Source organism: Giraffa tippelskirchi, chromosome 14 (assembly GCF_054371585.1).
Source record: "Giraffa tippelskirchi isolate mGirTip1 chromosome 14, T2T-mGirTip1v1.2.pri, whole genome shotgun sequence".
Classification (NCBI taxonomy): Eukaryota; Metazoa; Chordata; class Mammalia; order Artiodactyla; family Giraffidae; genus Giraffa; species Giraffa tippelskirchi.
This window is the reverse complement of record NC_137288.1, coordinates 28410425-28482513: the sequence shown is the minus strand read 5'-3', so window position 1 is coordinate 28482513 and position 72089 is coordinate 28410425. Positions and strand designations below refer to the sequence as shown.

General features: G+C 37.9%; 2 long non-coding RNA genes across 2 annotated transcripts; one reads left to right on the top strand and one right to left on the bottom strand.

The window, feature by feature from the left end:
• Positions 1-14117: 14117 nt before the first annotated feature.
• Positions 14118-21704, bottom strand: LOC145534230 (uncharacterized). The gene is made up of 4 exons (XR_014074364.1): positions 21601-21704; positions 20649-20709; positions 14633-14789; positions 14118-14319 (listed from the first exon to the last, which is right to left on the bottom strand). It is a non-coding gene; the product is annotated as an uncharacterized LOC145534230 (long non-coding RNA).
• LOC145534232 (uncharacterized) lies at positions 21074-61626 on the top strand. The gene is made up of 5 exons (XR_014074366.1): positions 21074-21648; positions 29066-29227; positions 32440-32537; positions 34070-34132; positions 60443-61626. It is a non-coding gene; the product is annotated as an uncharacterized LOC145534232 (long non-coding RNA).
• The last annotated feature ends 10463 nt before the right edge of the window (positions 61627-72089 follow it).

The window sequence follows — 72089 nt, the reverse complement described above, 5'->3', positions numbered from 1 at the left end:
AGAAGACATTAAATAACTCATCCACAATTCTATATCAAAAATGATAACCCTAAAAATATTGTTAAAAAATATTATTTTCTGCTCAAAAAAATATTAGTAGCATTATTGAGGGAGTTTACAATAAGATTTTTCTTTTCAGTGAATAAAAACATACTGAACCAATGTTCTTAAAATAAAATTGGATTTTTAAAATATTTATTTATTTATTTATTATTTATTTTGGGCTGTACTGGGTGTTCACTGGTGTGAGGGCTTTTCTCTAGTTGTGGTGAGGAGGGGCTACTCTCTAGTTGAAGTGAGGGAGCTTTTGCTTGTGGTGGATTCTCTCGTTATGGAGCATGGGCTCTAGGGCACACAGGCTTCAGCAGTTGCAGATCCTGGGCTCTACAGCACAAGCTCAATAGTTGCGGTACAAAGGCTTACCTGTCCCATGGCATGTGGATGGCAGGCGGATTCTTTACCACTGATCACTAGGGAAACCCCATGATTGTTTTTTTTTCTTTAATAAATATTTCAAACTGGCTTGAGTTTTCTCATCCTGTAGCAGGAAAAAGTAACCTTGAACTTGTTCCATACTCCTGCAATGAGTAAACATTAGCCTCCTGACTGAACCACAGCGATATGTCCTCTCAAGTTCATTAGAAACTTGTTTTGGGAGACCAAGGAGGGAGGGAAGAACTGACTCATTGGAAAAGACCCTGATGCTAGGAAAGATTGAAGGCAGGGGGAGAAGGGGACGACAGAGGATGAGATGGTTGGATGGCATCACCGACTCGATGGACATGAGTTTGAGTAAACTCCGGGAGTTGGTGATGGACAGGGAGGCCTGGCGTGTTGCAGTCATGGGATCACAAAGAGTCAGACATGAGTGAGTGACTGAACTGAACTGAAGGAGGTAGCTGGTCTCAAAGTTGCTTTGGCCACATTGTCCCAGCCATAAAACGTGAAAATCCTGACAAAGCTGAACAATGCCCATACTGTCAGTTTTTGCTCTGGCTTTATTTTGCAAATAAATGTGTATGACTCTTCCTGGTGGTACTGAGGTCATCTGCCAGCCTGTGGTTGATAAGAAGTACTCCTGAGATGGTCAGCTACATATTGCTGTCTCTGTCCCCAGAGCCAGGGCAGCACATGAGCCTTTGCTGCCCAGGAGTGATTATTTCAGACCTGGTAGAGTGGCTGCTGGCTACACTACCTTCCAAAGATCCTCAGAAATTCATGAGGAGAAAAGAAGGGACAAAAAGGACAGAGGCATTCTAGAATACCACAGGTGCAGGATATTATGGCTACTAATTTGCGTAAAATTATATTGGTAAGAAATCCCATGGTCCATTCACAAAACACTTTTCTGGGTTCCTCTTCAGGGCAATTAAATAGAAAATTATAAATGTAGCTGAAGTATTCTTCATCTTTCTCTCTTTTTTGTACCAGCATCATTGGGACATTTCTGATGCCTAAGTTCTTATGCCCTTCACTGTTCTTTCTCTAGCTATCATTTCTTATAAAATATAAAAAAAATAACAAACATTTAAAATTGCTTAAAATGTATCAGGAACTACACTGAAAACTTTTCATAGTTTATCCCTTTGATCCTTACAACTAAAACTCAACATTTTTATTGCTTTTATATTTTTTGTACTGACTTCAGAGAGTCAAGGAAACTAGGCTTAATATGGTGGAGGGATTTGCCCAGAGACTCATAGCTATGTAAGTGGCAGAGTTGAGATCAAAAGCCAGGCAGGTTCACCCGAGTCCTGAGCTTCTGCAGCCATATACCACATGTGCCCAGTTCACTCATGCAGCTATTAAGAAGCAAAGTGACTTTAGAAACTAGTTTACTCTGAGATTACAGATAATTGATCCTCTTCCCAAAGTTATTTGCATTATGAAAATAAGTTCAGAAAGAAAATACTATATAAACAGTATCTAATTCAATATTATCCTCATAGTAGGTAAAGCTTATCCTATGTGTAGGACCAGTCTTTGTAGTCTGTTTGTGAAATATTCTAGAACAATTTTAACCTTTATTGATTCAGGGTAAGGTGCCCTTCTGATCTACCCAGAAGTTCAGAAGACTGTGATAGATTTTTTTAGTTCTCTTTTTCCAATCCCCCAATTCAAATCCTGATCTGGTATATATGTGCCTCTGCTCTGCATATCCATCAGCAAATCCTGTAACTCATAAAAAAATGATAATTCAAGACTAATATTTTTCTTCATGTATCAATTCCAATCCAATCATACATTCCTTCTTTACCATACATGCATAATCCATAGCCTATAACTGAGTCTTATACTTTATTGACTCTATATACTAGTCTAGTTAATTTGTCTGTTTTATTTTCTATCAAAACAGTAAGTTCTGCAGTGAATTAAAGTAAATCGAGACCATTATTTCTGTTTATTTCCAACACAAATTAAATATAAAGGAGATTCCTAAATGAGATAATATATGAAAACTGCCTAGGAGTGGCTAGCATTTACCCCTCCTTCCTTTTTCTTTAGAGAGCACTATAAGTGAAAATGTAACTTTTTGATAGACAAATCCTAATGTACATGTTTAGTACAGTTAAGAACTACATTTGCTTTACAATCCTGTTTATAACCAGGAACCAAACAGATGGCTGAGGGTCTGGGCTCAGGCATATCTCTCTTTCCCTGAAATAAGAGGCCCTTTCATTTAAGAAGAGAAGCTCCTGGGAGTCTATTTTCATGAGTAGGCTAGTCTAAGTGTGCAAACTCAAGAAGTTTCTGGAATGTAGACTAAGACATTCAGCTGTCCTCACTTAGGCCACCATCACCTTTGAGATCAATGGAGCCTGTACAAATACAATTTACTACTGTAGGTCTGCTCAGAAGGCACCTGGCAGGACAACCTAATTAAGTATTTACCCCAGAGACCAGGCTAGTTCTTTCTGGCTCATTATTCTTTCTCAACTAAAATTAATTCATGTAAGTAAATAGAAGTGTGTGTGTGTGTGTGTGGGTGTGTACACAAGTTTATATAAATATTTAGAACCTTTACTTGGACAGTGTTTGACTTAATAACTGAATCAACTGTTTGTTTCCTTGATGAATATCAGTTTATCTTGAACATAAGTTCTTGTTTCTATACCAGTGTGCTCATGACTGATCTGGGACAGAAGAGTTACAGGAGCCTCTAGCAAGTAGACCTTCAACATCTGGACGACTTTACTTTCCTCACTTTATGGCTTTCCTCACTTTTAGACACAAATCTAACACTCAGCAGTTCCTCTATTGACACATCAGCAGGTAAAGGAGAGAAGAGTGCATGGTTGGAGTCTTATGGTGCAAAGACTCAGTTTTAAAATGGGAATAGATAAAAAAGAAGATAACTTGTTTTCAAATTAAAATTCTTTCTAGAGTAAGATCTGTTTCATGATACAAACAATTATGTCAATATTTAAAATGTTTTAAAGAAATAATAATTATTAGGTACACAGTATAATGGGCTTCCCTCGTAGTTCAGCTGGTAAAGAATCCACCCGCAGTGCAGGAGACACTGGTTTGATTCCTGGGTAGAAAATATCCCCTTGAGAAGGGATAGGCTACTCCAGTGTTCTTGGGCTTCCCTGTTGGTTCAGACGGTGAAGTATCTGCCCGAAATGCTGGAGATGTGGGTTCGATCTCTGGATTGGGGAGAAGCCCTAGAGGAGGCCATGGCAACCCACTCCAAGTATTGTTGCATGGAGAATCCCCATGGACTGAAGAGTCTGGCGGGCTACAGTCCATGGAGTCACAAAGAGTCGGACATGACTAAGCACAGCACAGCACATAATGTAATAACTTTTTTCCTAATTCCTGAAGTATTTTCAATCACTATTGATTTGTACTTTTTTTTATTATTATTTTATTTCAGGATTTGTATGTGCATGCTAAGTCACTTCAGTCGTATCCAACTCTGTGCAACCCCGTGGACTATAGCCCACCGGACTCTTTTGTCCATGGGATTCTCCAGGCAAGAGTACTAGAGTGGGTTGCCATTTCCTCCTCCAGGGGATCTTCCCCACCCAGGGATGAAACCCGCCTCTCTTATGTCCCCTGCATTGGCAGGTGGGTTCTTTACCACTAGCGCCACCTGGGAATTTCAGGATGAAGTGAAGTGAAGCAAAAGTCGCTCAGTCTTGTCCAACTCTTTGTGACCCCATGGACTATACAGGCCAAGGAATTCTCCAGGCCAGAATACTGGAGTGGGTAGCCTTTCCTTTCTCCAGGGAATTGTCCCACCCCAGGGGTTGAACCCAGGTCTCCCACATTACAGGAGGATTCTTTACCAGCTGAGCCATAAGGGAAGCCCAAGATACTGGAGTGGGTAGCCTATCACTTTTCCAGCAGATCTTCCCCACCCCAGGCATCAACTTGGGGCCTCCTGCATTGCAGGCGGATTCTTTACCAACTGACCTAGGACAGACTTACCTATATCTTCCTAAATACCACTAATTGTTTTTATTGATGATTTTTCAGTGGCTATAGGACTTTGAAAGTAAGATAGCATCGCTAGAAACAAGTGTGGAAACAATTGACAACATATAGGGAGTTTCTAATTTTTACAGATGATACTGGACAAGCAAATCACAGGAGAAAACAGAGTAATTATTTAAAATATATTTCATGGAGATCGTATTTCTTCCTGATGTCATATGCATTTGTTTGTTTTAATAAGAGACTAGAAATAGAAATGATCATTATTTTTATGCCAATGTCACTCAGGTATCAAGGTCACATTTCACTGTATCCATTTTTAACTCTTCTTCAAATAAATACTTAGGCTAAATCAAGTCGTTCACATATTCACTCAATCTTCCTTGTCTCATAATACCTATTCTCAAACATGATTATACTGACCATGTGATTTTCCCACCTCAAAAATCCTTCCATTCTCTTACCACACTCTAGAATTTACCTTAACAGTATCATCTTCTCCTCCAAAATTTCAGCTATAAACCCACTTTACAAATCCCCAAAACATTTATACCACTGCCTCCAAACTAACAATTTGTCAACACTGTTTTCCAATCCAGAGTCTGTCATTTTTCACTGTTCAAACCCATCTTGTGTCTTTTATCCCCTTTCCCCAGCTTAGACTCCAGGGTCAGTCACTTACTCATTCCCCTGCATAACAACCCCATCTCCTTTGCCTTCCCCTTTCCTCTTGGTGAAACTTATTTCCTCAGCTATTCTACTAAAGCTATGGAATATGGGCTGGGAAAAAATGAAAACAACATGATAATGCTATTGGTTTCACTCTAAGTTGATAACCATCCATCTGTTGTGGGATCTCATAATGTCCTTTCAGCATTTCTCCATTTTCCTGGTTCTTCCAATCTACAAAATTCCTCTAGAACACTGTCACTACTTTTCTTTTCTCCTCACACTTTCATACTCTCTCCTATTTCTCTCTTTAATTTTAATGATAAGACAGAGAAATCATAAGAGAATAACATCCTCATTCCCATCAGCAAAGTCACCAAAATACTTCTACTCATATTTCAGTGCTTTCCTTGAGGTACCAATGAGTGACTTTTTCCTGCTCACCTTGAAAGCCAGTTAATCCCTTGCACACTGGATTCCACCCTCTTTAAAATATGCAAAGGACCTTGTTCCTTCAATTTTACTTCTCTCTCTGTGCCATCAATCACTCTCTCTACTGTATTATTCTCACCATTCTAAACACTGGTCATAATAACTCTCATTTTAACAACTTCTTTAGCCTCATACATGTATCTCCTCTTGCAGGAAAATTCATGGAAAAAAATTAAACTCCTCCTTTCCATTTCTCAATTCCAATTCTATGTTAAAGCCATTCCAATGAAACTTCTTTCCAGTCCAAAGGCACTGTTCTTGTCAAGTCACCAACAACTTCCATGTTGCTGAATCACTAATCCCCTCTCAGTTCTAATATCCCTTTACTCTATAGCAGCATCTGGAACGCTTAGTTACTTCCACTCCTTAAAGCACTATTCACTTGACTTCCAGTACATGTCACCCTCCTGGTTTTCTACTTACCTCACTGTCTGCTTTCTCAGTCACCTTGGCTGTTTTGTCATCCTCAACCTGAATTAGACATTCTTGTTCTCTCAACAATCACTTTGTGTCTTGGATCACCCAGCAATCCATGACTTTGAGCATCATCTCTTCAGTAATACCTTCACATTTATGTCTGCCCTTAACTGTAGAATTGTTTGATTAATAACATCAAATTCAACATAGTTGAATACAGAACTCTTGGGACCTATTTCACCATCTCATATCCTTATCCAAATGTAGTTGTTCTCCATCTTCATAAATGGTCCCACACTTCAGTTAGTTCCAAGCCTAAGTATTATTATTATTCTTTATTTGCCTCTTTACCTCACATCATTGTTCCGAAAGACATTATATAATTATTCATTTTCTTCTTTTTGTCCATAAGCTCCATTCAGTTCAGCTCAGTCGCTCAGTCGTGTCCGACTCTTTGTGACCCCATGACTTGCAGCACGCTGGGCCTCCCTGTCCATCAAACTCTCGGAGTTTACCCAAACCCATGTCCATCGAGTCGGTGATGCCATCCAGCCATCTCATCCTCTGTCGTCCCCTTCTCCTCCTGCCTCCAATCCTTCCCAGCAATAGGGTCTTTTCCAATGAGTCAACTCTTCGCATGAGGTGGCCAAAGTATTGGAGTTTCAGCTTCAACATCAGTCCTTCCAATGAACACCCAGGACTGATCTCCTTTAGGATGGACTGGTTGGATCGCCTTGCAGTCCAAGGGACTCTCAAGAGTCTTCTCCAACACCATGGTTCAAAAGCATCAATTGTTTGGCGCTCAGCTTTCTTCACAGTCCAACTCTCACATCCATACATGACTACTGGAAAAACTATAGCCTTGACTAGACAGACCTTTTTTGGCAAAGTAATGCCTCTGCGTTTTTAATATGCTAGCTAGGTTGGTCATAACTTTACTTCCAAGGAGTAAGCTCCATTAGGTCAGGAGTTTTTACTACTTCATTTACCACTGTGTCCCATGCATAGATATGCTTCTGTCATCTAGTGGTAAAATTGATTTTCACAATAAATAAAGATACCCTTTTATTTTTTAACACTTTTGTAAGTTTTAGTTTAACATCATTCTGGTTGGTGCAAAATTAATTGCAGTTTTTGCATTGTTGAAATTTGTCATTTGATATTGGAATACATTATTAAATAAATGTGATTATGTTATACATCTTCTTAATGCAAATTTCTCACTTTTTTTTTTTGCTAATGGCTTATTACTTACTGTTTATTTTATATTTATTTCAGACTGTGGAAATGATTTTAGACAAAAAGCAAATTTGAGTGATTTTCTTATTGAAGTTCAAAATGAATCATAAAGAACCAGAGACAACCCACAACATCAACAACGCATTTGGCCCAGGAACTGCTAACAAATGTACAGTGCAGTGGTGGGTGCATCAAGAAGTTTTGCAAAGGAGATAAGAGCCTTGAAGATAAGGAACATTGTGGCTGGCCATCAGAAGTTGACAATGACTAATCGAGAGCAATCATCAAAGTTGAACCTCTTACAACTACCTGAGCAGTTGCCCCCCAAAATATGTATATGCTAAATAAAATGATATAGAGTGAAAACACATACCCCTTAAACGATTGGTGTAAAAGTAATTATTTCAGACCATGAATTTTAAATCACTATAACTAGGCTCAAACACATCTTTATTAATGAAAATAGGAGCCATTACAACCAACACATTTTTGCCAATGAGAAATAAGCTTGTTTATTCCTATAGTGTAAAAATCCATGTTGTGTGGTGGCTCAGACAATAAAGAATCTACCTGCAGTGTGGGCATGTTCAACCCTGGGCCGAGAAGATCCCCTGGAGAAGGGGGTGGCAGCCCCCTCTAGTATTCTTGCTTGGAGAATTCCATGGACAGAGTCAGACATGACTGAGCGATTAACATGTTTTGGTATGCAGAACTTTAAAACTGAAGCAGGACAGTGCTTCTAAAGCATTAAGAGTTTCTTCCAATTATTTCTGTTCCCAGAGTTAGAAACATGCTAATATTATCTGAAAGAGCTTTCCATTTACTTGGTTCTTGGGCAAAACTTATGGACCTGGAAGTTATAAAAGTCATCAGCCACTGAAGTTGGCAATACTAATAAAAAATATTCTGATAAGAAAAGAAGATGAAGTAAAGTTGCAACACTGTGTGGGTGTGCTCAGTCATGTTCGACTCTTTGTGACCCCAAGGACTGTAGCCCACCAGGCTCCTCTGACCATACAATTTTCTAGGCAAGAATCCTGGAGTGGGTTGTCATTTAAAGTGCAACATGAAACAGCTGTATCTGCATATCACATTAGAACTTCCAGGATGCTAAATTTTTATTTCTTTTTATTTTATGGATTTAACATTGGTGATTATAGAAAATAACAACTGGAAGTTGTTTGAAAGAAAAAAACAGTCTCTTCTGAATGGCTAATATTTCAGAGTCTCCTTGATACACTGAGCACTTCTTTCCAATCTCCAGGCCAGTGGAGTAGGGACAAGGGGAGGTGCAATTACCTATGATGAAGATCAAAAGGGGGAGTATGGCGGGGAGAGGGAGATCTACTCATGTGACGGAGGAGTTACAGATGTCTACATCAATGTATATGTGTCATGCAACAAGTTTCTCTGGATATTATGAAGGAAGACAGAAGACATAACTGAGTAAAAATTAATTAAATAGATGCCAGTATGGATTAACTACATTAACTGAAGAAAACAAATCATGTGCAAATGCTACTTCTAACACACAAATGTTTGAGTATGCTGTTGCTATCAACTATCTCTGAGCAGTCATAAAACCCTCCTCTCTCTATCCCTCATTTATTAGGGTTTTTCTAATGACATTTTGCATAGAGGTCACCTATGGAGCTATGAATAATACTAAACTTTCCCCTTTATCAAAAGAGGCAACCATCACAGAAGCTTATCAGTCTCCCCTGTAGCTTTGGCAGTGCAATGCCAATGGGCTTCTACCAGCTAGATCCAGACGTCAAAACTTGCATTTTGCTTTAGCAGAGAGTGTACTCGGTGTGTGTCTCATAACATTTCCAATTCCACAGCTCTCTCTAATACCTTTTAAATGTTTTTCAAATCTGTCTTTCCTTTTCTGAATTTCTTTCATTAAAAAAAAAAATCCTAAACTAATTGATCCTTAGGTTGTTATTCCAGTTTCCACGTGGTCACAAGGAAAGGGAAAGGGAAGTCGCTCAGTCGTGTCCGACTCTTTGCGACCCCGTGGACTGTAGCCTACCAGGCTCCTTCATCCATGGGATTCTCCAGGCAAGAATACTGGAGTGGTTTGCCATTTCCTTCTCCAGGGGATCTTCCCGACCCAGGAATCGAACCCAGTTCTCTCACATTGGAGGCAGACGCTTTAACCTCTGAGCCACCAGGGAAGTCCACAAGAGTCATTTTTAAAAAATGCAATTGACCCAGCTAATCTCTGCTTAAAGGCTTTTTTGAACCCCTGTCACCTGCAGGGGAAAATCTGCTTCTAGCAGGGCCTATACATCATTGGATGGCTTGTTCAGTCTATCTACAGAGCTCTATTTCCTACCACTTCCAAACACTTGTGCTCTAGCTATGTTAACATACTTATAGTTTCTTGGCCTTGCCACATTCTCTCTGTTGTGGCATAGCGTGTGTCATTGCTTTTGCAGCACCTCCTCTGTGAAGCTTTCTCTGGAGCTCCAAACAGATTTGCATGCAGGGTCCTATGCATAGCACTTATCACATTGATAAGTGATTTTATTTTGAATTGCATGGCTCTGCCACTAAAATGCCAACTCTTAGAGGCAATGAAATATCTAAGTCATCTCTGCTATCTCAACACTTAGAATAGGAAGATGGGGAAGATTTGAGTGAGCGAGATAAAAAAAAAGAGTAATTTTTTCTGTGCCCACTGTACTTGATTATTTTATATTTTAATCTCTACAATAACATAATAGTTATTATCTTTGGCTTACAAAATAGAGAAACTGAGTCCAGAAAAGAGTAAGTAGTTTTCCAAATAAATCATGAACAGAGAAAATGCCTAAACCTAAATAAGTTTGTCCCATGTAACAGCCTTCATTTTTTCATGATACCACAGTTTTTCCCAAAAAGCATTTACTAAATAAATAAACTAGTGAATAAGTAAATTTTCAGGCTAAGTTCAGTTTCTTTATAGCTCTTGTCTTATGTTTGGAAATTTTACTCTTGGGAAAAAGTGATACAAAGCAAAATCTAAACATAGGTAGTTCTCTCTGAAATTTGTGTAACAATAGTTTTTGATTCTTGTCTTTGGAAATTCCTTCCTCTACCAATCAATTTCTCTTTCCTCAGAACATACCACACATTGCTAATTTTGAAAGTGAACCAGTGTGATGAATCTTAACTAGATGAAGTAAAACAGGCTCCTTTTTGTAAACTCCTTTACAAAACTGTTGTTTTGTAAACTCTTGTAAAGTCATGCTCCTTGACTTATACTTTAGAGAGTTTGCAATAGCTTTCTTCCTGGATTTGAGATATCTAAAAGCCAATTCCCAAGGTCATGAGTCTGTTTCTTCAAAAGGCATATTCTGCACTATTTATTGGAGTTATAAGAATACGATTCTTCATGAGCAGAGCCAAAGTTCACATTAGGGATACAAACAGGTGGACAGATCCCAGATGTCTGAGATTAAACTGAATCATCTTGAAACTGAGAAAAATGTCTGATAGAATCATGTTTAAAATTGATAAAAAGAGGTTATTAAAATACATAAGAATTGTATACTATTAGTATATCATGTCAATATTTTCCTATACCATGCAACTACTTTTGATCAACAAATTTCTATTGTGTATGTTTTACTGAAACATACTGGAAGGACTGATGTTGAAGCTGAAACTCCAATACTTTGGCCACCTGATGTGAAGAGTTGACGCATTAGAAAAGACCCTGATGCTGGGAAAGATTGAGGGCAGGAGGAAAAGGGGATGGCAGAGGATGAGATGGTTGGATGGTATCACCAACTCAATGGACATGAGTTTGAGTAAACTCCGGGAGTTGGTGATGGACAGGGAGGCCTGGTGTGCTGCAGCTCATGGGGTCACAAAGAGTCGGACACGACTGAGCGACTGAACTGAACTGAACTGATATCAACTCTACTCTGTTTCTTGTAGAGTCTTCTTTATAAGCTTCTGTTCGTCCTTTATCTTTGATTGAGTCTCTCAGTTACCCACACTAGCTCCACTTTTCTTCCTATAGAAAAATTGTGTGAAATCATGAAAGTTCTTGTTGGTCTTTCTAACAAATTTGAACTTTATTAGTTCAAGCAGAATTATTACTTTCAAGTAGATAATGAAAGTTGGTATATGGGAATAAAGGTATATCAAAGTCCTCTCTTCAGCAAGTTTTGAACTAAGTTGAAAAATATAAAAACACAAGAGTCAAGCTGATGAGCAAGTATCAACTTTATATCTGACAAAACTGGATCTGAGAATTGCCTCAGATAGATGGCCATAATCAACCTTCTTAGTAGTTTTTCTCCTAGTTCACACCTCAAGAAAACCTACTCCAGGGAGAATTTTGTCTTCAAGTTTGATACACTTTACCAAGGTTCACTCTCCACCCTCCACACACACACTAGGGTTTTTACTCATTTATTTATCTAAGAAATAATGATTTAGAATCTATTATGTGCCAGGTTCTAAATGCTATATATATTATGGTGAGCCAAGCAAAATAACTGGACTCCAAATTTCTCAGAAGCTAAGACTATGCCCATCCTTCGACTGGGCAGATCTGAAACTAGGGAAAGAGGGTGGGCTGAGACAGGCTCATTTTTTAGTCTCACTAATTACTAAACAATTCTCCTCCTTCAAGGAGGAGTAAGTGAGAGGATGTGGCGAAAGAAGTCTGGTATTTTTCTTCCATGACATTCCCACCTGAGGAACATAAGTTGTCTCCACAACATGGGAAAAATAATATAATAAGCTTTGTGAATTAGAAACATCATCCTATTGACAAAGTGAAAAGTAAAGTGATGAAGAAAATATTAGTCTCAATGACTTTTATAGAAATATCTTTGAGCAAGTTGTTCTAATTATGGATGCACAATAACTATACCATGAAGTGACTTCTGTCTAGAACTTAGTGTCATTGATAAAGGTTAATGAAAATAGCATTTGTCCTGAATTTCCTTTTCATGATCACCTCCCAGGAGGACTAGATATTTTGTCTAGAATTTCTTGAGAATATGAATATATTATAATGTTAACAGACCACAGCTTTACATTGCAATCACTAGAAAATATGATAGGAATAATGAACAGAATTTACAGTGAGGTTATTAGCAATGCTGAATTTCTTTCCTACTTTATGATTTTCTATTGAAACTGTCAAGGACTTTGCAATTTTACTTTGTCACAATAAATGCTGCTTCTCTTCCTATGATATGGTTCTTGTACATGTACACATGAGAGCATTTTGTAAAATCTCCCTAAATCACTTAACACAGCTTGCTCTCATATCTCCAAACATTATAAGAATAAACATTTTTATTATACTAAGCACTATTCTTTTCATTTTGCATACACTTTTTCATTACAACATAGCAGTACCCTGTGCATATGTGAAGTGCTATTTTGCTTTATCTCTTTTTCAACCTGTTTTGCAATCTATATTCTCACACAAGCTTCTAAAAAAAGAAAATGTGGCCACAATTCCATTTTATGGATGAGGAAACTGAAGCACTCAAAGGTTCAGCATACTCCCTAATTCCACATGTGTCGTTATGAAAAACAAGTCAGAAGCCCAGTTTTCTGTACTCTTTGCCCTGTGTACTCCCTTCTATAGCATGCTGCCTTCACAACTGTGGCCATTAGTTGGTGGCTGGGATTGTGATGGTGTCATGTCAGTTGGGCCAGAGCAACACATTTAATGATACAACTGGGAAAACTTAAAAGCGTGCCCTCGGCTGGGTCGTAAATGAAGGTTAATACAATGGTGCCATTACAGCCCTTTGCCCACCTCCCAAAGCCACAGCACAGTTCAAGAGAATCAAAAAGTTTCCACTGGGGGTTAGCTCAGGTCTGATCAGGCAGCTAAGGTCAAGATGGAAATGTGGAATAGACAGGGAACCATTGAGCCCAATACAAAGTTCAAAACTGCTCAGTGAATCCCACGTAACCCAAAGCCTCCCTTCACCTGCCAATTAAATGAAGGGTATTATCCTCAGTTAGAATTTAAATTGAGGCAGCATACTGCTTCTTGGGCTAAAGACTTGGAGAGTGAATGCAACTTATTTGTTAATCAATTCTTTCCAAAGTAACATATTTGAAATAAGGCTATATTACCTGTCCAAACTGTTTTAAAACATGATATCCTACTGTAACTAAATATAACATTCCCAAGTCCCATCTCACACTTTGCACCTCCTACCATGAACTATACCTTTAATTTCATAATATGTACAGTTTTAAATTCAACATTTATTTTTAACACCTATATTTTAATGAAACATGAAATATAAAATGAAACTACAGTCTGCCTTATATGAGCATGAAGAAAAATCCTAATTACCTGTTTCAAAAGTGTGAAGTGCTTTCTAATTTTCCACCAGCCAGTTTCCTTAGACAGCACTCAGTATTATAACTATTTATGCCAATTGTGCTATTTCATGCATAAAATTACCGCATTATTGTTGGAATAGATGCCAGAGAGATATCTAAGCAGGGTGCAATCACTTCACTTTCTATCAAATTGGGCTCCTGAAAGGTATCATAAATTTTATTAGAAGGCAAGGGGCTAATGGCAGCCAATCAGCATTAATGCTGATAAAATTGCTGTATTTTACATTATAAAAACTAGATGATAGTTTTGTCAGAAGGCTACCTTTTGTTTTATTAAGAATGCATCATGAAAACTCTATTGTAATCACATAAGATACTTCAGAGAGCTGACTGCCTTGCCCTGAATTGGGGGTGACGTCTCCCTTGGGGTGTCCTGGCAGCAGTTGGTGAAGCAGCCTTTACTCTCGGTTGCCTGATTAATGGTAGTATAACATGAAGCAATGCAAAATGCATCCCCCACACTCTGGGTACCATAATTCAATTGCATGCAGCTTTATTCTCTCAGGGTCCACTCTTTGGGAAACAAATATTAATGTTCCACTGTTCCCAGGTCCTTTATTGTGCTATAAAAAAATGTTTTCGATTAACCTGCCAATTGAATCTGGAGAGCTGGATGGTTTTTAAGACTCCCTCGCTTCTTCCTGAGGCACCACAGTAGACTGGCAGATTATGATGATACTGGAAAAGGAAAGAGAAAGTTTGGAGTAGAGGTCTGGTCCCTTGGAACAGTGCTGAATTGTGCTTTACCAAAAGTATCATTAATTTCCACGAGCTGAAGGCTAAAATGTGTGACCTTGAGCAAATCACTTAAGTACACCAAGGTCTTTGTGCCCTTATCTCTAAAATGATGGTATGAGATTTGACGTTTTTTAAGGCTTCTTTCAGCTCTAAAAGTCCAATGTGTACACGAGACACACGATCATTTCTCCTTTCCCTCCCCGCCTCCCACCTCACATACACACACTTCTGGAGAAAGATCTTCTCTTCTTACCATTGCCTCTATTAGCCACTTCTCACCGGAACTGGGGTCTGAGAGAATCACTGTTGTTGTCCAAACTAAGGAAGCACAGGCTGGGTGATCTCATCTTATGCTATTGTTCTATTCCAGGAAAGAGACCCTAGAATGGTGTATCTGTTTATCTTTAGCACTAGCAACAGTAAAAATAAATTCTCATTAAAATTATCTTTTCCAGAAACTCAACACATTTGAATCTCTAATAATTGGTTTGATCTGACAACTAGATAAAAAATAAGATGCAGTTTAACACTTGATTACAATAAGACTTGTGTTGTACCATCATGGATCCAATCAGATATGAACTCTTTAAGGAAAGGGACCCTTTTCTACTTTGTGGATATTTCTACTGATCAACATTAAGTGAAAATGTTGGTAGCTCAGTCATGTCCAACTCTTTGCAACCCTATGGACCGTAGCTGCCAGGCTCCTCTGTCTGGGGAATTCTCCAGGCAAGAATACTGGAGTACTCTGTCATTCTCTTCTCCAGGGGATCATCCTGACCCAGGGATTGAACCCAGGTCTCCTGCATCGCAGGCAGATTCTTTGCTGTCTGAGCCACCAAGGAAGCCATGCTCAAAACAGACGAGTCACTCAAATGTTCCTTTGGGACTCACTGATTAATGGTAGGTAGTTGCTAGAACATGGAAAACCATTCATTGACTTATATGATGCAGAACACCAAGTAGGCTGTGTTCGTTAGAAGTGCCTTCTTCAAAAGGAGTGGACACATGGTAGACACTAAGCAGACCTGCTGTGTTTAGAATTATCCCTCTAATTCCTATTCATATTTGACTATCACCATAAATCCATTAAAAATCAGCTATAAGTTTAGTTACCTCCCTTTAGATTGATGATATTTTCCCAAAGAATTCTTGATGGCTTGCTTGTTCTGTGGTTTTCTACCCTGCCTGCTAGAGTTAGTATACATAACCCTAGTACAAGTTCTTCTAGAAGATCAGGGGTGTATATGAATAAGAAAAACACATGATTATGTGGCTGAACAATACATAAATGTATTTAAACAATATAAAATCTTAATATAAATCAATACATAGATTGTGTACAAAATACCAATATTCTGTGACTGATAACTATAAACTCAGTTTGGACTTCTGGAAGTTCTTGGTTCACATAATGTCGAAGCCTAGCATGCAATATTATGCTAACCAAGAACTTCAGACATGCAAACTGGGTTTAGAAAAGGCAGAGGAACCAGAGATCAAATTGCCAACATTTACTGGATATAGAGAAAGCAAAGGAATTCCAGAAAAATATCTACATTTGTTTTATCAACTATGCTAAAGCCTTTGACTATGTGGATCATAATAAACTGTGGAAAGCTCTTCAAGAGATGGAAATACCAGACCATCTTACCTGTCTCCTGAGAAACCTGTACGCAGGTCAAGAAGCAACAGTTAGAACCCTGTATGGAGCAACTGATTGGCTCAGTATTTAAAAAAGAGTACGACAGGGCTGTCTGTTGTCAAACTGCTTATTTAACTTATGCATTGAGCATATCATGAAAAATGCTGGCCTGGATGAGTTACAAGCTGGAATCAACATAGGCGGGAAAAATATCAAAACCTCAAATATGTGTTATGATACCACTCTAATGGCAGGAAGCGAAGAGAAACTATAAAGCATTTTGATGAGGGTGAAGGAGGAGAGTGAAAAAGCCAGCTTAAAACTAAACATTAAAAAAACTAATATCATGGCATCCAGCCTCATTACTCCACGGCAAATACAAGGGGAAAAAGTGGAAACAGTGACAGACTTTCTCTTCTTGGTCTCCAAAATCACTGCGGATGGTGACTGCAATCGTGAAATCAGAAGATGATTGCATCTTGGCAGGAAAGTGATGACAAACCTAGACAGTGTATTGAAAAGTAGAGACATCACTCTGCCAACAAAGGTCTGTATAGTCGTGGCTATGGCCTTCCCAGTGATCATGTAGAGTTGTGAGGGCTGGACCATAATAAAGAAAGCAGAATGCCAAAGAACTGATGCCTTTGAACTGTGGTGTTGGAGAAGATTTCTGAGAGTCCCTTGGACAGACTTCCTTGGTGGTTCAGAGGTTAAAGCATCTGCCTCCAATGCGGGAGACCGGGGTTCGATCCCTGGGTCAGGAAGATCCCCTGGAGAAGGAAATGGCAACCCACTCCAGTATTCTTGTCTGGAGAATCCCATGGACGGAGGAGCCTGGTAGGCTACAGTCCCTGGGGTCTCAAAGAGTCGGACACGACTGAGCGACTTCACTTTCACTTCACTTGGACAGCAAGGAGATCAAATCATTCAATTTTAAAGGAAATCAACCCTGAATACTCATTGGAAGGAGTGATGCTGAAGCTGAAGCTTCAGTATTTTGGTTACCTGATGCAAACAGCTGACTCATTGGAAAAGTCCCTTATGCTGGGAAAGATTGAGGGCAGAAGGAGAAGAGGGCATCAGAGCACGACCTGGCTGGATGGCATCACTGATTCAATGGACATGAACTTGGGCAAACTCTGGGAGATGGTGAGAGACAGGGATGCCTGGTTTGCTGTGGTCCAGGGGCTCACAAAGACTCAGACATGACTGGGCAACTGAACAACATCAGTGACTATAATGCTGCACTAAGCAGACAGGGCTGACATGTATGTTTGTGCAGATTGTGTGGTCTGCTAGGGTATATCCAATAAGGTGAGTGGCGACTCACCAAGCTGTGCATCTGATGTAAGGAGGGAGCCAGTAGACAAGAGGCCCACCTTTTTAATCTCAGTAAGGTATGACTCATTCTTCCCACTATGCATTCATAGGAGGAAGGCATGTTTTTTTTCCAATTCACACAAAATTATGTGAAACTACAGGGTGTTAGTAAAGCAAATGATTTTTTAAATTCACTGAGAGCCCTCTACATGTTGACTCTCAAATGATCTCTAACTCAGTCAGTTCTTATACGCAGCAGCAGCTACAACCTGAGAAATTGTATATCTCCTGAAAACAAATTTTCCAGATCTTAGAACCTACTGCCACCAATGAAGCAAAACTGTGTGCAAACAAATCTATCCTCCAGTAAGACAATTTTAACTTGGATTAGCCCGAGGTGGGGATGAAGATTGAAACTGACCCACACAGAGATGCTCTGAAACAAATGAAAGAATAAGTTAAGAAAACAAGAGGAAGCCAGGAATGCACCCATCAGCCTGCATGTGTCATGGAGAGACACAACATTCTCATTACGTACATGTGGCTGCCCAATTCTAGGAAGACATCCTAATCACCTAAGGATACTTTTCTACTGGAGTTTCCTTAATTATTCCCACATTTATGGCCACATTTACTTCCAACCTCTGAGTAGCTTAAGAACAGTGTATGAATGATTCTGCGGCTTCCTAGGTACTCAGTGGTAAAGAATCTGCCAGCCAGTGGAGGAGATATAAGAGATGTGAGTTCAATCCCTAGGTTGGGAAGATCTCCAGGAGGAGGGCATGGTGAACCACTCCAGTATTCTTGCCTGGAGAATCCCATGAACAGAGGAGCATGGTAGGCTATAGTCCACAGGGTCTCAAAGAGTCAGGGGCAGCTGGAACGACTTAGCATGCCCTCGCATGAATGATTCTGAAATGTATTAACTACTGCTGATCATTTGCACTGTTCACCCAGAATATAAGCATAATGCAAGGTAATGAATGACTATGAGTATGATAGAAGAATTGCCTCTTCTAGAAAGCCCTGCAGTCAGTCAGTTAATACTCCTATGATACATGGTTTTAGAGAAGCTAGTTATTATTTAGGGGGAGTTCAAAAGGCTCAGGGTATATTCCAAAGCTGAAGATAGTGACTGGCATCATTTTTATACATTTCATGTAAATATCCAAATAATGGAAGTAAAACATGGAAATTATGTAATTAATCCTGCAAGTGACATGTATTCACGTTATCTTGTCTCGTATCTGAATATCATTTGTGTCTGAGCCCTGTCACCATTCTTCACACCACTCTTGAACCTCATATAATCTCTGAAATTGATCATCCTTCATCTCAATCCTAGACCTAAATTCCCAGTAATTTAACATTTGCTTTTAAGCTGCATTAAAAAATACTTGAAATCAAAACAGATACTTCAAAATACCATGTAATCAACATGACCTAGACCATCAAGGTATTTAAAATATAGTTGGGAAACTGAAATTAAGCCCACTGGAAATATAAATAACAATAGAAATTTAGCACATGTTGTGGAAAGGTTGTCAAAAGCTGATATGAAACTAATTTCAAATAAGTGAATCTGAAAGTATCTGACCTAGGAGGTCAAAGAGGGAAGTCTTATTTTAATCAGTGATACAAGACAAAGTTTTGTTAATGTCAATAAAGGGCCTACTTTCTCCAGTGGTAAGTAGGAAACCTTAAGACCTCGTCACACTCACACAAAAGATCCAAACATGGGTCTTTTGATGACATGAAAAATTGGCCAAGTTACATCACAGATCATAACACTCTCTTAAATCCATCTTATAGAGAACTTACAGGTCACAAGATACCCTGGTCCAAACTGTGGTTGGTATTTGGGACCAGATGGAAAGACACGGCAATTTAAACTTGCAGAAATGTAAAGGAGCATTAAGTGGCTTTATTTCAATTTTTGGTGACAGTTATTGTTGCTACTATTTAAAATTCTTTTGATTTGATGGATGGTAAACATCTGATTCCACCTGGAGGGGTAACATTGAGTTTGATCCTTGAGTCAGGAAAATACCCTGAAGGAGGGTACATCAACACACTCCAGTATTCTTGCCTGGAGAGGACAAGAGGAGCCTGGTAGGCTATAGTCCATAGGGTTGCAAAGAATCAAACACAACTGAAGCAATTTAGCACACACACCCAGAGGGTAAGGTTAATGGAAGAGAAGATGGAAGTGGGTAATAGGTGCATAAAATGCCAAAAGCCCGAAAGTTTTACTTACTTCTATAAATAAAAGGAATTCAAAGAAAGTTTTAGAAAATGAATCATGTGATGACAGTGGGTTTACAGAATGAAAACTGGAGACGTAGACAAATTGCATGTATGTGGAGGATGACACTAGGAATATTTATGTAGCTTGCATCCAGTATTTCTATAAAAATTTTTGTGATCTCCTGAAACATTGATGGTAACAATAACATATTGAATCTTCAATGGGCTAAATCTTTCATGATTCTTTCTACATGCTGATTATATGAGACCTTAGTAATATTCCCATGCCCCATATATCTTAAAATCATGATTGGTTTATAACCTTGCAATTGATTTACATTCATTTATTTTATATAAAATCAGACATTTTGAGTTGTCTCTGAGACTGGATCTAAAGAGTCAAAAGAAGAGGAGGTTAGGCCACAAGAGCCTTTTTGCAGAGAGGTTATAATGCAAGAGATCAGTAAAGTAATAAAAGGGTCTGATGTCCCATCCCAGGTATATGAACTTCGGTTAAAAATATAACACCAGGAATTTTTAATAAAGGAATAGAAGTATGTGACTCCTGTCCTTGAAGATTCTAGTGCCAGATGATCCTTTACAATTCAGACTTTGGGAAGAAAGGATAGAAAAAAGAAAAACAACAACAAAAAGAATTAATAAATCTCTAAAATTTGTCAAGTGACAGATCTTTGCCTGGTTAATTGACTATGCAGAGATTTTAGTAGATTTTTCTGTGATTCCCAATTCTTTTTATTCATAAGAATTTTATAATATTTAAATGACACAAGAGAAGGTAATCTCACATTTGCTTTGTAGAACATTTCAAGATGTGCGGTCACAATGTACCACATAGTCCTGTTGCCAGTACTCTGCAAATACAAAGTTGTATAATCAACTCCAAATCAAGGGGGAAAAAAAATCCAGTTATTTTCATAGTTTCATAATAATTCATTACTTAAACATGATATATATATTTAGATCTGTGTTCAGCTAACATATCTAAGGTTCATCTAGGGCAGATCAAGATGGCAGAGAAGAAAGATCCTGAACTTACCTCCTCCTATAGACATACCAAAACTACAACTGCATGTAAAGTAGGTATTTCTGAAAATAACCTGAAGATTAGTTAAACAGATTTTGTACAACTAAGGATATAAAGAGACCCTGGTTTGATTTCTGGGTTGGGAAGATCTGCTAGAGAAGGGATAGGCTACCTACCCGGATAATCTTGGGCTTCCCTTGTGGCATAGCTAGTAAAGAATCTGCCTGCAATGAGAGCGATCTGGGTTCAATCCCTGGGTTGGGAAGATCCCCTGGAGAAGGGAAAAGCTACCCACTCCAGTATTCTGTCCTGGAGAATTCCATGGACTGTATAGTCCATGGGGTCACAAAGAGTCGAACACGACTGAGCGACTTTCACTTTCACTTTCACAGATATAAAGAAAAAGTCACATTGCTAAGGATAGGCGGGGCAGAGATGTAGTCTTACCACAACCCACAGCCTAGGCGAGGCAACCCACAGGTGGACAAATGTAACAACTGTGGAGATTCCTCCTGAGAAGAAAGTCAGTACTATCTCCACACTGGGCTCCCTAGCTGGGGAACCTATCATGGGAAGATGAGTCCCCACAATGTCTGACTTTCAAAGCTAGTGAAGCTTGGAATTCCCTGGTGATCCAGTGGTTAGGACTTGGTGCTTTCACTGTTGGGGCTCAGGTTCAATCCTTGATCAGGGAACTAAGATCCTTCAAGCTGCATGGCCTAGCCAAAAAAAAAAAAAAATAGTGACGCTTACATCTGGGAAAGTCAGATAGCTGTGGGAAACCAAGACTTTGCTCTTAAGCAAACTAACTCACACACAGACTAGCTCACTGTGAAGCTTCGCACAGAAACAGCTGGAAAAGTGCCTGGATCACATAATATAGAGAGTCATTGGTGAGTTTTAGGGCATGGGCCAGAAGGGAAGGAATCTGGTGGAAGTTTCTTAAAGCTATTTATGTATTTACTGGCTGTGCTGGATCTTTGCTACTGCACGTGGACTTTCTCTAGCTGCGGTGAGTGGGGGCTACTCTTGGTTGTGATGCAAAAGTTTTTCTTTGCGGTGATTTTCTTATCGTGGAACACGGGCTCTAGAGCACTCAGACTCAGTAATTGTGATGCAAGCTTAGTTGCTGCGGCACGTGGAATCTCTGTGGACCAGGGATTGAACCTATGTCCCCTGCATTGACAGGCATATTCTTAACCACTGGACACCAGGGAAGTCCAGATGGAACTTTGAGGACAGAAGTACTGGCATTTTATTTTCCTTTTTACTCTCCTTCCATATATCTAGCCTGACTCTGGCAGGCACCATTTCTCCATCAACCTAGTCACTCTCTATCCACCTAGCTAATGCCTTGCACCCTACCCCAGTCTTCCTCTAAGGAGCAGCACCACTCAAACCACCTATTCTAGCCAGCCCTTCAGAGCAGTTCCTGCTCCACAGAGCAATCCCAGTACACAAGCATGACCGCAACAATCACAACCCAGCCTTGCAGTCAGTTGTGCTAGGGTCTAGCCTCAAACATCAGCACTCTTGCATCAGTCAAGATCAGACCCTCTCAGCCAGCTGGGCTGGGGGCTAGGCTTACCCACCATTGTATCCCAAGCAACTGGTCCAGAGGATAAACCTCTCCTATTAGTGTACCTGCAACAATTGCAGCCCAACCACAAAAAGAGGTTGCCCACAGTCCACACAAGGGATACCAAGAAGTACCTGGCTTTGGTGACCAGGTGGAAATGTGCCACTGAGCCCCATAAGATATCTTCTACATAAGGCCAATTTTTAAAGATCAAAGGTATAGCATATATACTTAATATATGGAAACAAGCAAAGAAAAACAGGCAAAATGAGAAGACAAAGGAATACCTTCCAAACAAAACACAAAACCTCACAAAAAGAACTGGATGAAATAGAGATGAGAAACTTATCAGATAAAGAGTAAGACATAGTCAGAAATATGCTCATTGAACTCAGGAGAAGAATGGATGAACTCAGGGAGAAATTCAAAGAAGATATAGAAAATATGTTTTAAAAAATAAGAATTGAAGAATACAATAACTGAAACTATATATACACACAATAACTGAAACTATACATATGTATACATATAATCAACATCAAATTAGAAGGTGCAAATAAGAGATAAGAAATCTGGAAGACAGTTAAGGAAAATCATACAATTTAAATAACATAAAGTAAAAAGAATTTAAAAAATGAGGAGAGTTTAAGGGACCTCTGAGACAATATCCAACACACCAATGTTAGCATTATATGAAGTCCCATAAGACAGAGAGAAAAAGGGACAAAAAATTTGTTTGAAGAAATGATAACTTAAAACTTTCCTAACCTGATGAAGAAACACACATTTGAGTCTAGGAAGCACATAGACTCTCAAAGATCAATCCAAGAGACCCACACCAACACATTATAATTAAAATGTCAAAAGTTAGAGACAGAATCTTAAAAGCAGCAAGATAAAACAAAAACTAGTTGCATGCAAGGGAACATCCATAAGACTATCAGATGATTTTTGCAGAAGCTTTGCAGCCCAGAAAGGATTAGCATATCATATTCAAAGTACTAAAAGGAAAAATTATAGCCAATAATACTCAGTAAGGTTATCATTCGATATAGGTGGAGAAATAAAAAGCTTTCCAGATAAGCATATGCTAAAGGGGTTCATCATTAAATTAGCCTTATAAGAAATGTTAGAGTGACTTCTTCAAACAGAAAAGAAAAGGTCATTATAAGAAACAAAAAAATTATAAAATAAAAAATAATCTCACTAGTAAAGGAAATTGTACAATAAAGGTAGTAAATCAACCACCTATAAAATTAGTATGAAGGTTAAAAGTCAAATAGTACTCAAATCATCTGTATCTAAAATATCTAGTTAAGTAATATACAAAATAAAGTTAATATGTGTCAAAAAATATAAAGCTTGGGGGTATAAAAATGTAGTGCTTTTAGAATGCACTTGAATTTAAGCAACCATCAGCTTAAGGTGAACGGTTAAACACATAGGTTGTTTTACATGAACCTCATGGATACTATAAACCAAAAACTTAGATACAAAAATAAATTAATTATTTAAGATACAGATATAAAGCATAACACTAAAGAAAGTCATTAAATCACAAAGGGAGAGAACAAGAGAATAAAGGAGCAACGAGGAACTATAAAAACAACCAGAAAACAATTAACTAATGGCATAATTGTATACTTATTAATAATTAGTTTAAATATCAGTGAATTTAAAAGATAAAGCATGGCTTGCAGCAAGAAGTGGCAAGCAGCCTGATTCATGAGAAGTGAAGCTGCTCAGTCATGTGTGACTCTTTGCCATGCCATGGAATATAGCTTACCAGGCAAGAGTACTGGAGTGGGTTGCCATTTCCTTCTCCAGCAGATCTTCCAGAGCCAGGGATCGAACCTGGGTCTCCCGCATTGCAGGTGGATGCTTTACCCTCTTAGCCACCAGGGAAGTCCAAAGCATGGCTAAATGGATACAAAAATAGGACCCATATATATGCTTCCTACAAGAGACTACATCAGGTTTAAATATACACACAGACTAAATGTGAAGTGATAGAAAAATATATTCCATACAAAAATAAGCAAAAAGAAAACTGGGGTAGAATAACTTAAACATCAGTGAAAATAAGGGCTGGTTATTTGAAAAGAAAAAAATAGATAAACCTATAGCCAGACTCATCAAAGAAAAAGAAGACAGGGCTCAAATCAATAAAATCAGAAAGAGCAGACATTACAACTGATATCACAAAAATACCAAGAATTATGAGATTACTATAAACAAGTGTATGCCAATAAAATGGACAAGCTAGAATAAATGGACAAACTCCTAAAAATGTATAATCTCCTAAGCCTGAATTAGGGAAAAACAGAGAATACGAATATACCAATTTCCAGTAATGAAACTGAATCAGTAATCAAATAAAATTTAACAAGGAAAAGTCCAGGACCAGATGCAAAAACACTACAAAAAAACTTCCTGGCCAATATCTGTGAAGCAAAAATTCTCCGTGAAACATTAGCAAACTGAATTCAACAATACTTTAAAAAGATAATATACCATGATCAAGAGGAATTTATTCCAGAGATGCAACGATGGTTCATTATCTATAAATAAATCAAAATGTTACACCAAATTAACAAAATGAAGGATTGATAGAAGCACAAAAGCACTTGACAAAAATTCAGCATCTATTTATGACAAAAAATTCTTAACAAAGTGGGTGCAGCAAGAATATACATCAGCATAATGAAGCCATATATGAGAAGCCCACAGCTAAAATCATACTTGATGAAAAGCTGTAATCTTTTACTCTGAGATCAGAAACATGGCATGTGTCCACTCTCACCACTTTTATGCAACCCACTTTTGGAAGTCCTAGTCACAGCACCTACGCAAGAGAGATAAAAGGCCATATTTGATAAATAAAATAGGTAAATGGGAAAGAAAAAAGTAGAACTGTCACTATTTGCAGATGCCATGGTACTATATAATAGAAAACCCTAAAGTATCTACAAAAAACTAGTAGGGCTAACACACAAATTCAGTAAAGTTGTAAGGTATAAAAGCAATATACAGAAGTCTGTTGTATTTCTATGCATTGATAATGAACTATCAGAAAAGAGATCAAGATGGTAACCCCATTTAAAATTGTATCAAAAAGAATAAAATATCTAGGAATAAACATATGTAAGGAAGTGAAAGCTTGTACTCTGAAAATTATAAGACACTGGTGAAACTATTAAAGATAACACAAATAAATGGAAGGATATACCATGCTAATGAATTGGAAGAATTAATATGTTAAAATGTCCACACTACCTAAAGCAATGTACAGATTCAATGCAATACCTTTCAATATATCTATGGCATTTTCCTCAGAACTGGAAAAATAATCCTAAAATTTGTATGAATCAATGAAAAATCTCAAACAACCAAAGTAACCAATCTAAGAAAGAACTAAGCTGGAAGTATTACACACCCTGATTTCAAATAATACTACAAAGCTACAGTAATTAAAACTATATGGTACTCTCACAAAAACAGACATTTCTATGAATGAATAAAATAGAGAGCACAGAAATATATCCATGCTTATAGGGTCAATTAATTTATAACAAAGGAATAAACAATAGACACTGAGGAAAAGATAGTTTCTTAAATATATGGTTTTGGGAAAACTGAATGGCTTTATGCAAAATAATAAAACTAGACCACTTTCTTATATCGTATACACAAATTAACTCAAAATGAATTAAAAAATCAAATGTAAGACCTGAAATAATGTTATGTTTCTCCTAGAAGAAAACATAAATAGTACACTCTTTCACAGTAGTCAGACAAATACTTTTTAGATCTCTCTCCACAAGCAAGGGTAATAAAAGCATAAATTAACAAATGGGGCTACATTAAACAATAACAAAAACATATTTTGTACTGCAAAGGGAACCATCAACCAAACAAAAACCAACCTACCAAATAGGGGAAGATATTTGCAAAGTATATATTTGATAAGAGGTTTTTATACAAAATGTATAAAGGATTTACACATCTCAATATTTTTAAAAATCAAAAAAAATGATATGAAAAGACATTTTCCAAGCAGGCATACAGATATCTAACAGATAGATAAAAATGCTGAGCATCACTAATAATCAAAGAAAAACAAATCAAGATTACAATGAGTTACTTCATACCTGTCAGAATGCCTGTTATCAAAAAGACAAGAAACAACAAGTGTTGACAAGGATTTAGGGAAAAGGAAATACTTATGCACTGTTGCTAAGGACATATATATGTACAGCCACTATGGAAAACAGGATGAGGAGTCTTCAAAAAATTAAAAATAAAATTATCATTTGATTCTGCTTTTGAATATTTATCCAGCAATTCCACTTCTGGGTATTTATCAAAAACAAAATAAAACAAAACCTACTAATTCAAAAAGATATATGTATCCCTATGTTTATTGAAGTATTATTTACAATAACTTGTATATGGAAGCTCCTTAAGTGTCCTGCCCATCAATAGATAAATGAATAAAGAAGATATGGAATAAACATACAATGGAATATTACTCAGCCATAGAAAAGAATGAAATCTTGCCCTTGGCAACAGCATGTATGGATTTAGAGAGAATTATGATAAGTTAAATAAGTCAGACAGAGAAAGATGAATACTTTATGATTTAATTTACATGTGGAGTCTAAAAAGCAAAACCGATGAACAAACAAGTCAGAAGAGAAATAGACTCATGGATACAGAGAAAAAAGCTGTTGGTAGCCAGAGGGGTGAAAAATTAGAGGTTAGAGGAAGTAAATGAAGAGAATTAAGAGGTACAAAATTTCAGTTACAAAATAAATGTCACAAAGATGTAATGTATAGCATAGGGAATATAATCAATAATATTACAATAGCTTTGCATGATGACAGATTGTTACCAGATTTACTGTGACCAATGTGCAATGTATATAAATTCAAATTGCTATGCTGTACACCTGAAACTAATGCAATATTGTATTACATGTGTGCTCACTCACTTCAGTTGTGCCTCTCTGCGACCCTATGGACTGTAGCCCACAGGCTCCTCTGTCCATGGGATTCTCCAGAATACTGGAGTGGGTTGCCATGTCTTCCTCCAGGGGATCTTCCTGACCCAGGGACTGGACTCACATCTCTTAAGTCTTCTGGATTGGCAGACAGGTTCTTTACCACTAGTAACAGCTGGGAAACTCCAGAATATTGTATTAACTATATTCAATATGTTTTTTAATAAAGTGCATCAATCATGAATTGCTGCAACCACTTAGTCCCCTTTTCATTTCTTTTTTTTTCCTGAAACCATACCGTTTCCTTTTCCTTTGTCTTTGCAACTGTTATTTTTGTCTCCTCCTCCCTTCTCTGTGTCTCTTCACCTATTTGTGTCTCTCCACTCACTGTTACCCCAATAAACATTTCTCCTTTAGCCCTCATAAGTCTTCATGCTTTTCTTACCCTGAAAAAAGAAAGTGAATGCTTTTGCATATCCACTTAGCTTGCATTTCCTTCAAAAATACTTTCAAAAAGTTCAAGAAAAAGCAAGATATTCATGCCAAACTCAAGAGGAAAGTTGAAATAAAGTGGCATAAATTAAAGCAGATATGAGAAAAAAAATACATTTATTAGTGGAATTACTTTAAAGAACCATTATCAGTATTGAGAAGAGACAAAGGAACTGGTTTTAAAAAGCTGGTGCAATTTTCATGAATGCCTGATACTGAAAGCTTCTCCAAAAGGCACTTGTCTCACAGCTTGAAGTGCCCACTGTGGGTCAGAGGCCCAAGTGGACACCTTCTTCTGCTCTTTGGCCATCTGTCCTCGCTAAGGTTTTTCTTTATTTACCTCTCTAAAACTCTGTTTTCTCATCAACTATTGCTACCAACCCTAATTTGGGTGGGCATATTTATGCAATACCTTTTTTGAAAAAGTTACAAATAAAGGATTTTTTACCTATTAGTTTGCTTATTTGAATATGTGTTTATTCCAGGGGTTGGAAAACTGCAATTTTTAAGCCAAAATCCTCCCATTTGTATACTTAATATTTGTTGGAATAGAGCCATGCCCATTTGTTTACTTAGTATGATGCTGGGAAAGATTGAAGGCAGGAGGAGAAGAGGATGACAGAGGATGAGATGGTTGAATGGCATCACTGACTCCATGGACATGAGTTTGACCAAACTCCAGGAGTTGGTGATGGACAGGGAGGCCTGGCATGCTGCAGTCCATGGGGTCACAAAGAGTCAGACTGAACTGAACTGATTGTCACATTACAACAGGAAAGCTAAGTAACTGCAACTGAGATTATTTGGACTATAAAGCTTAAAATATTAATTATCTGGTCCTTTACCAAAAATAAAAATTGTGCTGACTCCTACTTTATTCTATGTTCACACCAGATTGATAATTCGGCTAGGTACAGCATTTTAAAGGTATTATTCCCTTGGTTCCAGAATGAATGTTTCATACTCTAGTAGCATTTTCATTCCTGATCCTTTATGTGAAAACTAGTTTTCTCCAATATATCAGAGCTTCTGGAAACTGCTCTTTGTTCTTAGTGTGGTACTTTTTCATCTACTACAATAAGCACTACAATGGATTCATGCACTATAAACCAAACAATACCTTTGATAATTTCCTCCCTTCAATTTTTTTTTCTCTTTCTGAAATTTTAATTAGCCAAGTTTAAATCTCTTAGACTGACTCTCTAATTTTCTTATTTTTTGTTACCTTCTATTCTCCTGAGATTTAGATCTTTCTGGGAAATTTCCTCATGTTAATCTTCCAATCTTTCTATAACACTTTAAAGTTTCTGCTGTCATATTAATTTTCAGAAGCTGTTTTTGTTTTCTTTTTTTAGCATTTTATCTTTGATTCATGGATGTGATATCTTCATTATTTCCCTGAAGAGTTATACCTAGAAAAAAATAAAGGACAAGTGAAGAATTTTGGGGGCACGTAACAGCTAAAAGAATTTATCAACAGTAGAACTTCATACAAGAAGTTAAAGAACCTCCTCCAGGTAGAAGAAAAATGGTATCAGACAGAAATATGAACTGATGCATGAGAAATCACAACTATGCAAGATATATATGCAAGAATTTTTATTTTTTAAATAAAATATTACAGGTTTACTTTAATTAAAAGTATTTTAATATAAAATAAAGTAAAAGGAACACCCATAGCACAAAAACAGACAGATTCATAACATAAAATAAAATGAATGACCATAGCACAAAAGCAAGAGATAAGTAGGTATACTATTCTGACATCCTTAACACTGCATATGAATTAGTACGATATCATTTGAAGATTGCAATAAGTTAAAAATGTATACTATAAATCCTAATGTAATCACTAAAATAACAAAGAATAATAGATAATAAGTGGACAAAAGAAAATCACAAAATATAATTAATGAAAAGAAATCAGATAGATGGATAAAGGACAAAGAATAGTTGAGATATATAGAAAACAAAAACCAAAATTAGAGATTAATAATCATTAACATTATGTGGAAATGACCTAAAGTAAAATTAGACAAAAAGAGTAAGACCCAGCTATATGATACCTATAAGAAATTCATTTGAAATAAAAGATACAAATAGGTTAAAAGTAAAAGGATGGTAAAAGATATACTTTGTTAACACTAATCAAAAGAAAATTGAAGTTCTAGATTAACAGCAAATTAAATTACAGAGTAAAGTATATTATTAGAGATATAGAAAGTCATTTTATAATGATAAAGGAGAAATATAAAATTCCATACACATAATCAAAACATTCAAAATCCTTCTATTGTAATTGGTAGAACAGTGGAGAGAAAACCAGTAGTATATATTGTAGAAGACTTGAACAATAATCAATTCACTCGACCGATTGGTATTTATAGGATGCTCTACATCCTATACAGAAGAATAGGCATGTTTTTCAAGTGCAAATGGGGCATCTAATTTATAAAGATATAAAATATTCTGGTTCATAAAATATTTAAATATACATTTAAAAAAATATAAGCCATACAAAGTATGTATTCTGATAAATGGAATTAAATCAAGTTTAAATAACAGCAAGAAGTTTGGACAATTTTTTTGAAATATTTGATCACTAAATAACATACTTTGATGTAGCCCATGTGTCAAAGAAGAAATTAAAAGGAAATTTACAAGTAGTTTGAATTGAATGATAATGAAAAGGCATTTGATTTTGTGGCATTCCTCTAAAGCAGTAGTTTGTAGCATTAAATGCCTATATGAGAAAAGAAGTCTCACATCACTGACCTCAACTTTCACAACAAAACCAGGAAAAGAAAAGCAAATTAAATGCAGATTGAGCAGAATAAAGAAAAAAATAAAGATCACATTAAAAAAAAAAAAACAATGAAGAAGAAAAATAATAGATAAATGAAACCCAAGTGATTTTTTTGAGATTGGAAAAATCATTTAACTTCTAACTAAGATAATTAGGGAAAAAAATGACAAAAGATAAAATACTATCAATACGAGGAATAAGAGAAATGAGTTTGTAAGAATTGACAAATGACAACAAAACTCAACAGACATTACACAAAAAGAACTTTACAAACTAATAGAGATTTTGGGATTATAGAGGTATTGGTAAATACAATTTTAGGTTATTTTTTTTTCCCTCAAGAGTCAAGTAGTCCCTGATTGTTTACATTTAAGAATGGGTCACTACCAATCAAAAAATGGGCCAAAGAACTAAACAGACATTTCTCCAAAGAAGACATACAGATGGCTAACAAACACATGAGAAGATGCTCAACAGCACTCATTGTCAGAGAAATGCAAATCAAAACCACAATGCGGCACCATCTCATGCTGATTAGAATGGCTGCCATCAAAAAGTCTACAAGCAATAAATGCTGGAGAGGGTGTGGAGAAAAGGGAACCTTCTTACACTGTTGGTGGGAATGCAAACTATGGAGAACACTGTGAAGATTCCTTAAAAACTGGAAATGGAGCTGCCATACGATCCCGCAATCCCACTGCTGGGCATACACACTGAAGAAACCAGAACTGAAAGAGAAAGGTGTACCCCAATGTTCATCACAGTATTGTTTACAATAGCTAGGACATGGAAGCAACCTAGACGTACATTGGCAGACGAATGGATAAGGAAGTCGTGGTACATATACACAATGAAATATTGCTCAGCTATAAAAAAGAATGCATTTGAGTCAGTTCTAATGAAGTGGATGAAACTGGAGCCTATTATACAGAGTGAAGTAAACCAGAAAGAGAAACACCAATACCCTATGTTAATGCATATATATGGAATTTAGAAAGATGGTAATGACGAGCCTATATGCAAGACAGCAAAAGAGACACAGATGTAAAGAACAGACTTTTGGACTATGTGGGAGAAGGCAAGAGTAGGACAATATGAGAGAATAGCATTGAAACATGTGCATTACCGTATGTAAAATAGATGACCAGTGCAAGTTTGATGCATGAAACAGGGCTTTCAAAGTTGATGCTCTGGGACAACCCAGAGGGATGGGGTGTGGAGGGAGGTGGGAGGTGGGGGTCAGGATGGTGGGACACATGTACACCCATGGCTAATTCATGTCAGTGTATGGCAAAAACCACCACAATATTGTAAAGTAAATAGCCTCCAATTAATACAAATAAATTAATTTTAAAAAATAAAAATCAATTTGAGGAAAAAAAAAAAAAGAATGAGTCACTAAAATAGTAATTGAAAAGTTCAGTACACTTGGACAAATGAGAAATGGTGAGCTTCTCCAAGTTTCTCTTCTGAGTATTTGGTCAAGGATTCTGCTAATTTTTGATAATGAATCCCAGATTGCTATTATAGGGAATCTTCTCTCTTGGGCTAATCAACATATAGAAAACAACACTCAAATCTTTTATCTGTAGCCTGTGGAACTAGCTGTCAATTTTTTTATGGGGGAAATGCTTATGGATTTGATTGTTCATGACAGGGTAACATGTTCTTGAAATATTCTGTACATAAGGCACTGAAATGGAGGAAGAGTGTAGCTTACAAAATAATTTAAGTAATTTGATAGTGCTTAACATCCTATATCAGAAATGAGCTACTAAAATTAAAAATTACATGATAATTTACATTATTAAAACCTATCATATCAAAGCTTTCAAATTAATCACTTTAGCAACATAGACTCTTAATCCAATAGTAAGATATTACTAAAAAATTCCTTAAACTTCTTTTTTTTTTTTCATTTAGCCCTGTAGGTACTTTGTATGAATATTTTCAATACCCTAAGAATAAACTAATTTGGAAAATAGACAAGATGCAAATTAGACTAATGGAAGATGAGCAAGGTGAGGATACAGTTCTGACCTCAAAAAGGTATCTTTGAAAATAGTGAGATTTGAATACTAGGTCTGAACACAATTTCAGAAAAGAAATTTCAAATGCATTTAGAATGCTGAAACCTCATTAGAATAAATGTGTCTACTCCCAAAATGACGACTTTGAAAGACAGCTCTCACTTGGATGTATAAATTTAGGTGTGTCAGCAGGGGTGGGAGTAATTAGGAGATCCAATTTATTTCTTTACACACACATACTTCGGGTAAGTATTCCAGGTGAGGTCAAGGAAGCCGCCCCACTACTCACCTGTGAAAGCCTGTTAAAGTCGCACTGCCTCCTGGGGATGTGCGGCTGATGACAGCAGAGGCAAGAAGGCTACTGCTTTGATAAATACCCTGAGGGTCTGCAAAATGGCAGTGCTGGGAGGCATGTGCCAAATCATGTTTGGCTTTGGCCCCGTAACTTGTGATTCTGTCAAGGACTCATCACGTCAATTGGTGGAAAATGGATTACTGTCATTCTTCAAGGCACAGCACATCATTCCCCATTGATTGGCATGCCAAATCCTTCACCAAGTAATGAGTCAGGGACGATTCAAATCATCATCCAACTGTCAGCTTGATTGCATAGCCCTCTGTCAATGGGATTAAACTAGTCTGGCATCCAAAATATAATGAAAGGCATTACTTTACTTGAAAAGTTGACAGGAAGACAGGGGTACTGGACCCAGGAGGACTAGGCATATAGAGAAAAAATAACAATAACAAAACTGGTGAGAATGAACTGAGAGATGATGTAAATATATTCTTCAGTCTCTTAAGAGATGTTATAACTAAAGGGAATTACATTTATCTTCAAAGAGAATTAGATCTGAAAGGGACACTGAAAAAATTACGTAGGTCATGCCTGTTGTCTGACAAAAAAAAAGAAACTGAAGTAAAGGAAGGGAAATAAGTCACTAATTTTGATTACTGAGAGAATGAGAGAATTCAAGGCATGTTCTTCAGAGGAAAAGAAACTTGATTTTTATTCTTGGTTCTTCTATTTGTGTTGTGTCATAATAGGCAACCCCCCACAGACTCTGTTTCCTCACCTAAATGGAGATAATTTCATATATATAAGGCTTAAGAGAGTAAACCACTAAGACCATTAGGATTCCATCTCGATGTATGCCAAGAAAAATATGTTGATGTATAGCTCACATTTCATGAAATACACATATGAAAAGACATGTTGTTGAGGCTCAAATTGAATCCATTATTTTCCTTTTGCCTGGATGATTATCAGCATTTTTTCTTATAAAAAGGCCATCCTTGAACATATATACTTCATATATATTATCTTATTTAACATGGTCTAGAGAAATCATAAATCTTACCAAGGTCACACTCTTAATAATAGGTTAAGGCTTTAGTAATATGGCTCTAAATGCTCCTTTTAATCATGAGCTCTGATGCTTCTCTTGATGATGGCTTTGGTTCACCAGTGGCAGAAAACAATTCTCTGTTTGTTTGTTTGTTTTTTCTTTCTTTTTTAGCAGCAGCAGCACTGTCTCATGTTCCTTGATCCAGTAGGTTGTGCCCTAAGAGACCTGAATTGCAATGTGAGTAGCTACCTACATGATAAGATGAACTTGTTCACAAATTGCCCAAACACCATTTACTTAGGTACAACTAGGTGACTAAAAATATATTATTTTAGATTTCAGCAAACATTTTGTTTTGGGGAATGGAAAGATTTGCCCCTTTATTAAATACCTTTTAGCTAAAGGGGAACTTTGCTGGAGCAGCCGTGAAGAGATACCCCACATCCAAGGTAAGAAAAAACCAAGTAAGACAGTAGGCACTGAGAGAGGGCATCAGAGGGCAGACAGACTGAAACCACAATTACAGACAACTAGCCAATCTGATTACATGGACCACAGCCTTGTCTAACTCAATGAAACTAAGCCATGCCTTGTGGGACCACCCAAGACGGATGGGTCATGGTGGAGAGGTCTAACAGAATGTGGTCCACTGGAGAAGGGAATGTCAAAGAAGCCTAGTATTCTTGCCTTGAGAACCCCATGAACAGTATGAAAAGGCAAAAAGGTAGGACACTGAAAGATGAACTCCCCAGGTCGGTAGGTGCCCAATATGCTACTGGAGATCAGTGGAGAAATAACAACAGAAAGAATGAAAGGATGCAGCCAAAACAAAAACAACACTCAGTTGTGGGTGGGACTGGTGATAGAAAGTGAAGAAGAACTAAAGAGCCTCTTGATGAAAGTGAAAGAGGAGAGTGAAAAAGTTGGCTTAAAGTTCAACATTCAGAAAACAAAGCTCATGGCATCCAGTCCCATCACTTCATGGCAAATAGATGGGGAAACAGTGGAAACAGTGGCTGACTTTATTTTTCTGGGCTCCAAAATCACCACAGATGGTGATTGCAGCCATGAAATTAAAAGATGCTTACTCCTTGGAAGGAAAGTTATGACCAACCTAGACAGCATAGTAAAAAGCAGAGACATTACTTTGCCACCAAAGGTCCATCTAGTCAAGGCTATGGTTTTTCCAGTAGTCGTGTATGGATGTGAGAGTTGGACTGTGAAGAAAGCTGAGTGCTGAAGAATTGATGCTTTTGAACTGTGGTGCTGGAGAAGACTCTTGAGAGTCCCTTGGACTGTAAGGATATCCAACCAGTCCATCCTGGAGGAGATCAGTCCTGAGTGTTCATTGGAAAGACTGATGTTGAAGCTGAAACTCCAATACTTTGGCCACCTCATGCGAAGAGCTGACTCATTGGAAAAGACCCTAATGCTGGGAAGGATTGGGGGCAGGAGGAGAAGGGGACAACAGAGGATGAGATGGTTGGATGGCATCACCGACTCGATGGACATGAGTTTGGGTAAACTCCGGGAGTTGGTGATGGACAGGGAGGTCTGGCATGCTGTGATTCATGGGGTTGCAAAGAGTCGGACACGACTGAGCGATTGAACTGAACTGAACTGAACTTTAGCTAAAGGAATTATTTGAGAACTGACTAAAAACTTAAACAATTGAGGTATTATTGAGTTGCTGGAGCCTGAAAGGAGAGGTATAATTTTATGAACAAGAACCGCCCCTGGAGTCAGATGTGAGGACCAGTGTTTGGAATGTGAATCACTGTGAACCATTTAGGTCTCTATTCCAATGTTAAGAGTCTCACCATATTATCTGCCAGATTCTTTAGATGTGGATTTTGTACAAAGTCCTGGAAATCTCATATTTAACGTGGTGTTGATAATTCAAAGAATATCTAAAGAAGAGAGAGACATTTGTTCAGACAGGTTGGGAAAATCATATACACTCTGTCTGTTTTAAAGAATATCAAATGCTTACTAGCATGTAAAGGTTCTAAGAAATTCTGTGGTAAAGAAGCCTGTTTAACTTGGTTCACTGCAGTATTCCTATAGCTTCTTTGTCAAGTGGAGTTCTCTTTTTCATGATTTCTACCATAGCACCTAGAATAGGGCCAGGAATATAGGAGGGGCTTCAAAAATACTTAAAAGAATGTTGAGAAGTCAAGTTCCCAATGGATTCTTGTCTCATGGTTGTAGCACAAAAGAGCCTGTTTTGATGGATGGACATATATTGTACTGTGCAGACACTGGGGAAAGAGGATAAAACGATAAATGTGCCATGCATTGGCCTCAGAGGAGTTTAAAGTTTACTGGATAAGGCAGAAATGTTCATAAATGACAAAAGGGAGCCAGTATCACATAAATATTGAAAGCTCTAGCTTCGGTCTCAGACAGAACTGGGTTCAGGTTTTGACATTGTCACTCACCAGCTGGGTGGTCCAAGGCAAGTTATTTAATAATTCCAAGGCATCAGTCTTCGAAAACGGAAGATGGAGATAACAGAGTTGTACGGCTCACTTGGCCATTATTTGATGTAATGTAAGCAAAAAGAAATAACTGCATCTTGTCTCTGCACCAAGTAATGCCATACATCACTCAAATATTTGCTGACTGGATTAATAATGTTAATTATATATATTTTAAACTTCTGCCTAGTACAGTACCTTACATAAGGTATATATCTAAGAAAATGTTGCTGGATGAATAAAAGACTGAATTAGAGAAGCATTTTCTAAGTACAGCCCATACAACAGCCTCATCTCTGGGTACGTGGTTTTTCTCTTGCGCTGTGCTCTTAGTCGTTCAGTCGTGCCTGACTCTTGCGACCCTGTAGACTGTAGCCTAACAGGCTCTTCTGTTCACGGGGTTCTCCAGGCTAGAATACTGGAGTGGGTTGTCATTTCCTTCTCCAGGGGATCTTCCCAACCCAGGGATTGAACCCAGGTCTCCTGTATTGCAGTCAGACTCTTTACTGACTTCGTGGGAAGCCCTCTTACCACTGCATTAATAGCCGTATGAAAGAGCATTAATGAATAGCCACATTTTTCTACACTCTTTGTAAGATGTCAACTATGCTAGGCTGAACTACACTTATCCTAAGTTTTCCCTGTAAGTTCCAGTGTAGTGAAAGTGAAGTTGCTCAGTCGAGTCCGACTCTTTGTGACCCCACGGACTGTAGCCTACCTCGTCCCTCTGTCCATGGGATTTTCCAGCTAAGAGTACTGGAGTAGGTTGCCATTTCTTTCTCCAGTGTAGGGTAGGCCAAAAGAGTCACTTTTCCCCCCTTTTTTCATTTTCTTTCTTCCTTTCTGCCTTTCTTTCCCTCTCTCTCTTTCCTTTTTTTGATGATATTTTCAGGATGACAGTAAAGCAGCAATCACTTTGTAGCTCATACATGTCATTGCTTACCTGCTGGCTTCCATTTTCACATGGGTAGCAAATGGACCAGCAACTGTTCCATCTCCCCCCACATCCTCCTTCAGTGTCTCTGACTCAACTAGGTGTGTTTAGCTCCATGATGAAGGACACCAACCTCATCCACCACATCAAAGTTAAAAGCAGCACAAACTGCCATGAGTCTCAGTCCATCCTTGAGCGCCGCAGTTCAAATTTCATAAAATCTTTCAAAACAGCTCATGTTTTCCTTTGGTAAGGAGAACCTAGGGCATTCTTTATCCTTATGGATGTAATGAGGGTCCTGAGGGTTCTCCTTTGGCGTAATATTTCCTAACCAGGGAGATGATGGAGCAGTGTAAAACTCAGCCAGAGACATAGGATCTAGTCCCAGTTCTCAAGAAACCAGTCTTGGAACCCTAAGTAAATCAGTAATTCTGTGAGTGTTGGTTTCTGCTTAATTCAATGGAAAATCAATTCTCCCCCTCTGTAACTCACACAGCTACTATAGAGATAAGCTATTACACTGAAAGCTAATACACCTTGATAAAATAAGAAAATCTCTAGTATTTACAATAATTATGGAAATATTATTTGGAATTATCGTTGTTATTCTTTCAAATCACTATTTAATGAGCACTTATTTTATAGCATACACCATGCTGAGAACACATTTTATCTTTTCATTCATTCCCTGTAGAATAGATTTTATTCCCCCTATTATATTTATGAGAAAATAGGTTAGAGCTCTAGTTAGTTAGATAACTACCCCGGAGTTTTAGCCAGAGTGCCTAAACATTTCTGCTTAACATATAGAACACATAGAAAATTGTTCAAGGTGGTTTTAATGTTGAAAATATGATGAATTATCTGCATTACTTGTATAATATTTGTGCTACATGAAGCTGTTTATAATACACTTTATGAAAGTGTGCAATGAGGTAATACTAAATGAAAAAAGTATTACATGTACAGTCAATGCACTCTAGACAATTGAAATTGCCAAATCACTTGGGTCACATTAGAGACTTTTAGACTTAGGAAAGTTAGTGTGACTGACCTAATGCTTTAAAGAGCTATCCCTGAGCCACCAATTGTCCATCAATCAAAAACTTTCAGTTGATATTTAGTATTATTATGTCAGATGGTCCCAACTCTTTGCAACCCCATGGACTGTAGTTCACCAGCCTCCTCTGTCTATGAAATTCTCCACACAGGAATACTGGAGTGGATAGCCATTCTCTTTTCCAGGGGATTTTTCCAATCCAGGGATCAAACCCAGGTCTCCTGCATTGCAGCCAGATTCTTTACCATCTGACCCACCAGAGCAGCCACTTAACTTCAAGCAATATTATAATGATTAGAGAAAACTGAAAATAAGAATTTTACTATGGTAAATAGTAAATGTGGATTAAATCACATCATGTTATGTCTTAAAAGGTGATAATAGGTTAAGCTTTTAAGTTTGGGTTTTGAAAATCAACATATCATATTGATATATAATTGCTATTGGCCAAAATGTTTCAGAAAATTATTTAGAATCAGAATGTGAGGAAGACTTAGAGTTTGATTGAAATAATGAACAAATTATTTATATAGAAAATATATGCTATTTTCTATGTGAATATGAATATATGTGATGTATGTGTGTTTAATGTATTCTCCAAAAAATCTACATGCTTTATGATTAACTATAACTTAGATTTGAGGTAATATAGTACATATATTTGAGCTGCTATTAATTTTAAATCTTTTAAATTTAAGCCAAGACTCCAGATAGGTAAAACAGCTAAAGAAAATGAACAATGTGAATGATTACATGCAGGTCAACATGATAAAAAAATCGCTTCATTTTTGAACATGTTTAAGATTTCAAAAAATTTAGGTTAACGAAAACATCAGAAAGTAAACTCTGTAAAAGGTGAATATGAAAGTAGAACAATAATAGTTGATATTGAGAGGGAGAAAAAGACAGGTGTCAAAGGGAGTGAAGTAAAATCATTAATTTTTTAAAGGTATTTGAATGGGCAAATTTTATTTCCATAATAAACTGAAATTACAACTCAAATAACTAGTACATAAAATATTGAGAAGTAAATGTAGCAATCAGAACAACAAGTCTGTAGCCTATGAAAATAAGTGAAAGTGAAAATGAAGTCGCTCAGTCCTGTCCAACTCTTTGCGACCCCATGGACTGTAGCCTACCAGTCTCCTCCACCCATGGAATTTTCCAGGCAAGAGTACTGGTGTGGGTGGTCATTTCCTTCTCCAGGGGATATTCCCAACCCAGGGATCGAACCTGGGTCTCCCACACTGCAGGCAGACGCTTTACCATCTGAGCCACCAGGGAAGCCCTGAAAATAAGTAATGTTGCAAATTGCAAGCCTAGAGAGAAAAAGCAACCAAACAGAAGATTATTATGCTAAAAGAAAGAGAGAGAGGGGGAGAGTGAGGAAAGAAAGTTAAGAGGAAAGGAGAAGGGAAGAAATAAAGGGAAGAAAAGAAAAACATTGAATATATGTTAAAACAACAACAACAAAAAAGCCAAAAGCACAACAAATCATACAGTACGTTTGTTAGAGTTCATGATTTGATGGGGAAAATGGGCTTCCCAGGTGGTCCTAGTGGTAAAGAACCTGCTTGCAATGCAGGAGACCAGAGTTTGATCCCTGGGTTGGGAAGATCCCTTGGAGCAGGGAATGGCAACCCACTCCAATATTCTTGCTAAGGAAATCCCATGGACAGAGGAGCATAGAGGGCTACAGTTCATAGGGTCACAAAGAGATATGACTGAAGCGACTTGCATAGCAGGTAGCACAGCATGTATATGAACATGGAATAAACTATGATTTAGGAAAACAAATCTAAAACAGGATTAGAGAAATTTATGCTAAATTAAAAACAGTATACCTCATGGAGATTTCTAATAAATAAGTAAATTTTAGTGAAATAATGCTCCTAATTCATCATCTGTTAGACTTCAAGACAAGTATGTGTGTGCCCTAAATTGCCCAATGCTTGTTTGGCATCACCCACTCAATGGACATGAGTTTGGGTGGACTCCGGGAGTTGGTGATGGACAGGGAGGCCTGGAGTGCTGCAGTTCATGGGGTCGAAAAGAGTCGGACACGACTGAGCGACTGAACTGAACTGAACTGTTACATTATGGTAATGTAAATATTGAGGTAACTAACAGGAAACCATTGAGTGAATGGCAAACACCACACCTAATCTTTCCCTGAATTCTTAGAACCATGAGACATGTTTGGGAGTGTGCTACCTGCATTGCAACAAGTTGAACACTTTAACATCTCTTTGGTATAACAATATACCCTGTGTTGTACTTGGCAGGACTAATTTTGATTGTCTATGAATGTAATCTCTTTCTAACCCAAGATAGAAAGCCTTTGGGACTGAGAGCTTGGAGGCCTGGGAAGAGCTCCATCTGGAACCAGATTTTTTGCTCATGGGGATCTGCACTCCAATCCAAAGATAAATCTGAAAAAGTTACACACCCCTTGCCAATAGTGCCAGACATGTGAGGCAAATAAAATATCCTTTCCCCATTTTCTCTCTTCCACCCACTTTGCTTTCTTTCTTCATCCAAACTCTTAAAGGTCTGTTCCACAATGATTTTTACAAAGTTTCTTATATTAGAAAAATATACTTCCATATTATTATAAATTATCATGGTTAACTTCTCAAGCAGAATTTAATTTTTTCTTCTAATTATAAAATTAAGCTTTCCTATTGAAAAGATTTCATGTATCTTCAGCAGAAAGCTGAGGTTTTACAGGAGAGAATGTACGCTTTATATTGTTCATGGAATCTTCATATTTGAGCTCCAGTGAACACCCATCAGAACCTCCAGTCATCCCCTGCTCACTATACACAGCCTTACAATGGAAATGGCTCCACGGCTGGAAGGCCGGTGCAGCCCTGGTGCAAGAGCAGTGTACAATGAACATTATTGCCCCAGGCTTGGATGCTGCTAGTTTGCTGTGCCCAGCATGCTTTTTAATTTAGTCAAATAGTGCTACTAGGATCAGTCAAAAATGTGAAGTTAACCAAAGGCCTTCCTATCAACCACATCCTTCTTCAGGCTGATCTCCCTGAGTTTTCAGAGGCTTCACATTGCAGAGCAGCATGGTCCAGACCACCTGGAATTCTGGGTGCTTTTTTTTTAACCCCTCTCCTAATCAACCCTTTAACATAGCTCCTCAAATAGTGGTGGTTTTAGTCGTTAAGTCGTGTCTGACTCTTGTGACCCCATGAACTGTAGCCCTCTAGTCTCTTCTATCCATGGGATTTTCCAGGCAAGAACACTGAAGTGGGTTGCCATTTCCTTCTCCAGGGGATCTTCCCAACCCAGGGATCAAACCCCAGTCTCCTGCATGGCAGGCAGATTCCGTTATGGGTAATAATAGTTTAACAAACCCCATATTGACAATAATTTCAGGACTAAAAAATGATATAATGCATTATTTATATCTAACATGAGAATTTATTTTAGAACAGAGGTGGATGAAACTCATACCATATAATCAGATATTTACGTCATTTGTGTTTAAAGCTGAACTAGGTTTCAAATGCACAAATAATCAAAGTATACAGTTCAAAGTCACTTTGTATGTTCATAGCTTTCAAGAAAAATTCCCCTTTTATTTTCCTGATGGATAAGAAACAGCCTGCTACATTTTTCTTAACTAAGGGTCTCAAACATTGGCAATTTTGTCAACCTAGATGTAAACACCATGCCACGTCCGAATCATAATAAATTTTGTTTACTGTAGTTAGACATTGGGTTTGCTTACATTTTAGTTAAAACACCCGAAGATTTATCCTTCTGTCAGAACGACTGGAAAATTGAGAGTCCTGTGCAAGTTGTAAGCTTTCTGCTTAATCTTCTGGAAACTTTTCCAATTTTCTTTTAATAACACCAGGAGGCCAGTGGTGTGCCACTTATGGATGGAGGGGGAGGAGCTCTCCATTCCAGTCTCCCTCCTTTATTCTGCTGACAGCCTCCACAGAAATAAAGTGCAGTAATATACATTAGCACTAACTTATACACCAGGCTGTCACCGTCAGATAAAATTGATCACAAATTACTGATTACTGAATCAAGAAAGTCATCAGTTATATTGTACTTGATTACTTTCTCATAAGAGGAATATATTACTGAATGTGGTGAGATTACTCATGCATAGGAATTTGGAAGTGACGCACCAGCAACCCACCCTCAGGAGGAAAGGAGAATTGTGCTGAGGATGTAGACTCAAAGTTCCCTATATAAATTGTTTCAAGCCAGCTATTCAATTATGGTAGCTTGTGATGTGGACTTGAATAATTTTCAGCCATTTTTCAGCTGGCAAACTTTTGTATCACAGTCTTCCCTCTAGGAAGTGTCATGGTCACTGACATCAACTATACTTCCTGGTAGAAAGAACTCTGCTACTGATCAAGGTTACAAAATTAGGCCAATATAGTTGATGGAATTCTTGCCAGGACAAGTTAAGAAATAAAATATTTTTTTTCTTCCTGATTCATTTTCTGCTAGAAAACCCCTTTTTGATTTGCCTTGACTCTACTTGCTCTATGTCATAGTTATCTTAAGACAAATTGGAAATTTATTCTCATTTAAAACAGTATCCTCTGCCCTTGGGAGACATATAGGCCAAGATGGGGGTCATGAGACATATCTTAAGAAAAAAAGGTGAAAGATATGTTAACATTCACACACTGTCTAGTAACTCAGCAGGAATACAGTGATAAAGAGTGTGCAGTTGCCCACATATAGACAGTTTTATCCTTGGAAACAGATGGAAATCAATTGAAACTCAGACTCTGGAAAACAAGACTACCTTACACCTAAATGAAGTCCAGGTCTGATTTTTCCAAAGCGGGTATATAGATTCTCAGGGACAAGTAGTGGTGTTGCAGGAAGTGAGAAGTCAAAGGACAAACAGAAAACACCTTGTTGGATTGTCTATTTTATCAATACACTAAGATCTGGTATCCTCACAGTCTTAAAATATTTAGGCCAATCTCTTGTTTTTGTTCAGGTTCAAAGAACAACATGTTTTTATGTTCAGGAAGTGATTTGAAATAGTTTACCTTTGTGTTTTATGTCCTTCTCTTCTCCAGATTATCTGTATAATTGGTGCTATGTGATTGGTTTACTCTGCTGAGAGAGTAGATTATACTAACTGCACTACTCCTGCTCCTGGTGGTAGTTTGCAAGTGATATTTAGTTCTTGGTGTTCAGTTGGTGTCACCAAGATCTGGAAGCTGCACAGAAGAGATAGCATTAGGAAGCCCATATTCACTGACTGGCATGACCCTGGATGCTCCAATGGTTGTTGATCACACCCTTCACCGTATATGGCCAGATTTTGTCAGCTCCTCCCAGCAAATGTGAACTTATGCTTTGCACTCCTAATTTCTGGCTAAGGTTTTGTTAACAAATGAATGGACACCTCAATCCACAAAACTGCCTGACTGAATAGATTCACCACCTATAGATTCCTGATCAAATTTCAACCACAACTTTGAATATTTTTTGAATGTAGACACCAGCTAGAAATAAGCCTAAGTCTTCATTTAGTTCTAGAATATGGATGTTTGACTAACAGCTTGTCCCTGTGGGCCCCAATTCAAGCACCATATACTCACAAATAATCGTGGCACATTCCAATCTTACTTAGGAACAAATGTCCAATTCAACTTTTTACTCTACACCTTTGATAGGTGTGAGATCTACAGAACTCATCTTTCCAAACAGAAAGAAGACAGCCTTTTTTCAGATCACATGCCTCTTTTCCGATCATTTATTTTTTTAAATAAAAGAATTATAACATAGATGTTCAATTTTTTAATTGCAAAATTTGAGAAGAGATTCATTATAGTTTAGAATGTTGGTCTGTCACCTTGTAATTCATTATAAATGTGTCTGGATAGTGCTTCATGGAAAAAAAAAAAACAACAGTAACACCAACCATTTAATCACCACAGCTGGTTGTTTATAACAATAGGATATCTAATGTTATAGGACAGAAAACAAATGTCATGCAATGCATTTTTTCCCTTTGCCTGAGCTTTAGTCTTCAGCAAGATCTGACAAATATTGGCATTATATGTCACTAAGAAGTAAAAGATCATGCTCTGACCTTCAAGAATCCCCATAATATGTACATTATGTTGATGTGCCCTTTGTTTTGTCTATCTTGGTTTGCTTTGGCGGCCTCTGCAATTTTAGAATGAGTGAGGTTGTTTTACCAAGTTTCCAATGGCATCATTTTAGCCAAGGAATTAACTAAAGATGAAGACTACTTCCTGCACTGTTTATTTATTTCACTCTGACATAGCTGGAAGACAAGAATGAGTATATGCCACAAATGCTTGAGATGCTCATTTAAATAGGATCATTTAAAAACTAACGTCTTTTCTTTAAAGCAAGTGTAAACTTTTCAAAAGAAAAAAAAACAATTTGATTTTAAATGAAAGTTTTTTGAGAAAGGATTCATCAGAGAAGGCTAAAATTCTTCTTTCTTCTTTTTGCAATAGCTCTCCACCTATATGTAAAAACTGTGCACTGTCTCTAAGGTTCCAGTCACATTCCTCTTAATCCAGAGATATGCTCCCAACCCCATTACTTTATTCATTCACCTCCTCTTTCAGTAAACTCCTAAAGTTTTTTGATCCGTATTGTAGAATTCATTACTTAATTGCATTTTTGCTGATTTTTGCTTTAGCTTGGGAGATGATAACCATATTTCTTTCTTCCCAAAGCATGGCGTGGCACATGGCATACTCTTAATAAAATAATAGTATACGGTTTATTGCTTCACTGCAGGTTGGTTTTAGAAGCACACAGATACAAATAAAATATAAATATTATTAAATTTTATTAGACCCCTGCTTTGTCTCACAAAGTTAGACAAATGTCCTTCTAATAATAACTGTTTACCGTTTTCCTTCACTTTTTTACATTATTGCTTTTCAAAGTAATTTTATGGCTGAGATCCAGTTATGATCCTCATAATCACCCTCATAGATAAACAGGCCTTGCATATGGGCATAAGTGAGCCTGTGTTCATATATGTGAGTGGCAGAGACTAGAATTCAAGTCTCATATTCCTGGCTGGCATGCTTCATTCTAAATCATAGTGGCATAATTTGCTGTTCATTTAGGCAAAATAAGCTTTAGGTTCTGCTAGCTAAAGACATCATTAAGAGAATTTTACTGAAGTGCAATTGAAAAGAAGAGATTCAACCAAGTTTGGTAGAACAAAGAAATTACTCCCTTTACATTCATTAAGTAGCAAAATAATGTTTTACAGAAGAATTAAGGGGCTTCTTAGGTGACTCAATGGTAAAGAATTTGCCTGACAATACAGGAGATGCAGGACACAGGAGGTTGATCCCTGGGTCAGGAAGATCCCTTGGAGGAGGGCATGGCAACCGACTCCAGTATTCTTGTATGGAGAATCCTAGGAGCAGAAGAGCCTGACGGGGTTACAATCCATAGGGTCGCAAAAGAGTCAGACACAACAGAGTGACTGAGCTTGAGCATCAAACGAGATTACTTAAAAACAAACAAACAAAAAAACCTCAGTTATTGGAAGTGTTAGGTAGTTAGAATAGAAAACAGGAGTCCAAGATGGCGGTGGCTAAAAGACAAGGAAGGGAAAAGCCCGCGAAAATAGAACAAAGGAAGGTCTGAGGATCAGAGTGAGGACTTCAGGTAGAACAAACAACAATCCTGGCGAACCCAATTTACATAGGGCAGGCCCAGGGGGAGGAAAAAAACATATAAAAAGAGGAGCCAAAGGGCTCTCTCTCGCTCTCCCTCTCTCTCCCTCTCGCTCTCTCGCGCGCGAGCACTCTCTCTCTCTCCCCCCACCCTGCCTCCCGCGCTCTCTCTCTTGCTCTCTCTCTCGCTCTCTCTCTCTCGCTCTCTCTCTCTCTCGCTCGCTCTCTCGCTCTCTCTCTCTCCCGCTCGCTGGGGCGTTCTGCGTCTTTGGGTGGACATGCCCTCACGCCTTGAGGATGGATTTTCCTGCTATTATCTAAATAAAATAGAGCTGTAACATGGAGCTGGAACACTGATTTGTCTAAGAGCTATAACACGGTCCGTTTGAGACCTGAGAGCTATAACACAGTCTGTCCAAGACCAGAGAGCTGTGACACGCCGAAGGCTTTAATGTCCGTCACTCCAAATCTTTGTTGTGATGAGACAGAACCCAGGAGCATACACTCGTCTGACAGAAGTAAAATAATTAGTCTCAGTATTGCATGAAAATGAAAGAGACGATTTTTGGAATACCCCTTCCAACCTAACACTTATGATTCAGCCCTCTCTAGCATTGATAATTAGGAGTAACTTCTTTATTGTCCAACTGTCTTATCTGTATCTGCCCTATTATTTGAGCCTTGGCATAATGCTATTATTTGGGTAGATACTTGAATTGAGACAGTATTTATTTTCAGTTCTGGATTTTGTTAATTCAGTTTGTAGCTTGCCTCATCTATTTAACCATATGTAAATAGCTAACTGGTGATCACACCAATTGTTAAGAAATCTAAAAATGTTTCCTGGAGACATGTAGCAAGTTTAATCTAGTTCTGTTGAGGAAACAAAAAAATCTTCATTTCTTTTTAAAGTTTTAGTGTTTTAATTAGTTGATATTTATCAAGCACATATTCAGTCTCTAGAACACTATATAAAGCACGGTGAGAAATATAAAAAGTGTAATGAAAGGATCCTACTTTTAAATGCCCAACAGTCTTGCTGGGGAGTAAAACATGTAGAAATGGACAATTAACTGACAATCCAAGGCAGTGCATAATAAACAGAAAATTATTGGTGCATTTATAGTTTGGCAAATGTTTAACAACTGACTTTTCAAAGGGAAAAATAACCAGATTTATACTATTTTCCAATTTCCATTGGGCAGATATTCCCACATTGGCCAGTTTCATGAGATCATTGAGCCCTGGGGTAGGGAAAGATACATAAAATAGGTTCTGGGGTATAAGGCCAGTTCAACTGACACCAGCACACCTATCCTCCTGTTTAGATCAAGCAAAGATCTCCTGAGTCAAAGTGGTTCAGTATATTGATTCAGTGGAGAAATATATTTCATATCTCTGAAGAATAGTAACACATAAATGGGGAATAATTGATGTAAAAGAGGAGATGATGCAACCAACAAACCGTCCAGGGTCCCAATGACCAAGATAGGCATAGGGTGGGGGAGGGCAGAAATACCTTTAGTTGGCATGGATTATTTATTTAGAAGGATCTTAGAAAGTGGGAAAAAAAAAAAACTAACAAGTGGCTTAGACTGTATCTTGTACATCTGTCTTTCCAAATACGTGAATAATATCTGTGTCTATAAAGAAAAATGGAAAAAAATGACAAATACAAAATTCAATTTTTAAAAAAATCAATTTGCTGTTCATAACAGCGTTACTAAGAGTCTTTTGAACTTACCAATCCCCAAGAGTCTTGGGAATTACCAAGAATATTCTTAGAAAGTTTTCCAAGTTACTGTAGACCTCAGAAATACAAAATTACTCTAGGAAAAGAAAGCTTAAATAGCTCTTTAGCCAAATCAGATTAAATTCTTACATAGTTCTATTCAGTATCACATTGGAGCCTGGAAGTACTTTTTTTTTTTTAATTTCCCTTCAAATACATCCATGTTCTGCCCTAGAAAACTTTAATTTCCATCCTTCTCCACAGCATAATCCATTGTTATAGCACTATTCCAAAATATTTTCATTCTTGTCAAAATCCCAGAAGATAAGGCTTTATTTTGATAATTCATGTGGCTGGATATCAAACAGCTGCCACGGTATCTACCAACATCTGCTGTTTAGTTTCTATCAGTTTGTCCCATCTGGCCTGCATTCAATAGTACCCAAATCAAGACTGAACAAAATCACAGGACATTCAGAAGCAATTTCACATTACTTTTTGAAGCATCGAGCCTTCTTTCTCAGTCTTAAGAATCAGGAGCTATGTCATCCATCGTCCTGCAGACAACCCTGAAACTCTTCAGATTAAAATTTTCAGCACTCTCTCCTCTACCAAATGTTAACATTTCAGAAATATGTGTTTACTGTTCATCTGTACTGGCTTATGTTTGACTCAGAGACATTAAATATGATAAGGAATAGGAAATTGTTAGTACTTGTGATCACTAAAATGCATTTTAATTCTTAATTTAATCCATATACATAAATCCAAGGAAATTTCTCATCTTGAGCATTTCCATTTTTTCCCAGGATTCTGGCATTTATTCTTCATTTCCCTCAGTTTCATGTAACATGTTTCTCCTAACATCCTGTCTCATGCCTCACAGTATAACTTGTTACTGAAGTGTTTCTGTGTTTATACACACCTATCAAGAAAAGGGACCAGTATAGTAAATATGGCACATATCCACTAATGTAAAAATTCACTGTGTCTATAACCTCATCATCTTTCAACTTCTCTGAAGTTAATTTCTCTCCTGTGAGACTTTCCAGCACTTATTCAGTCCTAGTGTCTCTCCTATACTTAGTACCTACCTAATATTCTATCCACCTAAATGAAAATAAGATGTATAGTCTCATTTTAAAATAAAAAGGCAGATGCAGGTGACCTTCCAAAAGCCATGTAGCAAATCAATGCAGAATGAAGATGAAATCAGGAAGTTTTGACAAAACAAGCCCTTCCAAGAACTTCCCTCGATACTACCAGTAGCACAGTACATGTTTGCTGAGCAAAGTGGAAATGTGTTTTTCTCTTCAGAGAAAAGTGTGGCTAGAAAAACCAGAAGATCTGGGCATTGATGAAATATTTTATTCACATTCTTTTTTGACAATGACACAATAAAAGAAATAAATGTAGAGTTTGAAAAGAATAACATTGCAGGTGTATCATCTCTTTCCGTATAAAAGATCTAACCAGAGGAAAGTCATTTCTACTCTCCTTATACTCAAGATTGAGAATTAGGATGAATTTCTATCATAAAGGCCTCAAGACAAATTCTACTTTCCAGTAACTATTTGCAAAATACTGTTTTCTATTCACTAATACGCAAGTGAATTTCTATAATTCCTTTTGCACTTTGTTTGTAACAATGGTTTGGTGGAACCAACAATTCTGCTTGAGTTCTCCTCTTTAAGTGATTCAAGATGACAAGCCAGGGACCATTAGAGGCAGGCAATCTGTATATCTGGCTTCTAAATTTTTCCCTAGTAAATTCCCTTCTAACATCACCTATAGATAAGCAGAAGCTAGGATTTTTTTTTTTTTTTTTTTTGCTCAATAAACCATAAATCCATTTCCAAGGTCCGAAAATGCCTCTTCCTCAGATATTTTTTTCCAGGGCCACCCACAATCTTACTGTGCACCCCATGTCCCTCCTGAGCCCAGAGGATCCAGTGCTGAGGGTGCAATTTGGATATGCAGGATGAGGTGTGCAAAAGTGTCTGCACCAGCAGTGTGGAGCAGAGCTGGGGATAGGAAGAACAGGACCTAGGAGGAGGGTCAACAGCCAGGGGGCCAGGGCTGGGTCTCCACTTGTGATATCTGTGTGGATCCAAGAAGTCTGAGAATGTTACATTCAAGCCTGATGCTCCTGGTCTTTAACATATTCACCACTTTAAGTGACTTAATTTTTTAATACCAAGATATGTGGTATAAATTACTCTTTCTCTACTCTTTCACTAGCCTCCTAATGTTAGATTAGGGTCTGTGCCCTTCTTGCACTTCACAAAGGAAATGAATGTACACCACAAAGAAACGTCAGGTGATTTGATCAATGTCATCAAGAATAGACTAGAATTATTTTTTAAAATAGTAATTGTTTAATGATTTTTACCACATATTTAAGTAAAACAATTTATGATGACAGTATTTTAAGCCCCATTTTTGTTTCTAATTTTTCTGTAATCTCTGACCCACATGTTGAGATGATGTCAAATTTCTACTTTATTCATTATATAGAAACTCCAAAACAGAGTAATTCTTTAGCTTCTTTTTACTATGTCCGTTTCAAAAATGCAGCAAATTTAGTCTAGCTCTCCATTTCTTTCTATAGAGCAATGATATTTTTGTTGAAATGAGAAATCTACATGCCCATTTCAGAGTGTTAATTCTTGCTCAGAATAGCTTTGGCATAGTGTTATGCAATATTTCTTCCCGAAAGGCAATGGCTGCATCTATAGATATAGCATAGGAAATTTAAAGGTTGTGCCCAGTAACTTTACTGTGCTGCCAGGGAATTCTCTCTCACCATTCAAGAGTAATGGTATCTTTGGTTTGAGCAGAACTTTGGTAGCTTGCTGCTGCTGCTGCTGCTAAGTCGCTTCAGTCGTGTCCGACTCTGTGCGACCCCATAGACAGCAGCCCACCAGGCTCTGCCATCCCTGGGATTCTCCAGGCAAGAATACTGGAGTGGGTTGCCATTTCCGTCTCCAGTGCATGAAAGGGAAAAGCGAAAGTGAAGTAGCTCAGTCGTGTCCGACTCTTAGCGACCCCATGGACTGAAGCCTTCCAGGCTCCTCCATCCATGGGATTTTCCAGGCAAAAGAGTACTGGAGTGGGGTGCCATTGCCTTAATGTGTGATAATTTCTCCTTGTCAGACATCTCATGTTCGGCATGCCTCTCATCTGGCCTGTATCACATAAAGAGGAGGGAATGTAATTTCCACCCACCTGTAGAAAACAGCTAAGTTTTATTTCCTATATGATTCCTAATACTCTGCCCCGTGAAAGGAACTCATTATCCTTAGATGAAGTAATTATCCTCAAGTAAAGTGGAGTTGAAGCACATAAACGTTCAAGTCAGACAGGGATGGGTTTGAACGCTGGCTCCCCCAACTCTTACATGCTATATGATCCCTCACAAATTGCTTAATGTTTCAAAACTTCAGATTTCTCATCTGTAAAGAAGAAATAATATATCTATCTTCTAGAGTAATTGTGAGGATTAGATGAGAAAATATATATATAAAGTTCCAAACACCTGGTGGGCATTCATTCAATAAGTGCTATTATTATGGCAGCATCTAAATAATTACCATCATCCTGCTGTTAATCTTTACTATATCAATCACTCCTTTGTGAATAATTTCTATATGACCTCAAATCTTTTCTCTCCATCAGGCACCTCTATTCAGATATCTCAGAATTACCTCAGTTCAATTGGTACAATACAAAATATCATGACTTTAAGAAAATGATCCTCAAATTTTCTTAGAGTAAAAAAAAAAGATTTTGATACTCATTGTTTAATTGTTTTAAAGTAATAATAGGGAGATGTGAAATTTAAACTGGAAGTGTCCCCCTTTCACTTCTTTCTCAAATTTCCATGGCTAAACCTGGAAACAGTCTTGTACATTTCCTCAATGTCATTTATGACCTTTTCCACTTTTCCAGCATATGCTATCACTAAATCCTGGCTTTTGTAATCTGCAAAGTCTTCTCATGGCTGTTGCTCACTGTTAATTTCTCTTCTATCAACAATGCTCTAGGTCTTCTTCCCTGCATATTCACCCAAACCCAATCCCTCTCATTTTCTCTTTCCCCCTGAGATAATCCTTTATAGTGGTCTTCATTACCTACTGCACTCAGTAGACAGACCAGTCAACTTGCTTTGCAAGACACTTTGGCATCTATCTCTATCTTTCTTATCCACTTTGCGTATTTTAATATCATTTTGGTGGTAATTTTACATAAAGTAGGTGCTTTTTATCTGTTGTTCTTTCTTTGTATGTTTTTGCCTCAGAATATTTATTTATGCTATTCTTTCCTGTCGTGGGTTGACATGTGTTCCTCTAAAATCCATGTTTTAATTCTAAGGCCAGGTACCTCCAAATATAACTGCATTTGGAATTAGGTCTTCATGTTGTAGCTGCTGTTCAGTCTATCAGTCATGTCTGACTCTTTATGACCCCATGGACTGCAGCATGCTAGGCTACCCTGTTCTTCATTATTTCCTAGAGTTTACTCAAACTCATGTACATTGAGTTGATGATGCCATCCAACCATCTCATTCTCTGTCACCCCCTTCTCCTCCTGCCCTCAATCTTTCCCAGCATCAGGATCATTTCCAATGAGTAGGCTGTTTGCATCAGGTAGCCAAAGTATTGGAGCTTCAGCTTCAGCATCAGTCCTTCCAATGGATTTTTAGGATTAATTTCCTTTAGGATTGACTGGTTTGATCTCTTTGCTGTCCTAGGGACTCTCAAGAGGCTTCTCCAGCACCACAGTTCAAAAGCATTAATTCTTCAATACTCAGCCCTCTCTGTGGTCCAACTCTGACAGTTGTACATGACTACTGGAAAAACCATTGCTTTGACTAGACAAACCTTTGTTGGCAAAGTGATGTCTCTACTTTTTAATATGCTGCCTAGGATTGTCATAACTTTTCTTTCAAGGAGTAAGCATCTTTTAATTTCATGGCTGCAGTCACCATTCACAGTGATTTGGGAGCCCAAGAAAATAAAGTCTGTCACTGTTTCCATTATTTCCACATCTATTTGCCATGAAGTGATGGGACTGTATGCCATGAACTTTACTTTTTGAAGTTGAGTTTTAAGCCAACATTTTCATTCTCCTCTTTCACTTTCATCAAGAGGCTCTTTCTTAGCTTTTTGCCATTATGTTGGTGCCATCTGTATATTCAAGGTTACTGATATTTCTTTGGGCAATCTTGATTCCAGCTTGAGTTTCATCCAGCCCAGCATTTTACATGAGGTACTCTACATATAAGTTAAAGAAGCAGGGTGATAATATAAAGCCTTGACATACTCCTTTCGCAATTTGGAACCAGTCTGTTGTTCCATATCCAATTCTAACTGTTGCTTCTTGACCTGCAAACAGGTTTCTCAGGAGGCAGGTCAGGTGGTCTGGTATTTCCATTTCTTTAAGAATTTCCCACAGTTTGCTGCAATCCACACAGTCAAAGGCTTCAGTATGGTGAATGAAGCAGAAGGAGATAGTTTTCTGGAATTCTCTTGCTTTTTCTATGATCCAACAGATGTTGGCAATTTGATCTCTGGTTCCTCTGCCTTTCCTAAATCCAGCTTGAACATATGGAAATTCTTGGTCCACATTCTGTTGTAGCACAGCTTGAAGGATTTTGAACTTTTCCTTGCTAGCATGTGAAATGAGCACAATTGTGTGGTAGTTCGAACATTCTTTGGCATTGCCCTTTTTCGGGATTGGAATGAAAACTGACCTTTCCCAGTTCTGTGGCCACTGCTGAGTTTTCCAAATTTGCTGGCATATTGAGTGCAGCACTTTCACAGCATCATCTTTTAGGATTTGAAATAGCTCAACTGGAATTCTATCACCTCCACTAACTTTGTTCATAGTGATGCTTTCAAAGGTTCACTTGACTTCACACTCCAGGATGTCTGGCTTTAAGTGAGTAATCACACCATCGTGGTTATCTGAGTCATTAAGACCATTTTTGTACAGTTCCTCTGTGTATTCTTGCCACCTCTTCTTAATATCTTCTGATTTTCTTATGTCTTTACAGAAGTAATCAAATTAAAATGAGGTCATTAGGGTAGGTCATAATTCAACATAACTCATGTCCTTATAAAAAGAAGAAATTTGGAGAGAGGCATGAATGCAGGGAGAATGCCATGTGAATATGAAGGTAAAGAGAAGATAAAGCTGCTATGAGCCAAAGGACTCTACAAGATGCTGGGGAAGATGCATGAAACCACTTTTACTCACAGCCCTCAGAGGGAACCAAACCTGCTGACACTGCTCACGGACTTCTAGCTTCCAGAGTTATGCAAAAATATATTTCTGTTCTTTAAGACACTCAGTCTGAGGTACCTTGCTGTGGCAGCACTAGCAGACTCCATACCACCTGCTCCTCTGCAAATGCTGTCCCTGTTAACCTGAGTGGTCTACCCAAAGTGAGATATCATCATGAGGGACTTTCACTCACTCACTCATTCATGGGTTTGTGCTAAGTCATTTCAGTTGTGTCCATTTCAGTCTTTGCGACCCCATGGACTATAGCCCGCCAAATTCTTATCTGTCCATGGGATTTCCCAGGCAAGAATTCTGGAGTGGGTTTTCAATTCCTTCTCCAGGGGATCTTCCTGATCCAGGAGTCAAACCTGCAATCTCCTGCATTGGCAAGCTATTCTTTACTGCTGAGCCACCTGTGAAGCAATAAGTAGTATATAAAACCATCTTATCTTCTAAAACAAGATTTCAGGCTGGTTTGAACACTAAAATGTCCTATGGCTACCATTTTGGCTTCAATGATCTGTGATTTAGAACTTTTCCCATGTCTTTTATTAACATTCATATACTTTTGTAACACTATATGGCGCTCACCCAGAATGGTTATGAATAATTTTATGACTTTATTAACCCAGGTCCTGCCCTCGAGGCACTTACAAGATCTGTAGTGTACTGAGCTTCTCTATAAATATTCAGCACACACAGAAACCATTGGCAAAATGTAAAGTAACAATGGCATAAAAAGAAAAATCACCAAACACATTTAGAAATTGAAGACTTAAGGAAGAACAAAAAGAGGGGAAACAATTTATTTTTCAACACTTTCAGTCTTCAACTCCATAAAGTCCTTTCTTTTTATGTGTTACTGTAAGTGTTATGAATAGTCATGTGTGGGTTCAGATCACCCTATGGCAAAACCACAAGGTTAGCAAAGTTTATATCCCTGCCTCAGGCCTTGGCAGTGGTAATTTCTCCGCTTCCACGGAACTGCTTTATGCAATGTGTAGCTCTTATTCCCAACCTGTCTTTCTCTCAGTATCTTCTGCTTTTTCATTATTAAAATCCAGCATGAGGACAAAGATATCCATGACTTAAAATACATTACAATGACAGAGAATTTGCCTTTTGAATCTTTCCTTCAATCATAACTTGATGGGTCCTGTCCCCATTTTAATGATCTAAAGCATTGACTGATCAAGTAGAGATTATACTTTGTTGTTAAAAAAATGTTCTTCTTCTCTCTGACATCATTCACTGGCATTCTCATACTACACCAACCAATAATAATACTGCACCAATCCATAATAATAATTCCTATACAGACCAGTCACTAAGCCACCACCTAGCAGATGACTCAGCAGTCTCCCCTTCAACTCCCCTACTAAAAAGTAATAATTCGTAACATAATATTATTGAATGCTTATTGAGTGCTAGACACTCTTCCAGGTACTTCCCATGAATTAACCCATTCAATCCTATCAACTGGCCTGTGAGACAAATCACACTATTCTCTTCTTTTTAGAGGTGAGTTAAGTAAATAGCCTAAGGACATGCAATTAGTATAAAGTAAATCTAGATGATCCATATCTAGACACTCTGGGTACAGAGCCTACCCACTTCTACTTTATTTTGTCTCTTCACTATTTTAAGAGTAGCTCAGTGGAAGAGCTGGATGGAAGTCTTGAACTGTCCATGAGCCTCACCAAGGTTCATCTGAAAGGTGAAGGGGGAGAGATTGTGTGTGTGTGTGTGTGTGTGTGTGTGTGTGTGTGTGTGTGTGTGAGAGAGAGAGAGAGAGAGAGAGAGAAGTCACTCAGTTTCTGATTCTTTGTGACACTATGGACTATAGCCCTGGAGGCTCTTCTGTCCATAGAATTCTCTAGGCAACAATACTAGGGTGGGTTGCCATGTCTTCCTCCAGGGGATCTTCCACACCCAGGGATCAAACCCGAGTCTCCTGAGATTCCTGCATTACAGGCAGATTCATTACCACTGAGCTAGTGGGGAAGCCCAAAAGGGGAGAGACAGATGACCTTAAAGGATTCTCTGTTTCCCTTCTTTTTTCCTTGTTCTGCTATAGACTGACTGTATTCCCCCCAAATTTATATGTTGAAGTCTAATCCCCAGCGTGATAGTAATTGAAAGTGGAGCTTTTGTAAGGTAATTAAGTCATAAGAATGGAAACCTCATGAATAGAATTAATGTCGTTATAAAAGCGGCCAGAAGCTTCCGTCACGCCTTCTACCATGTGAGGATGCCCGTCTGTAAACCAGGAAGCAGATTTTCACCATACACTGAATCTGACATTCTGACCTTGAACTTCTTAACCAGCAAATTGTGAGAAATAAATTTCTGCTTTTATAAGACACTCATTTATTGTATTTTGTTACAGGAACCTAAACAGACTAAAGCACCTTCAGTAGACATAAGCTTTCAAACTAGAATGTTTAGACCAGATTATGCTCTGCTATCACTTAGGCTCTTTTGAGAGATATATATATATATATATATAATTTCCACTATCTTGTGCCCCATTGGATACATAATAGATTCAGTCCCCATCTTTGGGAACTGTCTAGTTTCCTCACTAATCTTCACTCCTTGTCACTCTTCTTGGAAGCCTGTTTTCCTGTTTCCTCATTCTGTGTGTGTGTGTGTGTGTGTGTGTGTGTGTGTGTTTGCTAAGTCACTTCAGTCATGTCTGACTCTTTGCAACTCTATGAACTGTAGCCCTTCAGGTTCCTCTGTCCATGGGGTTCTCCAGGCAAGAATACTAGAGTGGGTTGCCATTTCCTCCTGCAGGGGATTTTCCCTACCCAGGGATAGAACCTGCGTCTCTTGCATTTCCTGAATTGGCAGGCAGGTTCTTTACCACTCAGCGCCTATTCCAGAGATGAATCAAAGGATTACAATTCAAGAATATGTTTTACACCTGGAGTTGGGTTATTCATGGGCTTCCCTGGTGGCTCAGAGGTAAAGAATCTGCCTTCCAATGAGGGAGACACAGGTTCAATCCCTGGGTCAGGAAGAATGGCAACCCACTCCAGTATTGTTGCCTGGGAAATCTCATGGGTAGAGGAATCTGGCAGACTATATATAGTCCATGGGGTCACAATAGAGTCAGAGACAACTTAGCAACTAAACAACAACAATTGGGTTACCCATGTCAGAATTTTCTTTGTCTTGTTCAGAGCTATATTCACAAAATCCTCAAGAGATAGAGTCTTGGGGTGAGTGGAGTGACATTAGAAGTTTTTTTTTTTTTTTTTAAACCATGAAAGTCACTAGATGGTCAGGGACATACTGCAGTCTGCCATTTCTCCCGTCTCCTTCAATGATGCTATGACAGGGCACAGCATACAGTAAGAAGTCAATAAGTGCTATTGACTGGCTTCTTAAGTTCTCTGCATAATTTGATCAGGGTTTCTTCCTCTTTAATTGTGGAACTCAAATATATTTCTGGGACTTAATTCTGCAGTGGTCTGACTCATTTGCAATTTATTTTTTAAAGAAATTATTTGATGTCTAAAGGCCTTTAAAAAAAAAAGAAGCCATTTCCTTTTGAACAATGAAATCACATTTCACTGACATAATTGGGCTGGAACACAGACAAGCTCAAGTTTAGCTCTAAACTCAGAACCCATGAAGGTCGATTGGAAAAACGCAGTTGCCCATCCCAGTGTTAAGTAACACTTTTTTTCAGATTGTGTCACAAACATGCATACAAAACAAGAGCTGAGTGTTACAGATTAAAGCTTGAAGCTTTTCAGCGATGTCAGTTAGGAGAGAAAAATAAAAGGAAACTTGCAATACTTCAATTGAACTTTCTTCAACAGCATAAGGAGGGTGAGGGAAAATCAGTTAGGTTGAAGAAATGGTCTATAGTGGAACCAATTTTTTTTTTAATTAATTTACCGAGCTTGCTTTTATATCAGGGTAATATCAATTTGCTTACAGCCTAAACAAACAAAATCTGTCTTTTTAAGAAATGTCAATTCTTTTAGCTACTCAATAAATCAACAACGATAAAGGGCATGTCCTGCTCATAGACCAATGCACAGCAATAATATCCAACTGTTTTCATTTTGTACCCTTTGCTCTGCTAACCGCGTTTACCTATTTATAGCCCCATCTTTACTCCCCTCCTCCATCACTATTTAGCAGCTAGTTTTGACCTTCAGAGTCTGTGGAAATTGTGTTCATCTTTTGACTCCTTCTACTTCTATATTTGAGTAACTGCCTTCTACATTCTCACTTACCTGTCATTGGCTTGTATGTTAGTACCCCTGAAAGTATTTTCCTGTCACCCAGCAAGAGGAGATTTGCCACACCAACAGAGAAACAATCTATGAAATGATAGAAAAGAGATTAAATCACTGGAGATAAAAGAGACTTCTCAAGGCAGTGAGTGTTGTCACTAGTGATGAAGTATTTTAGGATGGACAAGTATAAAGGCTACGCTTTAAAAAATACATATTGACAAAAATTGGTACCATTAGAAGGAGCCTAAGTTCATCTGGCTTAGAAACCTCATTTTATAGCTATGGAAATTTATCCCAAAAAAGTCAAGAAAATTAGTATTAGCCGAGTGTATATGTTGACTTAGTGACAGAACTAAAACTAGAAGTGTCCTGAATCCAGACATTTCTTCCCCAGTTCTCTAGGGGTCTTTGTGGTGTTAACAAATTGATGGGATTCAATAAATATTGAAGGGAGCCAAGAAGGCAGGCAGGGATTGAAGGAAGAAGGGAAGAAAGAAGATGATGTATTCTGCACTCTTTGCACAAAGAAAAAAGCTTTCAGAAATGTTGTCTTTCCTGGTGTGACATGGAGTGAAGCAGAATCAAATAGCGACAAGAGAAACAAGTATTAAGATTCAGTCTGGAGTTCAGGGGCCCAAAACAAGCATAGCTGGTCTGGAAGCACAAGTGCTTCTATCTTACAAATTAGGCAGAAGTATTGAAGCTGAATCCAGCCTCTGTACCCCAAAACTGAATTAAAGCTCAGAGACAGAGTTTTGGATAAAGTAGAAAACAATAGCTTTATTGCTGTGCCAGGCAAAGGGGGGCCACAGCAGGCTAATGCCTTGAGAACTTAGAGGAGGTAGTGAAAAGTTTTACATTAATGGTTCAAAGAGGGTATGATCAGCTCATGGACAATATTCTGGTTGATTGATGGTGAGGTAAGTGGGAGTCAGAATCATCCGTCTTCTGGTTTTAACCTGTCTGGAGTCTACACACTTGTGGGCAGCAGAGTAGTTAACTTCTTGCACCTGGTGGGGCTTTCAGTATCTGCAAAATAGCTCAAAGATATTTTTATACACAGCTCTAGGTGGGAGGAGGACCAGGACTCTGCCCCAAGGCTGTGCTATTGTTTCTTTCCACCATTCCTCCCTTGTCTCCACACCCCCTCCTTTTGGTACCTAGCAACTGCTTCAACCTGCCTGGTGGAACTCAAAGAAAGTCATGGAGGCTGAATGAAGCCTGCTGCTGCTGCTGCGTCGCTTCAGTCGTGTCCGACTCTGTGCGACCCCATAGACGGAAGCCCACCAGGCTCCACTGTCCCTGGGATTCTCCAGGCAAGAACACTGGAGTGGGTTGCCATTTCCTTCTCCAGTGCATGAAAGTGAAAAGTGAAAGTGAAGTCGCTCAGTCGTGTCTGACTCTTCATGACCCCATGGACTGCAGCCTACCAGGCTCTTCTGTCCATGGGATTTTCCAGGCAAGAGTACTGGAGTGGGGTGCCATTGCCTTCTCCCAGAATGAAGCCTATTTCCTATAATTAAGAAACAGGGGACACAGACAAGCACTTGTGCCCAGAAAACTCACAGGGTCCTGCTTGGTATCAGTATAGGCACAGAAGATATAAAGGGAAGGAAATCACCATGTGTCCCTCCGAGAGGATCTGAACTTGTCTGACCCCAAAGCCAGTGTTCTTTGGTTCAGCCCCTCCTCCTTCAGTGCCTCCCCTCATTCTGCAATTTAAGATTTATGATCAATATCCTTTCAACCACTGCTTTCCAACTACCCACCTTCTCAGCCCAACTCCCCGCACAAGCCTGACCTTTGCAGTTCACTGAGCTTTTGGTCATTGTCAGACCTTTCCTACACACTACTGTGTCATTGCTTCAGACACTGACACTTGGAATGCCCTTTGGCCACATTTTCACCTAATGAAATTCTGCCTTAAAGAATATCTCTTTGTTGAAGCTGTACCCAGTGCCTGATCATATCAAATTCACCTCCTTGTGGGGCCCACAGCTCTGTGCCCTTGTGAAAAATTTGCAGTATATGGTTTTTTCATCTCATTCGAAGAGACTTTAGAAGATTGTTAATAAAGCTACTTGGGGACATATCTATCTTTCTCATCAGGTTGTGAATTCCTCAAGGAAAAGATTGTAACTTATGTATCTGAAATCTCGGCAGGATCTGGTAAGTGCCTTGCAGCAAGTAGGAGTCTAAACTAAATGTGTATTACCTTGAATAGCTTGGCCTTAGCTTACCTAACTTATATTCTGTAGTCTCTGAAACTGACAGAAAAAAATTAGTATGTTAAATGAAATGAAAGTCATTAGGGTGAAATAAATTAACATGTAGGAGAAATGAAATCTCTTTGTCTCCAAGCCAGTTACCAATATTGGAGAAACACTATTTAACAATTACCAGTTAACTAGATCAAAACTGCCTGGAAGTTACTCTCTGCTACATTAGCATGGTCAAATCAGCATTTATTATGGATTTGGAGGCATATAATGATGTTTTTCAGGTTAAATAAAGGAAAAAGAAAATCAAACAGAGTGGAGAGAAATAATCACAGTCAATAAATGATGTCTCCAGAGGAACATCAATATAATGTAATTAAAAGTCAAGAAAAAAATCTTTTCATTCTGAATGTAGTTAAATTGTTTATCTTTCTACTGTCCGAAACGTTTCATCAAACTTACTGAGCAACAATTCCCTGTGGGCCTTTGCAGGCACAAGATAAATGTGAAGTTTGAAAGTTCTGTACTTTGGAGATATTTTGATGTACTTTACTTTGAGTTATTTTGTGTCTGTGTATAAACATGTGTGCATGCCCACCTTCATGTTCACACACATACACACACACACACACACACACACACACACACACACTGCAAGGAGCACAGAATGATAAGTCAAAATGCCAACATCTGGCTCTACATCTTAACCTGTGATACTAGCGGAGCACACCATCTTCCTGGGCTTCCTTCTGAAGGAAGGAAGTACTGGGGTACTGAAATGGACAGTAACTGAATTTCTTTCTGCTTTTTATGCCCTTGGAGTCTATGCAAATAAGTATCATTTAAATAATCACCCAATACTAGACCTTTTAAGGCTTTTTTTAACAAAAGCAATACCTAGTAATCTCTCTGGTAGGACTCCTATGTTCCCTGGATCATCCTCACCTATGAAATTTCAAAAAAAGAGAGAATGCTTCAGCTGAATCTGTGTTCTGATTTAATCTTACGTCAGGTGTTGCCATACAATCTTATTTTGTCTTCTCTCAGTTTGGTTTCACACATGAAAAAAAGAAAAAGAAAAAAAAAACGCCCTTGCAAAATGTGTGCAAATTGTTAAATGTCAGCTGAATGTCATTTTCCAAGTTTGGCACTCAAATAAGGCTCTCTGAAAATTGGTTGTCATCTGCTGGGAGTTAAAGGAAAAGATCTTTGAAAAGGTCCTTAGAGGCTTCATTTCTGAGATTTTTAAAGTCTCACAGGAGCTGACTGTTTCCCCACACATGCCATTCCCCGTGGTGCCCTGTAATGCGGTGCTCCTCCAAACTTTCATGCCTTTGACTGTGCCATTTGCTGTCCAAAAAGTGCCCTCTCCTTGACCCCATCATTGATTCAAAGATGACCATTCTTCACAGATGACATGGAGGTAACTCTTCTATGAAGCTGTCTCATCTCTTCAGCCTCACAGTCCTTCCCCCGTCTGCAACCCAACAGTGTTTGAACCCTGTGCCAGTTAGTCCTGGTTTAGACTAGCCTTGGTTTAGACAATGTTTGTCAGACTACATATTTCTTATCTTGAAACTTGCTTATAAACTCAAGGTAGAACTCAATTTTACCTTAGCATTCACATTGCTTAGCACAATGTTAGTCATACAAGAGGCCTTCCAATACACAACACTTGTCACACACTTATCCCTATTGTCCTAAACAAGCAGAATGTCCTCAATTCTCTAAGGATAGACCACACACTGTTACTTCTTTTAAATGATAAGAAATCAAGGCAAAGAAATAAAGAATTAACAGTGGTGTTTCCTTTCTTGATTATATAAAATTATATATCAATTTAACATTTGGGCCTGAATTGCCTGGACCACTGTTTCATCACCTAACTAACCTTGCATCCTCTAGAGACATTTGCCCATCCCCTAGGCTGCTCTTCATAACCTAGATACAATTGCCACAGTCCACTAGAGAACTTAAATATCACAAATGCCCATACTGAGTACCACTAGGGAGAGAGGTATAAACTGCCCAAGGAAGGACATGAGTACCTGATGGAACTATATCCTCTTGAAATCCTGTACATTTGTCTTACTGCCAGGTTGACCTTCTCCTGAGAAAGGTGGTTATTTTTCTCTCATTGAGGTGTCATAATCAGTGTGTTGACTCTTGTTTTCCTTCCGGGTAAATGGGACAGAAATAGATGAAGAAAAATGCAGAGAGAGTTTTGATGAATCTACACAGTGTTTTATTGCTGATGCAGAGTAGTTCCACAAATTTCTAGAAGCGTTAACACTTTAAAAGGAAAGAGAATTGGAGTCAAAATTGAGGGAGGGGGGTAAGGGTAATGGAAAAGGTAATGGTAAGATGAACTTTGTCAGTAGTTGGGCAGAAACATTCTGCAGATGGACCTCATCACATAGGAAAAATCAGATGTCATTGAATAGAGCTTAATGTTTTCATCATAGTGAGAAGAGACTTTTACTTGCCTAAGAAAAATGTCTTAACTAAATAATAGATTTTTCAAAGACCACAGACAACAGCAAGGTAAAATATATCTGATTTATGGCAGGTTTAAAAGGTCTTCCCACATGTGAGTCTAGAGCCACGGTCGGTGCCACGGTAAGATGATAAATGAAGAAATAACTCAATGGGAAAGCAACAGGCAGTAGGCTCTGGGGTGGTAACAGCCACACCACTCAGCCTCAGATTGGAGTCTAAATGCTGAAGATGAGCAACTACATCACAGGTTTGCAAGAGGCAGATAAAGAAAAGAGGGTGACATTGGGAGTCATAAAAGTGGAATTTTTATTCCAGATTTACTAACCATCTACATAGCTTCCAGGAAACCATTTCACCTTTCTTTCCCTGCACTTTCGCATCTCTGAATGAGAATAACAATAGCCTGTTCTACTCACTCACTGGGATGTTGTATGGAATAAAGCACAGCATGATAATAGATGAGCGAGCTCTTTGAAGAACTCAAAGTACCATATAAATGTGAGGTATTAATGATGTTCTAAAGGTATCATTTCAGTGAGAGAGATAAAAAAGAAGGAACACATTATTAAATTACATACCTGAAGAGATAAGCGGCATATTGGGAGGGCTGCTTTCAAAAGATATTACAAAATCTGGCATTCTGTCTTTTAGACAGCAGCCAATCCTCATGCAAAATCATAGATCTGAGATGAGAGAAAGACAGTTCATCATGTATAGAAGGTGAACAGTGTATCTGAGTGAATTGCAGAAATGCACTGACAAAGCAAAATGGGTGACTTATGTAATGAACACCACAAATTGGCCAGGATACAAAAGACTTAATATTATAAAGAAGTAAAAGAAGATGGAGGTTCAGGGAAAATTGAAAGCTGCCTGATGAGCTTGAAAGGATAATTATGAAAACGCACTCCTTCCTACCCAAAGACACAGGAGCTTCACAACTACAGATAATGAGCCAAACCTTCACTGAGGTCCATCCTACCAGTGGTGTGAACAATACCTTCAGAAGACAGCTAACTACAGGTTCAAGGAAAAATAACTATTTAATAAATACTTAACGTGCACCTAGTGTTTTCTCAGATTTGTGTATTAGGTTGGGGAGAGGGGATCAAGCAAAAGAAACACTGGAAAACTCTGCCCTTATAGGCTAGCTAGCAAGAAAGGATGAAAATGTAGGAAACTGGGCTTAAATGCTAACCACAGGTCACTGGCTATGACTATTACACTTGCTTAGTTGGTTATTATATTAGTTTTATATTGGTTAGTTGGTTATTATATTATAGCTGGTATTATAGTGGTTAGAAAGATGATGAGAGAGTTTGCTCCATGATATCTGAAATTGTTTCTGGTCCTTAAATTCTAAAAATTCTATGAGCATTTTCTTTGCTAGAAATAATATTCAGAGACTGCTCTCTCCCAGCTCCTGGAAGAAGACTAGAAAATATCTTGGGAGAGGTGAAAGCTGTCTACTTCACGTTTAGGAATACTATACCCAGTTAAGAGTACGTGTTCATGCTAAAAAGAAAGTCTTCAGAGTACAAGTAGGTGAAAGTTTATGTACTAGAAACTAAAGTCCATTTCTAGCTTCCAGAACACCGGCAACTAGGCTTCTACCCGATTCTACCCTCTCAAACCCATCTCATTCACTTCTTTCAGGGGAAGAGGTTTGGAAGGCACACCCTTTGGGAATAATGTACAAATTCAATAAGAAATATATAAAGATTCTGGTAGTAGGGGCTCAAAGCCTCTGCTGTTCCTTACAAGGGAACTCGCCACTAGTAGGTCCCATTCCACATAGAGTCTCAATAGTTCAGCTCTGAAAAGAGAGCCTGGGGTCTCCAAGTAGCATAGGGTGTTCAGTTGCTTTCGGCTCTTTGTGACCCTATGGAGAGTAGCCAGCCAGGCGCCTCTGTCTGGAATTTTCCAGACAAGATTACTGGAGTGGGTCGCCATTTCCTCCTTCAGGGGATCTTCCCGACCCAGGAATGGAACCCGGGTCCCCTGCATCTCCTGCATCACAGGCAGATTCTATACCACTGAGCCACCAGGGAAGCTCCTCCAGGTAGAATGGGTAGCCTCCAAAACAAACTCTCAAACAGAAACAATAAAGGGAAATAGAAGAAAAGAAAAAACTTGCCAAGAGAAGAGAACTTAAAACATTAGAACTGATATTTTCAGAGGTAAAACAATAAATATTGTCTAATCCATTTTTAAAGAAAAATAATATGTATAAAAATTGAAGACATTTATTAAAGTAGGAAGAATAGTTAAAATGAATTCTGTGTACCTGTGTATGTGTGTGTTAGTCACTCAGTCATATCCGACTCTGTGACCCCACGGACTGTAGCCCACCAGGCTCCTTTGTCCATGGGATTCTCCAGGCAAGAATATTGGAGTGGGTTGCCATTCACTTCTCTAGGGGATCTTCCAGACCCAGGGATTGAACCCAGGTCTCTCGCATTGCAGGCAGATTCTTTAACGACTGAGCTACCAGGGAAGCCGAATCTGTGTACCTATGAGCCAGCTTAAAATGTCAACTTATGTTCATTTATTTTACTTCAAAAAGATCACCCACTTCATACCCCAGATTATTTTGAAGAAGATCTTGAAATAATAACATATAATGTATCAGGACATACCTCTAAAAGATAAGTACTTTAAAAAAGATTAACCACAATAAAATTACCACACTAAGAAGTTAATAATTATTCTTTAAATCATCAAAAAATCAGATTTCAAATCTATCTGATTGCCTGTTGTTTTTTTCTATATATTTTATTTATTGTTTGTTCAAATCAGGATCCAAACTGTGGTGCTGTGATTGTCAATTAAACTGCTTAATCAGCTAGGCTTCTCTTCTTTTCTCTCTCTTCTCTTTTTATTTATCTCACAATTTATTTTTTATTAAATTGTTTCATTTTAATAGCATATTTCATACTATGGATTTTGCAATTACATCCAATTGGTATCATTAAACATGTTTCTCTACTCCAGTAATTCCTATTTAGTGGTAATTAAATTTAGAGAATTAGCAAAACTCAACTTCAATATTTGGACAAAAATTCTCTATAGGTAATGATATATACTTCTTTCAGGAGAGATGCAGTGTTTGCGTGTCTACATTTTTGTGACACTTTGACCTTTGAAAAATCACTAAACTAATTGCATTATTTCATTAAAATTTGAAAAATAACCTAATTCTACATTTTTTCTTCATTTTATTAGCTGAACTGCTTCTATTAAAGTAAAACTTTCTACCATATTTGATTTTCTTGAGATACATTTGTATGAAGAAAGTTATGATAAGTCCTTAATTTTTACCTTTTTAAACGAATTTTCACAATAAAACGTTGGTTCTCTCGCCTGCTCCAAAGATAATCAATGAAGTTTTTTTTCCCTTAAATACTGTTAAAAACTGATACACTTATATGTCATCAATCTGCTACAATCTATCATGATTACTGTTCTTTTAGATGCTCAAAACCTCATCAAGTTGGTTCCTGAGTCCTTTGACACGACCTGGGATTCTTTGGCAGCATCTTTGTTTTAGATTTGACAAGATGTTCCAGGATCATCTTGTACATTTCCAGCTTTAGATCTGAATTCTTTCAGTTCTCCAAAATCTTCTGGTTGTTTCTAGTGGAAAATGACATTTCTAGGTCAGAATTTCATGCCCTGAAGCCAGTTCTTTACTGCTTTTTAAGGAAATTTAAAAGTAATGTCAAAAAATAGATAAATAAACTAATTTAAAATAAAAAATAAATAAATAAATTTTTTTTAAAAAAGTATATTCATCCAGAATGCTTGGTTGTTTGTAATGGTGTTAATCACTCAGTCATGTGATTAAAGAGTCATGACTCTTTGTGATCCCATAGACTGTAGCCTATCAGGCTCTTCTGTCCATGGAAATCTCTAGGCAAGAAAACTGGATTGGGTAGCCATTCCCTTCTCCAGGGGATCTTCTTGAACCGGGAATTTAACCCAGGTCTCTGGCATTGCAGGCAGTTTCGTTACCGTCTGAGCCACCAGGGAAGTCTTTGTAATGGTAGGGTTGATTTAAATAACCTAGTCTATCATTCAAACAAACTCATCTCAGGAAATTTGACAAATCTGTTTCTTGGTATTTTCTTCCCCTCCTTATTTGACTGGCTGATTCTTCAATTCTATCAAGGCTTTGCTTAAAATTCAGCTTTTTCATGAATAGTTCCTTGATTGGATATCAGAGAAGTTAGTGAGGACCAACTAAAACTCCATATTCATCAAAAAAAAAATATCGTGGCATCTGGTCCCATCACTTCATGGCAAATAGTTGGGGAAACAATGGAAACAATGACAGACTTTATTTTCTTGGGCTCCGAAATCACTGCAGATGGTGACCTCAGTCATGAAATTAAAAGACACTTGCTCCTTGGAAGAAAACCTAGACAGCATATTAAAAAGCAGAGACATTACTTTGCCCACAAAGGTCCATCTAGTCAAAGCTATGGTTCTTCCAGTAGTCGCATATGGTTCTGAGAATTGGACCATAAAGAAAGCTGAGCACCAAAAAATTGATGCTTTTAAACTGTAGTGTTGGAGAAGACTCTTGAGAGCCCCTTGGACAGCAAGGATATCAAACCAGTCAATCCTAAAGGAAATCAGTCCTGACTATTCATTGGAAGAACTGAGGCTGAAGCTGAAGCTCCAATACTTTGGCCGGCTGATGAGAAGAGCTGACTTATTAGAAAAGACCCTGATGCTGGGAAAGATTGAAGGCAGAAGGAGAAGGAGATGACAGAGGATGAGATGGTTGGATGGCATCACCAACTTGATGGACATGAGTTTGAGCAAGACCCAGGAGTTGGTAATGGACAGGGAAGCCTGGCATGCTGCAGTCCACGGGTCTGCAAAGAGTCGGACATAACCGGGCAATTGAACTGAATTGACTGAATCAATGAATAAATGAATAGTACATATATAAAACACAAAGAGAGGCTTATTAAAAAGGAACACAGAATGGCCAAAAAAGAGAACCTAAATTTTAAAATATCATAACAAATTGAAAAATTCAAAATCTAGCAGCATGAATGTCTAAAACAAAGCAAAGTAAAAAATCAAAAATACTCTCAAAGGTAAAAAGATCATATTAAAAAAAAAATTAAATGTCACAGAAATACAGAATACAGATTTCTAGAAAGAATTAAAAGAAACCACTGAATGCAAATCATGATAGATATAAAAGACACATATCAATGCATACTATCACAAAATTTCACAACATCATAGACCAAATGACAATCCTCAAAATTTCTACCAAAAGGCAGCATAGTAATTACATATGAAAGTTATAATGTTACTAAATTCTGAAGAGAATGATTCTCAATCTAGAATAAATTATCGATCAAGTATAAAAGAGAGAATAAGGACATTTTCAAACATGTGAGTTCTCACAAAGGGAGAGGCCGGGATTTATAGCAAGCATGGAGAATTGAGTCCAGATTCCTGCAAAGTAGAAAGAGACAGAGGGAGGAAGGAAAAGAAAAAGAATGGAAGGATGCACAAAGGCCTATCTGATTCATTTGAACCTACAGAGAGGATATCTCTGCAAATGTCAGATTATGTAAGGATGTTTTATCTATTGATACACAAACATCCTAGCAAGTAAATATATAACTATTAAATTTAAAAGAGAAAGTGTTGAAAAAAAGAAACAAAGTTAGTATACCATATGGATCAGCTGTGAATAATGTTGACATAGTCATAATGAACTAAATATTGCCTAGTGATTTCAAAACTATGTCTTATTTATATTGGGAGAAGGTGTAAAGGGAAAGGCCTGGGCTACTGTGTGTATGCAGAGGGTGGTGCATGGAACAGAGCTAAATTTATTTTTCAAAGAAAGGATTAGATGGTACTGTATTTAGCTGAAAGATTTAGAAATATCAAAATAAAAATGGTACCTGTAAACATGAAAATGAACACTAAAAGATACAGGTGAAAGAGGTAAACATATTATTTTGAAGGAGCAGGAATTGGGAATGGAAAGATGCTTTTTTATATACTTGGTAAAATTATTTGACTTTTTAGCTATCTGACTTTTTATAACTTTGAGAAAACTGTCTAAACATTTTTTTAAGAGTGAATAGACCTCAAAAGGGAATATTTGGGAAATAAATTAGTCTAATTAATGTCAATTTACATAAGATAAAAGCATGTGTTCTAGTCCAAGAGTAAGGCAAATGATATCTTGAACAAAGTTGGATGTGTGCAACCAGAGGCTATCTCACCTGGGCTCTGATGTTGTAGGCAGTTTTGCTCCCAAAATATGGGAACTGGAAATCCAATATGGTTTGGTTTCTCTAGCACTCTCTTGATCTTTCCAAAGAATGTTTCACTAGCTAAGAAAAATTGTTCAAAGATTCAAATGTCCTCAGAGAATTGCTGACACTTTCAAGGATTTCCTTGAAAAAGAGAAAGGCAAGGTATGATCATGAACACTGGGTCTATGGACGCTGATTGAGACCAGGCCATCAGAAGTGATTAGCAGGTGGCAGGCCTAGGATCCTAAAGAACATATAGATGCAAAGCACCTCATTTTATCCACAATTCAAGCCCTTCACCTTATATTCTCAGCCTTTGCCTTAAATTCTTCCCAAACTCCACCCTAGGTCTTAATTCCCTTAGGGTAACAAATAATCAATATTACATAATCTCTTTCCCTTTATTCTAACACTCATATATATCCAAGAAGTTTGTTACCTGGGATTTGTTCCTCTAATTATATATTTTTAATGTGTATTACTTGGGTCTGTGTGTATGTCCTAAGTCACTTTAGTTGTATCTGACTCTGCAACCCTATGAACAGTAGCTCGCCAGGGTCCTCTGTCCACAGATTCTCTTGGCAAGCATACTTAAATGGATTGCCATGCCCTCCTCCAGGGGATCCTCCTGACCCAGGGATTGAACCTGAGTCTCTTTGGTCTCCTGCACTGGCAAGAGGGCTCTTTGCCGCTAGTGCCCCGTGGAAGCTCTCTATTTCTGCCTGTAAAACACAGCATGAAATTTTTCTCCAAATATTCTTGGGAACACATAGAAACTTTTAAAATGTACCCTTAGCATATGCATTGTTTAATTCATGCTTTTCCTAGTTTCAGTAAAATAAAATGCCCCCAAAGTAGTTCAATTTCATCATTTTGCAGTTATCTTTATAACGTTCTGGTCCGTCTACAAAATGGGCTCATTTCTGCATTTATCCACATCCTTCTCACCTGCTCAAAACTGTCTTTCAAAATTCTACAAAAAATCTAGATACAAATTGCTACCTGCTGGAAGTTTATCAATAATAAAGGCATATATACCGTATATGTGCATAAACTACACATATACACTACATAGAGTAAAGACACCTCAGCAGCATGGAGAGCTAGTTTAGAAGATTCCTGCAGCTCAACAAAGTCTACGTCTCCAACATGTCTAAAATTCCTCAAAAAGAGTATAATTTTTTGGACTTAGGTTGGAGAGTTTCCTGTAAACTGAAAATTTTCATTCATACCAAGGGGAAAGAAAGATCCCAGACTTTTCCTAAACCAAATTTGACTGGTGGAAGGGAAAGACATATAGATTCTGGGTGACTAGTGTGGACTAGATTTTAAGTGTAGGGATGAAGCTACAGGAAACTGATGACCCTGATCATCGTCTGCTTTACAGCCTATCTCAATATCAGTCACAGGTAAAAGCAATAGGACTTCTGTTGAGGGTAGGATAGGAGCACATGGAGAAGTCAAGCCCGTAGCAAACATACTGATATACGGGGACCAGTGCTTTGTGTTCAGTTCTGGGGTGACTTTCTTGCTTCTGGCCCAGGAAGGACGTTTGCACTGATGTCCTTTCTCTATCCTCCTTTGCACATGATCAAACTCAGGTTCAGCAACACAGAAGGCTAAAGGAATTGAAAACATCTAACCATTATCCACATTTATCACTTGATAAATGTGGATAATGGACCATATACTGAGATGCTTAGAATTTATCCATGTGACCAGTACAGTTAACTACCATTTTTTGAGTTACTACCATAGTATAGGCATAATATATCCAATGAACTGTTTCAACAAATTGTAAAACATTTCCAGATCAGTTATTTTTTCCCCATTTTATAGAAAAGGTAACTGAGGCAGAAGGTCAACCGGGTAGTGAATGACACAGATGGGTTTCACAGCCATTTCTGCTTAGTTCAAAACTCATGCTATTTCCACTATGTTGGGCTGCTTCTCTGAACAAAGCACACTTTTTGACCTCAGTAACAAACTGATGGGGACTATCGCTTGGAAAAAGAAACCCATTGTCAGTGGCCCTTAAATCATACCAAACTGTCAATTTTGTTTATCTTCTCGAAAAACCAGCTTTTAGTTTTGTTGATTTTTGCTATGGTCTCTTTTGTTTCTTTTGCATTTATTTCTGCCCTAATAATTAGCCCCCAACTAAAATAAATAAATTTATAAAAAAATAAAAAAATAAAAAAATAAATAATAAAAGATAAAAAAAAAATCATACCAAACTGGCAATTACATAAACCACTTTATGTGGAAGACTGTCCTGGTGAAGAGTGCATACATATAAGTGCATGTATATGTATAGAAATATTACAAATCCTTGAGTGTATTATATAAAGGAAACTTTGTAATTCATATAATGCAGAGCAGTGTTGGACTGTTTTGTAGCATATTTAAACCCACTCACCCCCACAACCTTCTTAACATTCTTTTACTTTGCACTATGAAAATCTTCTGTGTGCATACTCTTTCGGCTACTTAGGTTGGTTATCTTTCCATGTAAATACTTTAGACTTTGTATCTGGTATAAGATTTTAGTTCTAGGAAGATCAGTTCAATTGCTCAGCCATGTCCAACTCTTTGTGACCCCATGGGCTGTAGCACACCAGGTTTAACTGTCCATCACCAACTCCCAGAGTTTACTCAAACTCATGTCCATTGACTCAGTGATGCCATCCAACCATCTCATCCTCTGTCATCCCCTTCCCCTGCCTTTGATCTTTTCCA